The following is a 68,662-nucleotide window of genomic DNA, read 5'->3' as shown; positions in this document are numbered from 1 at the left end:
GTAAGGCATTTATACGCACCCGTCCCATCTCAAACTTTGTCCCTATTGCCACTTCTAGTCCCTCCTTATCCTTCTTCTTTCAAATTAAATCCCAAAACTTACCAAATAACCCCCATCTTTTATAATTCATTACAATTCAAGTACAATACTTACCAAACACACCCTAACTTCTTAATTCCTTTTTAAAATAACTCCCGAAATTACATTTTAACCCCCGAAGATTCAGATATCGTCATTTGGCTTCCCGAAACCAACACCCCACTTATTATTATTTGGTTTTGGACTATAATGACATAAAATAATAATAAAACTACTTCTCGGGGTTCTGGGTTTATTATTTAATTATCCTATTTTAAATAGGATGTTACAAGCATGGTCATGGCCGGTGCGCCAAAGTGCGGCAGGCCGCACAGTGAGGTTTTTCGAGCGACAGGATCGGGATGTTATGCGTGTAGCCAGCCGGACGATATGAGCAGGGATTGCCCCAAGAAGGGCTTGATATGTTTTCACTACAACCAGACCGGCCATAAAAAGGCCGATTGTCCGAGATTGCAGGGAGGAGGAGGAGCAGTGGCGGCGCCTGCATTCGCCACAATGATGGCCGCCCTGCCAAGGCGGAAGCTCCTGTGGTGAAGAGCCGCACATTTCAGTTGATTGCCGAGGAGGCTCGGGCAGCACCAGACGTCGTGGCTGGTACGTAATTCATTTTTCTTCTTGTTAATATTATTTGTTATGCTTATATGTATATATATGTGCACTTGTATAGGGACCTTTCTGGTCAATGGTATGTCGACTCATGTTCTTTTCGATTCGGGTGCTACCCGATCATTCATATCTCTTGCGCTTAGCAAGAAGTTCCGGGATGCTCCGGGGACTTTGGATTTCCGGCTGGAGGTTGAGATTACGGATGACTGCACCGTGAGTGCTAAGAGGGTATATCGGGACTGTGTCCTAAATGTGTTTGGGGAGAGGTTTCGTGTTGATTTGGTTCCGATACCATTGCGAGGGCTGAAGGTGATTGTCGGGATGGACTGGTTGGGGGCCATGATAAACTGCGAGCACCAGCTAGTGAGAGTTCGAACCCCAAGTGGGGGAGAACTAGTTATTCATGGGGAGAGGGCCTCGCAGGGGCTAACCCTCTGTTCAGCTGCGAGGGCTAGGAGACTCCTCCATCAGGGTTGTTCAGGATTTTTGGCATACATCTCGGATACGAGGGTTGAGACCCCGACAGATTTGGACAATGTACCGGTTTTACGATATTTTCAGGATGTTTTCCTCGAGGATTTTCCTGGGATGCCTCCGGAGAGGCAAGTAGAGTTTCACATTGATTTGGTTCCAGGTGCCGCTCCGATAGCTAAGGCACCGTACCGGCTAGCTCCGCCCGAGATGCAGGAGCCGTCTATGCAACTTCAGGAGCTGCTAGACCGAGGGTTTATTCGTCCGAGTAGTTCCCCGTGGGGAGCACCGATCATGTTCGTGAAGAAGAAGGACGGGTCACACAGGATGTGCATCGATTATCGGTAGTTGAACAAGCTAACAGTGAAAAATCGTTATCCGCTTCCGAGGATCGATGATTTGTTCGATCAGCTGCAGGATGCATCTTGGTTTTCCAAGATTGATCTTCGGTCAGGGTATCATCAGATGAATATTAGGGATGAGGATATATCAAAGAAAGCTTTCAGGACTCGGTACAGTCACTATGAGTTTGTGGTGATGCCATTTGAGCTCACCAATGCCCCAACAACGTTCATGGATCTCATGAACAGGGTGTGTAGGCCGATGCTGGATCGGTCTGTGATCGTTTTTATCGATGATATTTTGGTCTATTCTAAGACCAAGGAGCAACATGAGTAGCATCTGAGGGAGGTGTTGGAGACACTGAGCACGGAAAGACTTTATGCCAAGTTCTCAAAGTGTGATTTCTGGTTGCGAGAGATGCAGTTTTTGGGACACATCATCAACCAAGAGGGTATTTTGGTTGATCCAGCCAAGATTGAGGCAGTGATGCGGTGGGAAGTACCGAAGAATGCATCTGATATCCGTAGCTTCTTGGGTCTAGCGGGGTACTATCAGAGATTCATCCAAGATTTCTCCAAGATCGTCGTACCTTTGACTCGTTTGACCAGGAAGAATGTGACTTTTTGGTGGGGCCCGGACCAGCAGCTAGCTTTCGAGACCTTGAGACAAAGGTTATGTGAGGCCCCGATTTTAGCACTACCCGATGGATTGGATGATTTGGTGGTGTATTGTGATGCGTCTATCACAGGGTTAGGTGTTGTTTTGATGCAGAGGGGGCATGTGATCGCGTATGCCTCGAGGCAGTTGAAGCCTCATGAGGCGAACTACCCCGCTCACGACCTGGAATTGGGGACAATGGTGTTTGCCCTCAAAATCTGGAGGCATTACTTGTATGGAGTCTGGTGCACTATTTTTACTGACCACAAAAGTTTGAAGTATTTGATGGATCAGCAGAACCTTAACATGCGACAGAGGAGGTGGTTGGATGTACTGAAAGATTATGACTGCGAGATTTTATACCATCCAAGGAAGGCCAACGTGGTGGCCGATGCCTTGAGCCGCAAGACGGCAAGTACTCCGATTGGAGATGTCTGTTTGAGGATGACGGTGATTTCCCCATTGTTGGATATGATCAAGGAGGCTCAGGTAGAGGGCTTGAAGAAAGAGAACTGGAAGATAGAGCGGATTCGGGGTCAGATTCCATTGTTTATTCGAGATGGTCGGGGTCTATTGACACAGTGTGGCCGAGTGTAGGTACCAGTGTCTGGGGGAGCGAGATAGAAGATCTTGGAGGAGGAGTACAGGTCCAAGTTCTCTATATATCTGGGGGCTACAAAAATGTATAGAGATCTGAGGCTGAGTTATTGGTAGCCCTGCATGAAGCGGGAGATCGCCTGGTTTGTGGAGTGGTGCTTGACCTGCAGGAAGGTCAAGGTCGAACATCAGCGGCCTCATGACAAGGTTCAGCCGATACCTATTCCCATGTGGAAGTGGGAAGAGATCACCATGGACTTCACCACGAAGTTACCAAGGACGACGAGGGGTGTCGATTCCATTTGGGTTATTGTGGACAGATTGACGAAGAGTGCCCATTTTATTATGATCTCCGAGAGTATCTCTGCTGAGAAATTAGCAGATATCTATGTGCGAGAGGTGGTGGTCAGACACAGAGTGCTAGTATCCGTGGTCTCGAACCGCGATGTTCGATTCAACTCTAGATTTTGGAGGAAATTCCATGAAGAATTGGGCACCCAGTTACATTTCAGCACCACTTACTACCCCCAGACAGACGGCCAGAGCGAGCGGACGATTCAGACGCTCGAGGATATGCTGCGGGCATACATATTAGATTTCGGAGGGAGTTGGTACATACCTCCCACTAGCAGAGTTTTCATATAACAATACTTATCATGCTAGTATCGACCGACCCCCGTTTGAGATGTTGTATGGTCGGAGGTGTAGGACCCCAGTTTATTGGGGTGAGGTTGGACACTGAGTCATGGGAAGCACCGAGGTGGTGCTTAAGACTATCGAGTTGATTCAGCAGGTATGCGACAGACTGCGAGTCGCGGTGAGCCGTCAAAAAAGTTATGTTGATCGGCGTCGCTCGGATCTCGAGTTCCAGGTGGGAGACTTCGTTTTGCTGAAAGTGTCACCATGGAAGGGTGTCATTAGGTTTCGGAAGAGAGGCAAGTTAGGGACCCAATATATTGGTCCGTTCAGGATTTTGGCCCGAGTGGGCAAGGTGGCTTACTGTTTGGATCTGTCGGACGAGCTTAGCCAGATTCACAACACCTTCCATGTGTCTCAGCTTCGGAAGTGTGTCACTGACGAGGTTGCGGTTATTTCTTTGGACGACATTCAGGTTGATGAGAGCATGAACTACATTGAGAGGCCTGTTGTGGTCTTGGATATGAAACTAAGGTTCTTCATAACAAAGAGGTGAAGCTAGTGAAGGTGCAGTGGAAGCACCGTAAGGGATCGGAGTGGACATGGGAGCCAGAGGATGAGATGCGAGAGCATTACCCGGACTTGTTTGCGTCAGCAGACTTCGAGGACGAGGTCTAGTTCAAGTGGGGGAGATTTGTAGCACTTGGTTAAGGTACTATTCAATTTTCAGCATATTAGGGTTTTTGACTGGAACTCGACGAGTTGGGGAACTCCAACTCGTCGTGTAGGAATCATTTTGGACGCAAGATTAAGGGCCTACTCCACGAGTTGGAAGGCCCCAACTCGACGAGTTGACGCTAGAAAGGAAAACCCTAATTTTAGGGTTTGCACCATATTTAAAGGCCTTAAGCCTCATTGTTAGCCTCCCTTACCGCCCCCTTTATCCAGAGAAAACCCTAATTCGTGCTTTCTATCATTTAGAGTGTGTATGAGTGAAAAGAGTGTCTCCATTGGTGCTTTCTTGAAGGAGATTGGATTTGTATTGCTTAGTTGAAAGGAGAAGCTTTGGATACAGGAATTCCTCTGTTGTGGCAGCCATATTAAGGTATAAAGTCGATACATTGACCATTTATTTGATAAATCTCTTCATTGAGAAGTTTATGGCTTTTAGTAGCTTATTTTGGAGTCATTCTCGAATCTGAGCATGTCTTGAAGTTATGACTTCAGATCTATACATTTCATGGCCTTTTGAGACTTAAAGTTGCAATATTTATCAAGTCTTGGCCTCCTCCATGCCCTAGGTCTCGTATGAAGCTTAGTTTGAGTGTTTTTAGCCTCTTGATACCATGCATGGACGTAAAGTTAGCAACTTTACGTGGTATCTCAGCCCTAGGGGACCAGATCTATGGTTTGGAGGCATTAGACTCGCTTGGAAGTGACTGAATGAGTTAAGACTAGGAAAACTCGACGAGTTGCTTATCCAACTCGGCGAGTTAGATCATGGTCCCCCAATCTTTCTGATTACTAAGCAAACTCGGCGAGTTGTGGAGATGACTCGACGAGTTGGCTAGGGTTTTCTCGGTTTTCTAATAACCAAAGGAACTCGACAAGTTGATAGATGCACTCGACGAGTTGGGTCAACATGGACTGTTAACCTTGACTGTTGACCTTGACTTTGACCATGGTTGACCAAGTTTGACTTTAAGGGTATCTTTGGTATTTCAGGATTCTGATGAAGTTAGTCACATGGTGGTTGTAGGCAGTTGAGTTCGGAGCTGTGAGTTGGGATTTGACTTTTAGCGGTTCAACATTTCTTGAGAGGTGAGTCTCCTCACCATACCAATAGGTCGAAGGCACCAAGGCCGGCCCATTCAGTTAGTTGTGATGATTATTGTGGAATCATTGTGGATATGTCTAGTATGTGTGCATGTAAATGTGTTAGTACCTTATTGGTTAGATATACGAAGACCCCGGGGGCAGCCCGTGGAAGCATATTAGGGTTTTTGACTGGAACTCGACGAGTTGGGGAACTCCAACTCGTCGTGTAGGAATCATTTTAGACGCAAGATTAAGGGCCTACTCCACGAGTTTGAAGGCCCCAACTCGACGAGTTGACGCTAGAAAGGAAAACCCTAATTTTAGGGTTTGCACCCTATTTAAAGGCCTTAAGCCTCATTGTTAGCCTCCCTTACCGCCCCCTTTATCCAGAGAAAACCCTAATTCGTGCTTTCTATCATTTAGAGTGTGTATGAGTGAAAAGAGTGTCTCCATTGGTGCTTTCTTGAAGGAGATTGGAGTTGTATTGCTTAGTTGAAGGGAGAAGCTTTGGATCCAGGAATTCCTCTGTTGTGGCAGCCATATTAAGGTATAAAGTCGATACATTGACCATTTATTTGATAAATCTCTTCATTGAGAAGTTCATGGCTTTTAGTAGCTTATTTTGGAGTCATTCTCGAATCTGAGCATGTCTTGAAGTTATGACTTCAGATCTATACATTTCATGGCCTTTTGAGACTTAAAGTTGCCATATTTATCAAGTCTTGGCCTCCTCCATGCCCTAGGTCTCGTATGAAGCTTAGTTTGAGTGTTTTTAGCCTCTTGATACCATGCATGGACGTAAAGTTAGCAAATTTACGTGGTATCTCAGCCCTAGGGGACCAGATCTATGGTTTGGAGGCATTAGACTCGCTTGGAAGTGACTGAATGAGTTAAGACTAGGAAAACTCGACGAGTTGCTTCTCCAACTCGGCGAGTTAGATCGTGGTCCCCCGATCTTTCTGATTACTAAGCAAACTCGGCGAGTTGTGGAGATGACTCGACGAGTTGGCTAGGGTTTTCTCGGTTTTCTAATAACCAAAGGAACTCGACGAGTTGATAGATGCACTCGACGAGTTGGGTCAACATGGACTGTTGACCTTGACTGTTGACCTTGACTTTGACCATGGTTGACCAAGTTTGACTTTAAGGGTATCTTTGGTATTTCAGGATTCTGATGAAGTTAGTCACATGGTGGTTGTAGGCAGTTGAGTTCGGAGCTGTGAGTTGGGATTTGACTTTTAGCGGTTCAACATTTCTTGAGAGGTGAGTCTCCTCACCATACCAATAGGTCGAAGGCACCAAGGCCGGCCCATTCAGTTAGTTGTGATGATTATTGTGGAATCATTGTGGATATGTCTAGTATGTGTGCATGTAAATGTGTTAGTACCTTATTGGTTAGATATACGAAGACCCCGGGGGCAGCCCGTGGAAGCATATTAGGGTTTTTGACTGGAACTCGACGAGTTGGGGAACTCCAACTCGTCGTGTAGGAATCATTTTAGACGCAAGATTAAGGGCCTACTCCACGAGTTTGAAGGCCCCAACTCGACGAGTTGACGCTAGAAAGGAAAACCCTAATTTTAGGGTTTGCACCCTATTTAAAGGCCTTAAGCCTCATTGTTAGCCTCCCTTACCGCCCCCTTTATCCAGAGAAAACCCTAATTCGTGCTTTCTATCATTTAGAGTGTGTATGAGTGAAAAGAGTGTCTCCATTGGTGCTTTCTTGAAGGAGATTGGAGTTGTATTGCTTAGTTGAAGGGAGAAGCTTTGGATACAGGAATTCCTCTGTTGTGGCAGCCATATTAAGGTATAAAGTCGATACATTGACCATTTATTTGATAAATCTCTTCATTGAGAAGTTCATGGCTTTTAGTAGCTTATTTTGGAGTCATTCTCGAATCTGAGCATGTCTTGAAGTTATGACTTCAGATCTATACATTTCATGGCCTTTTGAGACTTAAAGTTGCCATATTTATCAAGTCTTGGCCTCCTCCATGCCCTAGGTCTCGTATGAAGCTTAGTTTGAGTGTTTTTAGCCTCTTGATACCATGCATGGACGTAAAGTTAGCAAATTTACGTGGTATCTCAGCCCTAGGGGACCAGATCTATGGTTTGGAGGCATTAGACTCGCTTGGAAGTGACTGAATGAGTTAAGACTAGGAAAACTCGACGAGTTGCTTCTCCAACTCGGCGAGTTAGATCGTGGTCCCCCGATCTTTCTGATTACTAAGCAAACTCGGCGAGTTGTGGAGATGACTCGACGAGTTGGCTAGGGTTTTCTCGGTTTTCTAATAACCAAAGGAACTCGACGAGTTGATAGATGCACTCGACGAGTTGGGTCAACATGGACTGTTGACCTTGACTGTTGACCTTGACTTTGACCATGGTTGACCAAGTTTGACTTTAAGGGTATCTTTGGTATTTCAGGATTCTGATGAAGTTAGTCACATGGTGGTTGTAGGCAGTTGAGTTCGGAGATGTGAGTTGGGATTTGACTTTTAGCGGTTCAACGTTTCTTGAGAGGTGAGTCTCCTCACCATACCAATAGGTCGAAGGCACCAAGGCCGGCCCATTCAGTTAGTTGTGATGATTATTGTGGAATCATTATGGATATGTCTAGTATGTGTGCATGTGAATGTGTTAGTACCTTATTGGTTAGATATACGAAGACCCCGGGGGCAGCCCGTGGAAGCATATTAGGGTTTTTGACTGGAACTCGACGAGTTGGGGAACTCCAACTCGTCGTGTAGGAATCATTTTGGACGCAAGATTAAGGGCCTACTCCACGAGTTTGAAGGCCCCAACTCGACGAGTTGACGCTAGAAAGGAAAACCCTAATTTTAGGGTTTGCACCCTATTTAAAGGCCTTAAGCCTCATTGTTAGCCTCCCTTACCGCCCCCTTTATCCAGAGAAAACCCTAATTCGTGCTTTCTATCATTTAGAGTGTGTATGAGTGAAAAGAGTGTCTCCATTGGTGCTTTCTTGAAGGAGATTGGAGTTGTATTGCTTAGTTGAAGGGAGAAGCTTTGGATCCAGGAATTCCTCTGTTGTGGCAGCCATATTAAGGTATAAAGTCGATACATTGACCATTTATTTGATAAATCTCTTCATTGAGAAGTTTATGGCTTTTAGTAGCTTATTTTGGAGTCATTCTCGAATCTGAGCATGTCTTGAAGTTATGACTTCAGATCTATACATTTCATGGCCTTTTGAGACTTAAAGTTGCCATATTTATCAAGTCTTGGCCTCCTCCATGCCCTAGGTCTCGTATGAAGCTTAGTTTGAGTGTTTTTAGCCTCTTGATACCATGCATGGACGTAAAGTTAGCAAATTTACGTGGTATCTCAGCCCTAGGGGACCAGATCTATGGTTTGGAGGCATTAGACTCGCTTGGAAGTGACTGAATGAGTTAAGACTAGGAAAACTCGACGAGTTGCTTCTCCAACTCGGCGAGTTAGATCGTGGTCCCCCGATCTTTCTGATTACTAAGCAAACTCGGCGAGTTGTGGAGATGACTCGACGAGTTGGCTAGGGTTTTCTCGGTTTTCTAATAACCAAAGGAACTCGACGAGTTGATAGATGCACTCGACGAGTTGGGTCAACATGGACTGTTGACCTTGACTGTTGACCTTGACTTTGACCATGGTTGACCAAGTTTGACTTTAAGGGTATCTTTGGTATTTCAGGATTCTGATGAAGTTAGTCACATGGTGGTTGTAGGCAGTTGAGTTCGGAGATGTGAGTTGGGATTTGACTTTTAGCGGTTCAACGTTTCTTGAGAGGTGAGTCTCCTCACCATACCAATAGGTCGAAGGCACCAAGGCCGGCCCATTCAGTTAGTTGTGATGATTATTGTGGAATCATTATGGATATGTCTAGTATGTGTGCATGTGAATGTGTTAGTACCTTATTGGTTAGATATACGAAGACCCCGGGGGCAGCCCGTGGAAGCATATTAGGGTTTTTGACTGGAACTCGACGAGTTGGGGAACTCCAACTCGTCGTGTAGGAATCATTTTGGACGCAAGATTAAGGGCCTACTCCACGAGTTTGAAGGCCCCAACTCGACGAGTTGACGCTAGAAAGGAAAACCCTAATTTTAGGGTTTGCACCCTATTTAAAGGCCTTAAGCCTCATTGTTAGCCTCCCTTACCGCCCCCTTTATCCAGAGAAAACCCTAATTCGTGCTTTCTATCATTTAGAGTGTGTATGAGTGAAAAGAGTGTCTCCATTGGTGCTTTCTTGAAGGAGATTGGAGTTGTATTGCTTAGTTGAAGGGAGAAGCTTTGGATCCAGGAATTCCTCTGTTGTGGCAGCCATATTAAGGTATAAAGTCGATACATTGACCATTTATTTGATAAATCTCTTCATTGAGAAGTTTATGGCTTTTAGTAGCTTATTTTGGAGTCATTCTCGAATCTGAGCATGTCTTGAAGTTATGACTTCAGATCTATACATTTCATGGCCTTTTGAGACTTAAAGTTGCCATATTTATCAAGTCTTGGCCTCCTCCATGCCCTAGGTCTCGTATGAAGCTTAGTTTGAGTGTTTTTAGCCTCTTGATACCATGCATGGGCGTAAAGTTAGCAACTTTACGTGGTATCTCAGCCTTAGGGGACCAGATCTATGGTTTGGAGGCATTAGACTCGCTTGGAAGTGACTGAATGAGTTAAGACTAGGAAAACTCGACGAGTTGCTTATCCAACTCGGCGAGTTAGATCGTGGTCCCCCGATCTTTCTGATTACTAAGCAAACTCGGCGAGTTGTGGAGATGACTCGACGAGTTGGCTAGGGTTTTCTCGGTTTTCTAATAACCAAAGGAACTCGACGAGTTGATAGATGCACTCGACGAGTTGGGTCAACATGGACTGTTGACCTTGACTGTTGACCTTGACTTTGACCATGGTTGACCAAGTTTGACTTTAAGGGTATCTTTGGTATTTCAGGATTCTGATGAAGTTAGTCACATGGTGGTTGTAGGCAGTTGAGTTCGGAGCTGTGAGTTGGGATTTGACTTTTAGCGGTTCAACATTTCTTGAGAGGTGAGTCTCCTCACCATACCAATAGGTCGAAGGCACCAAGGCCGGCCCATTTAGTTAGTTGTGATGATTATTGTGGAATCATTATGGATATGTCTAGTATGTGTGCATGTGAATATGTTAGTACCTTATTGGTTAGATATACGAAGACCCCGGGGGCAGCCCGTGGAAGCTGGATATCAGACCATGTGGGGGAGCCCATGGCATTCCAGTTAAAGACCATGTAAGGGGAGCCCATGACACATAGGTATAAGACCATGGGGGGAGCCCACGACATCCTGGAGTAAGACCCTGGAGGGAGTCCACGACATCCTTATATGTTATATGCATGACCTATGTAGTATATATGTGATTATGTGGTTATGCGGGGTATGTTATGGGGAACTCACTAAGCATTAACTTACAGTTTGTTGGTTGTTTCAGGTACTTTAGGATCTAAGGGCAAGGGCCCGGCATGATGGCGCGACGTGTACTCTCCGACATTTTAGTGTGAACACTCTGATGTTTTGAATAATTATTTGATGTCGTGGGTTTTTGGAAACAAATGTGATTGGAATGCTATATTTTATGAAAATGATTTTGTTATTGAAATGAAAAATTTTATTGAAAAATTGGGCTGTTACACACATGTTATATTCATATATAAATAAAACGTGTATTTTATATTCATATATGAATAAATCATTTATCAGATTTTTTTTACAGTTCATTTATTATTTATATATAAATAAGTAGTATGCTAATAAAAGACGGAGTGTTTTGGAAATTCGAACTTATTATTCATATATAAATAACAAATGAACTATAACAGAATTCTGATAAATGTGTTATTCATATATGCATATAACTTGTAAAAAAAATTAATACATGTTTTATGCATATATGAATGATAGTTAAACTGTAAAAAAATTAAGCATATTTTTTATTCATAAGTGATTAACCAGTGTTCTGTAATAAAATCTGATGAATTTTTATTCACTTATGAATAATATAACGAGAGCTGAAACTATAAAAAAAATAATTTTTTTATCTTAAAACTATATCAATATGGACGTCTATAAATAGATATTAAAAAATTAAGAATTTTGATATATTTAAAATATTTTTTCGATAAAAATAGCTCCTTAAAAAAAAAAAACAAAAAACAATGTTTTTGTATATATTAAGGTAAGGTTTAACATAGTTTAAGAAAACATGTTTGATTGGAAAACGCGTATGTATTCATTTCCCTTTCGGCTGATACAATGAAGGGTTTAGCGGCAAAAATAAATATTTTGTTGAGAATAATTCATTAATTCTTAAAATTTTTTATTTTCTCAATTGAACTTACATCTCTCTCTCTCCCCCTATATATATATATATATATATATATATATATATATACACACACACACACACACTAGCAGTTACCCGCGCCAAGCGACAGACACGAATAGTTTTGCAAATGTACATGAACACATGATTTATTGTACATTACTAATGATGCAACATTTTTTTATACACCACATTTGATTTATAGACTTAATTTCCATTGGATTTTGCGTCAGGGTTCATTAATATTTTTGTATTGGCACATGATATTCTCTCGATAATGCCACATAAAGCGCACCATGCAAGAAAACCGATTCTAGAAGATAAATAAATATATCGGTAACACGTATTAGTTTTTTTGGAGGGATGACGAATAGTTTCCTTTTGGAAATATGTCATATTCTAAAGAGATACATTTCAGAAACATCTTCCACATAACTAACAACGAATTGGTTCCAAATAACTGATAATCTACTGCAACTTTCAATTACCAATAAGTGTCGAGCATCGATTATTATAATTGCTCGCATCGAATTGTTTATTTTCATACACGTCATATTCTAGAGATCCCATAGGAGACACAAAATATTTTGGATTAAAAATAGTGAAATAGTTTATTCCGGCAAATACTTTCCGGAGGCAATTAGTTTTTTTTAGGCTGTTTCAAGATAAATATAAAAATACATTGCTAAATAATAGTTGTTTTTTTTAAACGGCTAATTATTTAACGGCAACCTCACCACAATATATAAGTGGTGACCTTGAGTTCGAGCTTCTTTACAGAGCAAACTCAACCTATCCCCCAAGGGATTTCCACGAAAAACTTCTTACACATGGGGAATAATTGCAAGAGGCAAATTTTAACAAGTTCAAAGATTTGTCCTGATACGGGGCGGTTCAGATCGGATATTAATAAAATTGTGAACCGTGACAGCGGGGCGGGTACCTTGCATGCACTTACCGAAACCGAACCGACTTGCTAAAAAAACCGAACCGTATAAAGGCGGGTAACCACGGTTCGGTTCACTGGTATCCGTTAAATATAAAAAATAATAATCAATCGAAACTACTATCTTTATTTCAATCATATCTTTATAAAAAACCAAAAACTCACAAAAATAAAAATAAAAAATTTAACTCTTACGCCTAAAAACATACATTTTATGAATATGAGAAAATATACATTTTATGAATAAGTACATACACATAAAATATACATTTGATAAGTAAGTTAGAGTTGATAAAAAGCAAATGAACGTGATTTATGCTACACTGTGGCATTGGTTTAAAATTTCAATTTAAAACTGGAACACAATTCTTTTTTATTTTATATATACACAATTCTTTATTATTATTATTATTATAATATATATATATATATATATATATATATATATATATATATATATATATATATATATATATATATATGACGGTTCGGTTCGGGTATCCGCGGATATCTAAATATAAAAACCGAAACCGACCCGTATGTACCCGGTTTTTTCGGTTTCGGTTTATTTCGGTTTCGGATTGGCCGGATCGGCTCGGTTTTTCGGTTTTGCGGTTTTTTTAGACACCCCTATGTCCTGACCTCAAACCCACGTCGATATCAAACCGGTGCATCAATCCAGCTAGGTTGGACATCACTTGCATTAATTAAATATTATTTTAATAGTTAATCTGAATATTTTTTCCCTAGCAACCTATGCATATAAGGACATCAAAAAATTATAAATAATATGATAAGTAATGCATCAAACAGATGAATAGCCCTTGTGAATAGATATATTATAGGGAAAAAAATTACAACTTGTTGTAGAAAACATTAATGATAATACCTATGCATAATTAGACCATGTTATACATAAGGATCAACCTTCATCTAAACAAAACATAAGTATAATTATACCCTCGTAAGTAAAGCATAAAATATGAGATAAGCATTCACTTGATAATAAAAAAGTGGTAATCCATTGTCATTAGCAAAAATTCATTTGAATGGATTCTAAAAAATTCATTTGCATAAACTACTTGGATCAATGTTCCATACATGGTCGTTATACTACCATAAAATACTTACAAGTAGATTTTGGTGAATTGCTAACAACTTATGATCATCTCCGATAAGACGATAACTTTTTTTAGAATGTCATTTTCTTTTTATTTTATTATCTGGTATCTTATATCAAAATTTTGGTCCATGCAAAACATCTCGTTACATGATAAGAAAAAAACAAAAGGAAACAGAACCAAAGCCATATCTATATCCATACATGAGCATAATATCAATTAATACTAAAAGGAACATCATATTTTGGTCAACTAAAATCAAAGCAAAGTTGAGAAAGTAATTTTTTTTTCAAAATTGGCTAATGGTGCTATATATGGAGAAACATATTAGCATTTACACAAAGTGAAGTACCTCAACCAAGATTCATTTATTATTTTGTGTGAGAAATATACTTATGACATTGCTCTTGGGTACCTAAAGCAGCTAGGATGGTCATCTATCGCTACAACTATGTAGACCATTAATATAAAATTAGATTGCAAAAAAAACATAATTTGTATACAAATTGATAATACATATGTATCAATGCATTTCTTTTTCTATTTGAACTTTAACATACCTAACTAACGTTTTCTCTCATTGAAGCTCTTTGGTAGCAGTTCTTTGTCATTGAAATCAGGTTCAGCTTCTTTGACTCTCCTATTATAAAAAAATCCAATAGTTACATGGTTTGACACATGCAACATAACTACAAGAAACATTTTAACAAAATCCAAAAGAAAAAAAAAACTAAACTAAAAAGAAAATCCATGCAGGAAAAAATAATTACAGTACTGATATCTTGCTACTGAAAAAGACTTTAACCATTGGCTTGTTCCTAGATATCTATACATGAATACAAACATCGCATAATGCGGAATGAATAATGTAATTATAATATCATTAAAAAAATAACAAAACAAATTGCATAAATAGTGATTTTCTACAAAAATGAAATAAAAAATGGAAGCAAATACTCACTTTGAATAGGGGATAGTAGAGAATAAAAGGGTTTTGATTTCTTAGATATGTTTAGCAAATGGAAAACCATGCCTTATTTCTAAGCTCTTTATGGTAATTCATGGTCTCGTGTAATACACTTTCCATCACCGTAAAAGCTCTTTAACACCTGCTGGAAAGTTTAGTAGTATTATCACCATGTAACTTATATAATTCTTGCAGTAAAGATAGTAATACCATGTGGTCATAGATATGATATTATGCATAAGGGATTTATGTGTAACGTGAAAGAAAATAAAGAAACATAGTTGATGTGGCTCTTCACCGGAGAATGTGTGGTGGTGCGCTACTGTTCATGATCGGGGTTTGTTTCAGCTAAATGAAGTGTGATGTAACTATAACTCCTTAAATTATGGTATGAATTGGTCATACGATTGAATGAGACTCCTAATTTTTATCTTGACTTTTTCATTTGTTGACTCAAATCGATTCAATTGGTTTTGACCAATTCAATTGGCTAAAATTGAGGGAATGTTGCTTCAAGTTTGACTGATTCATTTGTTTGACCGGATAAGATTCAATACTTTTTAATGCATAAACTGATTGTACATATCGCAATAAGGTTTGTACGACTTAAAACTCAACATTTGACTAAAAATAATAATTTAAAATGTTTAAAAACATTATAAAATAATAATTTGGATAAATATGATATTTTAAAAGTTTATAAAAAATAATATAATATTTAAAGTTATTTTAGACAAATATTAATAGTTTAATGTGTAATAAAGGCATTTTAAAAAAATAAATTGAAAACAAAATGGTAAAGTTTGTTTCGGTTCGGGTTGGTAGGACGGGATCCGATTCCATATTCAACCGAATTTACGGGCATTCACGCTCTGATGGTCTTCGTCGGGCAGTACTCCAGTCACATTTTTTTCTTTCTGCCTTGTAATGAAAAATCCTGCGGCGGCTCTGAATTTGCGTCTCCGCAGCTGTTCATCAACGGAGCTACTTCCACTGCTTCTTTTCTGCCTCGTACTCTCCTTATCATTTTCAACTCACTCGGTTCGTTCGAAATCCGACACCAGCAACAGAGAGGAACCAGTTCAATGGCAAATTCTTACGAAACACAACTTCTCATCTCAAATCCGTCTAAATCCTCATATCCTCCTCATCGTCACTGTGCCATGTAATTCTCTCTCTTTAAATCTCTATTGAAATTGTTTATCACTGGATTTAAAACCTGCATTTCATACACAATTTGGCATCTTAAAATTCTGTACTCCGATTGCGTGAAACGTCTATTTCTGTGTGGGAAATATGCGTTTGATAGTCGGATCCAAAGGAAAAACAAGAATACATCTACTTTTTTCGACGTTAAACCTAGTGATTATCGAAACGAAATTGAGTTATGAGATATACCAGTTATCAGATTGTTAGAATCCACATTGATTTTGAAGTTAAAAACAGGCACATTTAATATGAGTCATCTTGTGAAAGGAGGGATCAGTGATTCATAACGTTGATATGCGGAAGTTAAGTCTCCTCCTAGCAGAACATTTTGATATGAGGACCTATAGTATGAATAGGTAACGTACTTTACAACATAGGAGTTGCAGGACAGCTGCCTGTTGTTGTTGACAAAAGATATGCTGGCAACTTAAGCATACAATGAGGATTTAAAATCCTTGGAGATTGGGATGGCTTAACTTGGTAGTCTAAGCCTTGTAGAGTTTGAATAATTTTGGCCTAGTTTAGTGCTGAGGTTGAGGGAAGGAGATTGTAGCTGGAAACAGAGGGAGGAACACTAAATGAGACTGGAGCAACACATTATGACTGTGTCAGTGCTGTATTGTTGGCTGCTTTATCTATTTCATGTCTACCTAATGCCCCTCCTTATATTTGTAGCTTAGATCATCTTTTTCATATATCAGTTTTTACTGTCATTATTTAGAATATATGACCACAAGTTTCGTGGGAAAGTTTGGAGCGCAATCAAGAATGCTGCTATATGTGGAAGAGATCTTCTTTAAGCTCATATGCGAGTTAGCACTAGAGGGAGTGCTTAACTTAACATGAGTAGGTGCATTCAAATATGACATGCAGTGCTAAATCCTATACCCATGTGTATTTCAAGAATGTAAAACAATTTATTGGATCATATTATGCACAAATAAACTCTTGAATGTGCTTCATGTTTATTGTACATCATATATGATGTTCAACACTTCAATGGCGACGTGTAATGAAGTAGAGGAGAAGAATATAGGAGAAAGGTAACAAAGAGGAAGAGGATGCACAACTTCTTACCCTTGCAAGGGATGATCTACTCTTCTTAGCCAACAATCCCACTCATATGATAGCATGAACTATTTTCTTTAAATATACAGGACTGCACAACAACAAACCAAAAATCCCATATGGATAGGCTAATACTTGGAGAAAACAATGTTAATAAATAAATCCATAGGTTGTTTCCTATTACCAATCGATATCTAATAGGTCTACATAAGTCATTGTGTTTAGACTTGTGCATCCATGATAGTCCATATTGGAAAGTGACATGCATATGTACCCCTCTTCTTATCAATAATATAAGATAATAACCTACATAAACCAATGAAATTTGTTACTCCATTATCCTTTTACCCTAATTTATATGCTATCACAAATCTGATAACTGATAAGGTCTTTTAATGTCCAGGGTCTGGCGAGTCTCGATCTCTTATGAAGGAATTAGCCCACATTGTCAGTAAAAAGAAAGAAGAATTTACAACTCTGAAGTTAATGCTCGTTCATAGAAATCATGATAAGATGCTAGCAGATGCTCTCGGTGCTACAATGGAAATAAATATCATATTTTATCGCCATTCTTTGCCATACAAATATCGAGGAACACATCGGGTTCAGAGCATATTATCATCTGCTCATTATCTTATGTCACTTTTGCCTGAAGAAATCCCCCTCAAGTCTTTATCAACCACAGAGGACCTAACAAGTTTTCTTAAGTCAACAGACAAGGCTTTACTTGTTTTGGAGTTCTGTGGATGGACACCCAAACTGATGGCCAAGGTCATGAATAACAGATCTGAAAATGCTTTTGGTATTACTTCCTACCTTTTCACTTCTTTTCTAAAAGAAAATAAACTTTATGATCGGAAAGTGCTGAGGTGGAGGTTATCCCCTGGTGTACTCTTTTGTAGCTCTTTAATAGTTTTATGGAGCAAAGCAATGATTTTTGTTGCTGATCTGTTGATATCTGTGTGTTATCTGAATGTTTAATATGGTATCTTGGTATCTTCCATTTATATATAGTACAAGACACGTATGTCATAGTACTGTAGTACGAGGTTTTAATATGTTAGATTGTCAAAGTACAATGTCTTAATACAAAGAACAGTACCAAGTACAATGCCTTAGTAAGAACAAAACCAAAAGTATAATGCTATAATTGGTAACCAAAATCAAAGAAGTTTAGATTTGCAAAGTATACTAGTGTCTTAATAGGTTAGATTTTTAAGTACAAGGTCTTAATAAAAAGTAGAAGGTCCTATTGTCCTAATATAAACTACAATGTCCCAATGTAAAATATAATGTCCTAATACAAAGTACAATGCCTGAATAGGAACAAAATTAAACAAGTTTAGAATTTCAAAGTACAATGTCATGATAAGTTAGATTACTCTATTAGGTATTAACCAATAACAGATACATACATACACATGTTTTCAAAGTATAATGCTATACGGCTATACCATAGATACATACATACACATATTTAACAGTTTAATCGATCTCTATGAAGTAATAATAGATTTAGGTGATGAGTATTTATATAGGCCATCACCAAACAGCATATCACTGCTGATTTTACAGCAGTAAATTTCCCTTTAATAAGGCCTAATAATCATTGACTTCTTCTGGACATAATCAAGAAATCCAGAAAGAACACTTGCATTTGACTTTTCCTGGTTAGGGACAATATTATATTGCACTAATGGAAAATTCATCATGCAGGTGTTCCTCTTAGGGCAGGTTTATATGGAGAAAACAGTGCACCAAGTTCAGCTGATGGGATCAAGAATCAGGTGGATGGTAGTTTCTAATTCCACATAATTATGAGGCCATAAAGAAAATAGCAGGTCCTGGTAATAACAATGCACGTATTATTATTATTATTTTTTTGAAACAGGGGGAGGGAAATGAAAAGATCCCATGTGATGAGTTTAGTGGACTTCCTGGGCTTGATGAATTTGCTCCTCTGAATGAGAGTGATTTCTTGGAGGCTGAGAAAATGAGATCCAGTGATGAAGCTTCCTGTGGCTTTGAGGAGTTCCAGCTGTTTGAGTCTTCCCTATACAATTTCACTACTTCTGTTAGAGACTTCTTTCTGCCACCTGAAAGACTAAAGTTTGGTCTAGTCTCTGAGAGATCACTAATTTCATCTTTAGGTGTTGTTGGAGATACCAGTTCATGGTTGATGATGCTTTACTCTGCTGGATGTCCTAACTGTGCAAAGGTTTTCAAAGAAGGGAGTGATTTTAAAAGAATTATACAGAATAATGAATCACCTGTTATGGAGGTAAGTAAAAAAGAAACAGATCCTTAGTTTGTTATCATTCTTGTATTGATTTCTTGATTGATATTGAATATGCAGCTCAAAGGTGATGAGTATGATTTTGATCCTGGTTTACCTTCAGATAGGCCATCAGTACTCCTTTTCATTGACAGATCATCTCATTCCTTGAAGATCAGAAGTAAAAGCACGGAATCTCTTACTATTTTTAGAGAACTCGCTTTGGACAATCATACTCCATCTAAAATGAATGCTCAAAACATTGTCAATCCTTATAAACCTTTATTTGTTTCCCAGCATCCTAAGCTAAAGATGTCAACATCATCTAAGGTAACTGCACTAAAAGACAAAATCTATATCATGGCCATGAAGGAAGGTAAACATATTACTTTTGACGATGTTGCTTCAAATTTGCAAGGTAGTTCCTTGCAAGAAGTCTTGGCACAAGTTCTTCAGAAGAAAAAAGAAACAAAATTAAGTTCACTTGCTAAAGATGTAGGCTTCCAGCTACTCTCTGATGATATTGATATCACAATGTCAGAAACAGATGTTCAATCTGATGATGATAAGCTGGAAGAACTGTCTATTAAAGATGTGGACTTACCAGGTTTTAACTCTTCTTTTTTCTTTGTCGATGGACAATTTCGGTTACTTGAAGGGTTATCAGGCATTTTGAAGATTCCATCATTGGTGATTATTGATCCTCTTTCACATCAACATTATGTCTACCCTGAAGAGGCTGATTTTAGCTATTCTTCTCTATCTGCCTTTCTCCACAAGTTTCTGAATGGAAGTCTTGTACCATATCAACGGTCTAAGTCTGTTGTTTCTGACTCTAAGGAGGCCCCACGTCCTCCATTTGTTAATCAAGATTTTCATGAGGTGGATTCTATACCACGTGTCAGTGCTCTTACATTTATGGAGTTGGTTGTTGGCAATGGCAACCACTCTGGTTCTCATGACAATGCTTGGAAGAAGGATGTATTGGTGCTTTTTACTAGTAGTTGGTGTGGGTTTTGTCTAAGGGCAGAACTTGTGGTTCGTGAGGTATATCAGGCATTCAAGGGTTATGGCAATATTGTAAAAAGTCAATTCAAGAATGAGCAATCCTCATCAAGAAATGGTAAGTCATAGATTGGCATTTTTATTTTCATTTGTATAACTTTCTGTTTTTAAGTGCTAAATGTTTGGCCACATGAACAATGCAATCATTTTGCTAAGGAAGGTTAAATGTGTTGCAGATGACATAAATAATACTGTATTGAAGCTTCCAGTGATCTATATGATGGATTGCACAGAAAATGACTGTAGTTCACTACTCCAGTCATCAACTAAGGTACTTGTTTATCCCTTGCTTTTGGTTATTGTACATATTTGTAAATTCAATTCAAAATTTAGGTCTGTGTATATCATGTTCCATGTTAGAAGCATGGGATATCATGTTTACATCTATGTAATGTTGATTAAATGTTCATTTCTATGTTGTACTTAGATTTCATGTCTTGTATCTGTATCAGTTCTTAGTAGAACCTTTTTTTAACAATGGAGTCTTATTAGAATTCATCAGTAACTTTATTTATTTCAAAATTTTATGCATATTGATGTGGTCTGGATATGCAGAGGGATCTTTACCCATCTCTGCTGTTATATCCAGCAGAAAGGAAGGAAGCAATCTCTTATGATGGGGAAACCTCAGTATTTAATGTCATCAAGTTTATTGCTGATCAAGGTGGTGATTCTCATTGGATTTACAAGGAGCGAGGTAATTATTGGTCAAACTTTTTTATGTTCTTATGTTCTGTAGCTCTTATTCTCACCTGAAATTCTATCATAGGGGCCATAGTGAGATCATGTTAGATGCAAAACATTTTCAATACTTCACTATTTTGATATTCAATCTTCCATTCAAGCAGATGATTCATTGTACTTTCTATGATTTAGGTATATTATGGACTGAAGCTGAACAGGGAGCATGGAATGAGAAACCATTTAAGGATCCATCAGAACCTGTAACAACATATGAGGACATTTCACTCTCAAAGGAAAGCAATGAGATTCTACTAAAAGACAGGTCCTATTCCTATACACACAAGTCAGACACCAAAAACAACATCGTACCTCACACACCATACGACCCCGCTAAATCTGTACAAGAAATACTACCTGGTTCCATACTTGTTGCAACCCAAAAGCTTCAGAGTATATATCCATTTGCCAAATCCAAAATCCTCATTGTGAAAGTCAACACAACTACCGGATTTCAAGGTCTGATCATCAACAAACATATCAGTTGGGACACCATCACACAACTCGAGGAAGGGTTGGATTCCCTGAAAGAGGCACCACTATCTTACGGTGGTCCTGTCATAGCACGTGAACTCCCACTTGTTTCCTTAACTCGAGAATCTTCCGGAAATGATGAACACCCTGAAGTTCTACCAGACATCTACTTCCTTGACCAATGGGCCACAATCAATTTAATACAAAATCTCAAGTTACACAATCGCTCCATGACCGACTACTGGTTTTTTGTGGGGTATTCATCATGGGGGTGGACCCAACTTTTTGATGAGATTGCTGATGGATCATGGAATATAGTTAGTGGTACAGACCATAAGTTTGTTTGGCCAATGACATGATATCCTTTTCATGGTTAACATTAGATGAGCTGTACATAGGATTAAGTTATCCCCATTAATCTTTTTTTGCTTCTAAGATGGTCAACACATAAATGTTGTTTTGTCTTCATGAACATTGATTTTCATAATTACAATTAGATAGCAATTTGAAATGCTGGATATTACTTGTCACACTTCTTTCCGCTGTTCATTTTCTAATGGTAGTTGGAAACTTATGTGTCATTTTGTCTTGTATAGTTGATTCTTTGGAGATAAAGAAAGGTAGATGATTAGCAGATATATATATATATATATATATATATATATATATATATATATATATATATATAAGTATTTATTATGTATAGAATATTTTTGTGTATACATCATACAGATATAGAAAACAAGATGAAAGAAGATATATACAAATGGCAACATTGCAGCCTAAAATTTGGAGCTACAAATTTTTTTCTTTTTCTTCTTCTGTTTGCAGGAGTGCTCGAAAAGATTTTCTGGGCTTCATATAGATCTGATACAGAACTGGATGGTTAGATAAATCGTGTTTCATTTGTGTATCTGAATATCTGTTTAATGAACATAACATATTTGAATATGATGAATAAATAACTAACCATATAATGTTTTTATTGATACAATTTTTTTAGCTCTAATAATTTGGACCACCTCTTATCAACAGTTGTAGTCTTTGCCTTGTTAAGATCTGCAAATAGAAGTAAAGATCTGGAAATAAGAGGTTTGATCTACCAACATAATGTACATTGCACTGTTTCTTTCTTTTTTTGGTGTATGGTTGTGGCAATCACTTATTCAAAATTTCACTGCTTAGTACTTACTAATTAATCCGAGTTCTGATTTCTCACAAAAATCTGAACATGTTTCCTGCAAACACATGGCACAAATTGTATAATTGTTGAGTTTGAAATTAAGAAGTAAGATATTATATTTGACACAAAAAGGTCAAGTGTAGATTGTTTTGGAGGACAAGTAGAGTAGTATAGTACATTCACAGAAGTAGTGAGCCTAATATTGTCTTGTATTAACGTGTCAAGATCTGCTTCACATCCAGGCTTCACATAGATCACCTGCAAGACATCAATGTCTTCAGTCCTCCTTTCTGTGTATATGTTAAGAGAGAGATATCTATAAATGCGTACACATACATCTTATGTATGCAAAAACACAAACATATAGATATATACATTTATTTATAAATTATATATATAGACAGAGAGAGGGAGGGAGATACTGATGGATCATCGCCGCCAATTTCAGGTAGTTGATTCGAGTCACCATCTTTGTTGGATGATAGAACCCACACATTGAAGCTGGAAGTAATCTGACAATAAATTTTAGATCACTTTAGAACAATAATAACAGAAGCACATTTTATGTGCCTTTTCTACCATGACACACAAAAGTACCTTTCTGCAATAAGGAGAAGAGCAGTTGCTACACTTTCTGGTAAATGATGTGTCAATTGTCCCATCGACTGAAAGTCCAAACCCTGCATGCTGATCAAACATATCTTATTCAATCGATGACGTAATTCAGTGCATGCCAAAACACAGTACAAGTGTACAACTGTCACGTTATAAGTATAGTAGAGACTAGAGAGAGAAGAGAGACCCTATGAATAGATAGGGACACGAAGACTCGTGCATCATTAGGATCACCAACTTCAACTAGATCTTGCAAACGTAGGTCTCGAAGTGAGAAGCTATAGTCAGCATTCCAGTTTCCCTGCCATTTCCCTTCTGCTGTTGATATTCGTATCAGCCTTCTTCCTACCTTTTTCCCTATCTGAACAACACAACACTCTAGATTATTACTCATTCCATAGATTTTTGTAATTTTAGAAACTTGCGTTCAAGAGCCATGCAAACAAATAATTAGAATAATTACCAGTGGGGGTGGGGTATGGTTTCTTTGAATGGAAGCAGAAAGCGTGTATCTGGAGAATTTGAGTGATTTGGTGTGTGTTGAGAGAGGAGATGCTAAGGTTCCTGAAATGCAGTGTCCCATCTTTTGGTGCACTGGGCGACCTTATCTACCGGCTTTATGTAGCTCAGCAACATGTGGTGCATCTCTTTCGTCAAAATTACTAGAAGCCCTTCAAGTTTGGCCAAATTTGCAAAAAGATACCTCTTTCTCCCAATAGTTAGGGGGAATTCAAAACTAGATATGCGGATATTAGACATATAATACTGGATCCATATTCAGAATTTTGGATAGTGACTAAGATATTACTTCGGATATCCGAAATTTTGGATAAAAAATGGAATACGGAAATTTCTATATTAACTTATCTTTTACATAAGTTAATCACGTATTTCTTTTTTGTACGATTTAAAGTCACCAAATTTTACACAACTTATCAGTTTTATATTTGGGACGCCTATGAAAGAAAAAAAACCATTAAAAATATACCTCCATTAAGTGTCTTTAATTGTTTAAACAGGATATTTGGATCATTACAAAACAAAATATAATTACATAGGAAAAGTTACACATTAAGAAAATAATATTTTGGAATTTTTGATCAAAATTTTGAGTTCACATACTTTTTTAAAAACTATGGAAAAGTAATTTTCCAAGCTCAATTGAACCTTCGAGATAAACCAAACAAGAATAAAGTTGGGTAAATGTATGGATATAATGTTCGGTCATATGACATTGTTACATTACAAAAAATTATATAGAATAGATGTGTGGATATAATGTTTGGTCATATGACATTGTTGTAGTACAAAAAATTATATATAACTGAAAACGTAAGAATAAATATGAGTCATTTTTTTAATTAAAAACACAAAATAATGTTAATATAAATAAAAAACAAGTAAAAAACCCATCCCATTTATTCCCCCACCTCACCCCACTCACTCACTCACTCACTCACTCACACACACACACATCAATTGCTCCCCAAGACTAGGGGTGAGCAAACCCGAACCAAGAAACCGAGAAACCGACCAGAACCGAAGCCGAAACAAAACCGACGGTTAGGGTTTGAATTTTTTAAAAACCGAAAAATCAGTTTCGGTTTCGGTTTTTACCCTGAAACCAACCCATCCAAACCGAGAACCGACCCACACAAGAAACTGACAAACCGACTCAAGAAACCGCCCTATATATATATATATATATACACACACACACACACACACAGACACACACACATTAAAAAAACAACCCTAAAAGAAAAGAGTCGTTCTCACTTGAGTCGCTTCTCACTTTCTCAGTTGGGTTTAGCAATCTTTCCTTCTATTAATCAGTAAAAGGCCAAGAGCCTAAGAGATAGGAAACATTTTTATCAGGCCTGATTTCATTTTTTCCTTAACTTTTAGATTTATGGTTTAGTTAATACTAAGAATGCGATATAATCTGTTATAGATTTAGGTCCTTTTATTGATCAGGAACACGAAGTCAAAGTTGACAAACTGTAATAATTTTTTTCTATGGTTATGATTGCATTTTTTGTGGTGTTTTTTGAAGTATTTAACTTCTTGCTTCATTTTTGGAAAATAGGTTAAAACCCAAAACCCATGGGTAAACCTAGAACCCGTGAGTATATGGGTTGAACCCAAGAAACCGGAAAACTGACTCCAGAACCCAGGAAACCGAACCGACCAAAAACCGACCATTTATGGGTTGAGTCCGGTTTGGGTCCAAAACCGACCCAAACCGAACCATGCACATCCCTACCCAAGACCACCGGAGCGCCATCGGCAATCGAACCAAAGGAACGACCAGACCACCACTGGAATGTTGTCTCTCCATTTTCTACGGATCTATTTACACCTCTTTGATTTGTCTTCACTCGTTCTCTTCGTCGGAAACCTCCACCCTCCACCTCTCCTCTTCCTGAACGACCTTCATTAGCCTCTGCTCTTCCTGAACCGCATCTCTCTGATAGTTCTGAAACAAAAGTCACCTAATATGAAACAAAAAGTACCAGATCTGAATCAAAAAGTCACCGATCTAACAGGGTCGAAGGCACCAATGCCGACCCTTTTCGGATTTGTATCCGAGTTTATTGCATGTTGATATGCTTAGTGACCTGTTAGGTCGGTATCCTGGTATATAGGATGATGCTATGTTAGTGACTTGTTAGGTCGGTATCCTTGTATATAAGATGATGATATGATTAGTGATCTGTTTGATCGGTCTGACTGTTTGTATATGCTAGCATTTGATATTATGTGTTGATTGTGTGATTGGGGATGGGTTGAGGCGGTCCTGCTTTGTGCTGAAGGCCAACAAACCTAGGGCAGACCGGATAGACTGCAAACCCGGTAAGGGCGTACTAGTCAGACCGGAGGCCCGACGAGCGGTCCGGATAGGCTGAAGGCCCGTGAGGCGGTCCAGACGTGCCAATGGCTCGGAGAGCGGTCCAGATAGGCTGATGGCCCTGCAAGGCGGTCCAGTCAGGCTGATGGCTCAGTATGCATGCTGTTTATTTGCTATGACATGGTTATGTTGTATGGCGTTGGTATTTTGGGGGAACTCACTAAACTTCGGGCTTACAATTTTGGATTTTGTTTCTGGTACCTCAGATGATCGCGGGAAGGCGAATGCGTGATCGTGCACCTCCTCATATTTTATGATTTGATTTCTGGGATACTCTGACATGAAACTATTTTGAAAACATTTTGTAATAACTTATGGTTTTTGAATGCTTGAAAAAGTTTTAAATTGGCTTGAACTTTATGAATGTTACATCAGCATTCTTCATTTTCAGCCATTTCACTTTGAGATGAATAAAAATACTATTGCATTCATTAAGTGTTTGAAGTCCTTTCATAAAATAGATGAATCACAACTGATTATTAAATGAATGAAGTATAAAACATATTTATTACTTGTATGATATGTTTTTTTCTCACTTTTCTTTATAGTGTAATTTTTTCGAATGTTTTAGGCTTTTATACAAGTATAATTTGAGCTTATTAGTTTCACACTCAGTAGATAACCATAAATGTAGTTGCATAGCATTTTTTTTTGGTATTTGCTACCTGGTTCATGTTGCTCCAAAAAGAACTTCAAACATTTTCAATCAATCTGTGTGATAAAGTTCCTTCCCAACATGTAATGTTCCTGTTTTTGGACAACAATTACAATTGACATGATCTCTTTTCATAAATTGGCTTAAAGTGATTTCTGATACCAATTTGCTAAGAATTAGTTGCACAATAGAAAATTAACGATAAAATACATATTGGATTAAATAAAAAACAACTCTCAATGAAAAGATTAATGCAAAACCCTGACAGTTCGAGAAACTAGTCCCCACGTAGTAAAATATCATATAACAATTTAAGAATGAATCTCCCTTATTCCTCCACTATTTTGAATACTACTTGTTGTAACAAACTCTCAAAGACAATTCAACAAACTACCATTCCACTAACAATATATATTATTTTGTATTTATTTATCCCAATTTTACCACATCTAGAATATGTAAACTTAATTGGTGGCCTAGAAAATACTAATGAGCATACACCAACTAAGTGTGGCATAATACTATGCTAGGCCGACACGAGATAATAGTATTGGAACAACATATGGATTGTTTGATAGTTGTTGACTGAGTTAGTGTTGATTGAGTTAGAACTTCTGACTGAGTCCACATCTAATTGAAACCATGTTGTTTAAATTTATCTCTGACTGACTGTTATGAATGATGAAAAATGATCATATTACCCTTATGTTGTCTCAAGAAACAAACATATACATATACTACCTTTCAAGATTTTTTGCATAACAAATAACACACATTCTATGATCATGGATATGGTATTTTTAATATAACAACAAAAAACCAATCAAATTACCATAACTAGTTCAAAAATTGGTTACTAAAACTAACTAACTAACACACACAAGGCAAAAGTGATGGCTCTTAAATATAACATTGAAGTGATAGCTCATCTTTAGGGACCTTAAGTTATACTCTGGATAAACTTTTCTGTTCCAACATGCCTTGAACCCGTGACACACTCATAACATTACATTACATGTTCCTCTAATTATCACATCATCTTCAAAAGCAAAAAAAAAAAAAAAAAGAAAGAAAGAAAAGAAAAACATAAGTTAACATCAACCCATCAAGATAATGTCATAAGATTTATACAATACAATGATAAACAACATTTTAGTTCATAAGTTTAACAAACCATAGAGGCATAGACTCTTATAATTCCAATAAAAAATTCTACAACATGTTTTTAGCATAGATGATTACCCGGGCTGATGAAGCAACCACTCTCTCACGATTTCCTAATTTTCTGTATTGTCTGTCAACATGTTTATGGCATCCCATGTGCACCACTCCTTTAAACAATGATTTTCTTTATCATTGTGACATTGCTTCATAATTAAAGTCAAGTTGTGTTTCTTTCTCAGTAAAGTCTGCATATATTTTTTCTTGCAACAACAGTTTGCTAAAATTGCAATTAGATCACACTTGAACCCTTTATAAGGTCAAGGCTGGTGCACTTCCTTACTTTTTACACTACTTTTTAGCTACCCATCCCCAATGATTTTGAGGGTAGCAAGAAAAGATCAACAATACCAAAAATGCAATCAGAGAGTGGTTACCCATCGTATCCCATTTAATTTTTATATCATGGATATGACCTTTTCCACAAAACTATGCTCTAATTGAATACGCCTTCTTCCCAAAAATATGTGCTCTTTTTGAAACAAAAATAACATTTGGAACCAAACTCTATCTTTTTATGCACTTCCTTTTCCATATCTCCTAAAACAAGTATGAGTTATTCGTTCATGGAAATAGCAAAATAGAAACCTTCGATTGGCTTAGGTGAAGAATCGAGTTTGCATAGACATTGGTTGTTTGAATCGTTGATTTCAAAAGAAAGACTTTGAACCCACTTCTAGATTTCCCAAAAAAGAAATTTCTTATAACTTTAGCTTGAATAAACAAACAAATATATAAAAAACGATTGAAAGAAAATCACACATGAGAAAGACGACAGAAGAAGGAGGAAGAAGCTGTGGAGGCGGCGTGCGTTCGTTGTTTGTCAATTTCCTCAGTTTGTTCCCAATCATTCACATTTCTCTGGTAGACCGAATTAGATGAAAATAATGGACCCAGTCCCAAGTTTGGATAGAGTCCAAGGTTTTAGATGGTATAACAAACATGTTGATTGAAGTTTTTGGACCTAGTCCACATTTGGACCGATTAGAAGTCAAATCAAACACACCCATAATACCACTAAGTTTAATTTTAACCCGGTTTAAAAGCTTAGTAAGCATTTTTAAGGGAGAATCAAGGCTAAGTATACAAGAAAGGACTTCAAACACTTAATGAATGCAATAGTATTTATATTCATCTCAAAGTGAAATGGCTGAAAATGAAGAATGCTGGTCTTATTTACACTTGGCCTTCTAGACAAGAAATTAGGGGACACATTCCAACATTCGAAACTAAGTCATATATCCAGATAATTCTAAGTGTTTGGTGGGGTTGATCATATTGAATCAAGCCATAAACTTTGGGCCGTAAACACTAGCAAATACTAGGAATTAGGATCATCTCCAACCTTCTTTCTTCTCACTGTTTTGTTTTTGTACATGGGCATTTTATTAAGGAACTTAGGTATTTCAAATTAAGAGAGTACCATGTCAATTGCATTTTTTAGCTTCTCGGATCTCTATTTTATTAAGCTTAATATAAGATAGGCTTTTTAATCGTTGATTTAGAAAATAGGTTTCCACAATAGATATCGTCTGAAAACTTGTTCCTTTTAAGTATGATATGCAACTTTCATCTTTATTGACCGGGTTATCTTCTAAAAACCATTTAAGTTGTGGATGAGAAACCCAGCTAACTATAAATTGATGAGAAATTGGTGGGGATTAAATCAATAAAACCTTATAAAACATGAAATGATGTATATATATAAAACACTAAAAATGATATAAATCTCTAGTATGCAACATAAAAAACAAGTCAACCTTTGTATGTGGTATATATTTCACTTCTTGTGGCTCTTCTTTGAATTCCAAAAACTAAGCATACATCTTGTTGCAGGGTAAGGGCACCCGAAAAACCTAACAAGATTTTGACAATCTTTTTCCTCAACTTCATCATTTCCATTTGAATTTGAACTTAACTGACTTAAATACGTCTTCCCTTCATATATGTATATTAGTTGCTGCCATAAAAGCACACCCAAACCAATTTCCACAGACACACTTGCAAAAAATAGGTAAATGAGTACAAAGCCTCTGATTGGTAGATACTCTACTGATATGAGAAAAGAGAAGGTGTATTCTGTGAGGATCGTGACAACGGTTGACTTGGTCAAAACAGTTGTAGGAATGTGTCTTAATGGTGGCCAGATTTTAAATGCCACGTAAGCAGATACAATTGAAACATAGAAAGTACTCACGACTGCTGAGATTAGAAACAGGATGAAGCTTCGGTGATTTCCCGCACCAACACAATTTCCAATCTGCATAAGTAAATGAGGGCAAATTCGTAAAAAAAAAAAAAAAAAAAAAAAGTTACGCATCAAACATTTAATATTATTTACAAAGTAGATGGAGTATGAACACCTACAAATGGGCAATGATGATCCATGTCTAATACACACATTCTACACGAACGACAGTGATGAACATTAGGTGACTTTGGCTTTGAACAAAAGTGACAAAAGTTGTAACGATCAAGTCCACCTCTTCCCACTAGAGGGTAGCTGCCCCAGGCTATAGGTGGTGGTGCACCAGGTGACCGGAATGCCGCCAGGACATAAGTTGAAAGTGTGCTTAAAGACAAGATACCCGTTATTGTCAAATGGGATACACCACAGAAATAACTCACTGAAAATATGACAGGATAAATAGCCCAAACACCACTACCTGTGTATGTAACTTTAAAGTTTAGTTTCACTCATTGATATATATATTTGTAAAGGAAATGAGTTATGGATATGAAGGTTACCTATAATGAAGAGCATAAATAGCAGAAGGATAATGACAAAACACCGGTCTCTCAATCGTCTCCACCAAAAGTGCTTATCATTTTGTTTATGTGCATTGTGATTAGTTATGGCTCCACACCAACCACACTTGAAAACAGGTGTATAAGGTGAAAGAATGAGGCGCAATCCACATCCCCAGCAGATTATTTCATGTTCATCACTTATGGATGCTACATAATGATCCTCCTAAACAAAAAGAACAATAAACAGATTGATGAATTCATGAATACGAATAACAAGATTTTGGCATCCGAATGTTCCTATTGTTGTGGGTTATATGGTTAACAAAACTCGTCACTGGGGGCAGAATACATCTAAATCATAAACCCTACATTAAATCATAAAGATCAAACAAGAAGGAAGTAGCAACCAAAGGAAATCAGTGAGTAAAATGGTAGATTGGGCAAGCAGGAAGACAAACGTCAATGAAGAACAACATTACGATGCAACTGTAGTTGCAGTTATTTAAAGTTATCGACGGCTCAAAATTGCTTGTGGATCAGCAAAATCGTATTTGATTGCCCAAACACAAGTTTCAAAAGTGTTCTAAAATTCTTGTCGTTGACCTATGTCAATCAAATTCAAAGCGATGAAAACGTAAATACAAGAAACACAAATTAAAAGTAGGAACGCAAAACAAAATTGATCTAATTTCCCGATACGGATTAAAGTGAAGAGTATTTTCGTGAGGGAGAGTACCTCTTTTGGAGTGGAGCCAGAGTGAAGAGGGGCTGAGACAGAGGAAAGTGGAGCTGAATCCGTAAAATCCATGAGAACCGCTTAAAGTTTCAGACTTCAACCCTCCTCCAACGGATTATGACCATCACATCAAGAACAAAACTCTCTGTAATCTGGTTTTATAGGGAGAATCTGTGCCAAAATCGATGGTTTAGTTAAAATCTTTTAGAATCGTTGACAATTAGGGCGAATTAATCTCCTGAATCCTAGTTTGCATCGAAATTTAAATGGGATTACTTCTAGAGGTTTATCCAAAAAAAAAAAAAATTAAATACGGTAATCTCATTTATCAGATTGACGGCCACAATTTATTTTTTCGAGGTTGATAGAGCATTTTTTTTTGGTTAATGACTTAAAATGATAATATATTTTTTAATTTGTACATATTTAGTCACTGAGTTTTTTTTCGTCTACATTTTACCCTTCAACTTGTAAACTGTACACATTCAGTCATTATGACCGGTTATTCCAAGTTAGCCGAAAATAATGACTTAATATGGTAATATATTTATCATTTTGTACACATTTAGTCCTTAATATTTTTTTGTTTCAAAATAAGTCATTTTTGTTTTTGTACTCATTCAATACTTATAAATGACTTCTTTAGGTTTTCTCACAACATCTTACGTGTGACAAGCATTGATGGGGTGTTTGGGGCTGTTGATGCTTATGTCCATCGTGATCTCAACTGCTTGGTTGCGTATGTCTTGTGGTTTGGCTTAGGTCTTTTGTTCTGAACGTCGTAACTTCTTCATACGATATCATATTTTAACGATCTTTATGTCTACATGTTCGGTTTTTTGAGTCTACTACAACTACAACTTTCGTTAAGATTACTCCCATTAAAATGTAGTATATTTTTACTTACGATTTTATAAAGAAAAACATTCATACATGCATTCATAAAAAATGTATGAATATAAAGATCTTAAGTAAAAATATATTATTTTTTAACGGGAGTAATCTAAACAAAAGTTGTAATAGACTAAAATACGAACACATGGATATAAATACCGTTAAAATCCGAGATCGTATGAAGAAGTTATGCCGTTCAGAACACGTGACCTAAGCAACCAAGTAGTCGAGATTGTGATGGACATAAGCATCAAAAACCTCAAACACCTCATTAATGATTGTCCTACATAAGATGTCGTGAGAAAAACCTAAATAAATCATTCATAAGTTGGTGGCCCTAACTCGTTTTGGAAGGGCTACTCGACGAGTTGGTGGCCCTAACTCGTCGAGTAGAAGGCAGAAAAAGGCGCGGGTTTTAAGTGAGCTACTCGACGAGTCGAAGTCCTGACTCGACGAGTACGTCAGGCTGGATGAAACCTAATCCTTGGGGTTTGCACCCTATTTAAGCATCATATCTGGCCTCCATCCCAGCCTCCATCACCTCCAAACCCTAATCTCGAAACCCTAATCAACCTTGAGTGATCTTGAGCTATTTCTTGCCATTTTGAGTGGTTTGTGTGTTCTTGAAGCTTAGAAGAAGAAGAAGGAGTTCGAAGGTTCAAGGAGAAGGTTATAGATCCAGGGATTTCATTCCATTCTCATCACTTTCTGGTAATCAAGCTCTAAACTTGCCTTATAGTTCATTAGATCTCTTTGTGGTCTCTTTTATGGGGTTTTGTCCAAGTAGCATGATTGATGAGGGATGGATGTCCCAAGCTGATTATTTGTAACATCCTGTTTCTGGTCGTCAGTGGTTAGGGTTCGTAGGCTGCAACCCGGACATGAGGAAGTCTCGGGGTTGCGACGAGTTACTAGAAGCGTAAGGCATCTCGTCACCTTCCGTGGGTATGAGGTTCTTTGGAAACGGAGTCATATCGAGGAAGCATTGGAAGTTTGAAGTGTTGGCAGGATAAGTCCCTTAATTTGAGAAAGGTGGCAGCTGAGTACGCTGGGCGTACGTGTGTGTACGCTTAGCGTACTCATGTGCGTGGCTTTTAAGCGGAGCCACCTAGTACGCTGGGCGTACTAAGCACATAGTGAAAACCCTAATTTTGGGTGTGTACCTATATAAAGAATGAGATGGCCTCATTCATGGCCACCACCCTCAGATTTCAAACCCTCCTAAACCCTAAACCTTCGTTCATGGAGTTTGTGGATGCATTTGAGAGCCTTTGAGTGTCTTAAGTGTTCTCGTGAGATTTTTGGAGTGGAGAAGGAGCATGGAAGAGAATAGAGTTGGAGTCCAGGCTTTGGATCTGAGCTTTTCTGTGGATGGAGCATCATTTGAAGGTATAAAGCTCAAAGCTTTCCCATCCTTTTGATTTGTGCATGTTATGGTCCATTTTAGGGTTTTTGGTCCCAAAGCTTGAAGCTTTATGAGTTGTTGCACTCCAGAGCCTAATGTTTGTCCTTTAAAGCGTTTCTAGTGGAGAGGATCCATAAAAATGAGGTCTTGGAAGTTGGAATCAAACCATGCATGAGTTATGAGCTTTTTGAGATAAAAGAGTGAGTGATTTGGGTGTTGTGACCTCCTCAGCCATGCAAAGGCTTAAAGTCACTGACTTTATGGAGTAAGAGCCATTAGGGAGTCCAGATCTGGGATTTGAGTTGATGTCTTATCTGATTAAGACCAAATGAGTAGAAAGAGTAAATCTGGGAAGTACGCTGAGCGTAATTCCTGTACGCCCCGCGTATTGCCCCAGTGTCCCCGATGGCCAATCTGGATTCGTGAGTACGCTGAGCGTACCAAGAGAGGTACGCCCCACGTAACCTCACTGTGGCCTTATGGGCTAAGTCTCATTTTGGGCCTTGAGTGTTGAGCCTGGAGTTTGGGCTTGTTGAAATAGAGTTTCGGACCAGAGGATTATGTATAGGTGCTTTGGGCCCTTGAGTTGGGCTTTCCTTTTAGACTTGAGAGTTAGGCCTCGGGAGAGCCCATTTATTATTGGGCTTTGGTGGGCCCAATGGGTTTTAGGTTGTTGCTGGTCTGGTTAGTGGACCTCCTGTAGACCTAATGAGTGAGAGTCTGGACTTAGTTCCTAATTAGGTTAATTGTGGATTTGGATCAGAGTTAGAGGCCGGTGCATGGCAACAACGTTTTTAGGGGTGTTCATCATTCGAGGTGAGTCTTCTCACTATACTTACCATGAGTGGTATCCTTGTGTGACTGAGATGTCTTATGTGCTTATTTGTGTATTGTGATATTCTGCATTATGTCTCTGTGATTTATGCTGAGTATTGTTATTATGAGCTTATTGAGTTAGGACCGGAGGGTCCACCTGATTTCTGGGACCGGAGGGTCCCACTGAGACACATTGACCGGAGGGTCTTATCTGAGTATAGCCATGAGAGGCTACTGAGATGTGTGTGGTATTTTGGGGAACTCACTAAGCTTCGTGCTTACCGTGTTATGTGTTATGTGTTTCAGGTTTTTCTCAGGATCGCGGGAAGGCACCGACTCGATTGTACACACTAGAGAAAGAGTTATGATTTGAGGATCCTGGAGTATTAAACAAACAATTATGGAGATGCGTTTTGTAAACTAAATAAATGAGATTTTGTGAAAAGCGTTATGAGATTTATATGAATTTAAAATGAAAAAAATTTGTTTGGAAATTTACGGTGTTGCATTATTCTTTCAGATCTAGAGTTATTAAGTGCTGTAAAGGCATAAAGGTGTAAACTTTATGGCATTTGAGTCTCATGCAAACCTTATGGATATTGTTATAGCCTTTTAAGCCCCAAAGGGGCCATGCATGGAAGCAAGCTCGAGACTTTACGTGGTTAACTGGTTTCTAGACCCTAGATCTAGGCTTTCATGCTTTGGTTTGGAATACTAAGGCTGTTTGGACAAGATCTATGTCTTAGAGGAATTAGGGTTTTAGCTAAACCCTTCAAAAAAGAGTTATCAACTGGTAAAGTTGGAAACTTTACCCTTAGAAAGGTCATTCCCAGTGAACAAGTGAAGTATGGACTATAGATCTAGAAAACAAGGGCTTAATTTGTTAAGATGGCCAATCAGACAGAAGGACTCGTCGAGTCCATGAGGGAACTCGATGAGTCGATTCGTGTTGTCCCTTTTTCAGTTTATAGTAGAACTCGACGAGTCTGTAGAGGGACTCGACGAGTGGATTTGCCAAATCGTGACTGAGCAGCTCGATAGGACTCGACGAGTCGGTGGAGCGACTCGGCGAGTTGAGTCGCGATTCCAGGATTTATGAGTTATAGAACTCGGCGAGTTGAAAGGTTGACTCGACGGGTTGGTCAACCCAGAATGTTGACTGTGACCAGAGCTTTGACTTTGACCGGGGGTAAAATGGTCATTTTACCCTTAGATGGATTTTCAGTTTTCTGACTAAGTAATATTGTATAGAACTAGCCTGGGAGTCGTGGGGGCAGCCAGCAGAGATTCCTCTCGCACGAGTACAACATCCAGTTTGAGAGGTGAGTTTTTGAAAAATACGTTCCCCACCTATATATGTATATATAGGTGTACATGATTTTAGAAATTATGAGTTATCTCTTCGTTAAGATTCACCATAACTGGATTGGATAATAATATATTATTTCCAGAATATATTGCCAATAATTGAAATCATAATTTAAGGTTTCGTAATTTACTGATTTAAAACATCTAATTTTTCGATTTCTATAAATATTTTTACTAAAATATTCTAAGTATGAAATTAAATAATAGACTATGACCTGAGTCCAAAAATGCTTTCGGAATTCCCATCTCAGGTGTGGAAATCCCTCAACGGATAGAAACGGTTTTAAGAAAATCAGTATTATACTGGTTTTGGATTCTTAAAACGGTCGTATCTTTTGCATGCGAACTCCGTTTTGGACGTTCTTTATATTTTCGGAAATAGGGAAACAAGTACTACGAGACTAGAATGTTTGTTTTTCTTACAAATGCTTAATACGAAATTTTAGTTTTTCAGACGCAATCTTAGGGTTGTAGTTTGAGCTGTTTTATTTGTTTGCTAGATTACATATTTGGAAGTAAGATACCATCTGGTATCTTATAATAGTTGAAATGGATTCATTTATTTTACAAAAGATGCACTAAAACTCAATGAGTCAAATTACCAAGAGATTTACTGTGAACTTGACCGTTCACAGTCTTTGACCTAAATTCCGGGATGTAACATTACCTCCCCGTTAAGGGAATTTTTTCCCAGAATTATTAAGTTCCAGGTTACTTTGATCTACTTTCATTTCGTTCCAATAGTGGAGGGATCACCGCTAAAAATTGCAGATACTTTTGTTTCATTTGATCCTCACGTTCCCAAGTAAACTTCGGTCCTCTACGAGAGTTCCAACGGGCGTTTACTATAGGATGAGGCTTTGATTGAGGCTTTTTATTTCTCGATCCATGATCTCCATCGGTCTCTCCACAAAATGGAGTTTAGTGTTGATCTGGATCTCATCGAGAGGAATAACAAGGTTCTCATTAGAGAGACACTTTTGAAATTACATACGTGGGAGGTGTCGTGAACTTTGTTGTGTTCTTGAGGTAAATTGAGTTTGTAAGCCACCGGGCTAACGCTTACTAGGATTTTAAAAGGTTCGACGTAACGGGGGTTAGTTTACGTCGTTTTCCAAATCGAATGACACCTTCCCATAGTGCGACCTTTAGTAGGACACAGTCTCTTACTTTGAATTGTAAGGATTTGCATCTTGTGTCAGCGTTGCTTTTCTAATGACTACGTGCGACCTTTAATCATTCATTTATCTAAATAATTCTCTCTGTTGTTTCATGGATGATCTCAGGGCCAATGTGTAGAGTATCTACAACATGCTTTCAAGATAACTAGGTATTTCTAACTTCTGCCCAACATATCGGAGAATGACATCTACATTCGTACAAGGCCTTGAATGGAGTGGCCTTTATGCTCGTGTGATAACTATTGTTATATGAAAACTCAACTAGTGGTGAGTGAGTATTCGATGAATTACTGAAGTCTATCACCCAATCACGGGGCATGTCTTCCGAAGTTTGTATCATTATTTTGCTCTGGTCATTCGTCTATGGATGATATGCAGTACTCACGTCGAGTTTAGTTCCTAGGAACCCTTGTAATGATTGCCCAAAATATGGAAGTGAATCTACTATCTCGATCTGAGATAATATATGTTGGTAGACCATGTAGCCTGACTATCTCCTTAAGATAGGTCCTGGTGAGTTTTTCCATCTTGTCAGTTTCTTTGATGGCTAGGAAGTGGGCAGACTTGGTTAAACGGCCAGTCATTACCCAAATGGTGTCATATTGCTTGAAGTTCTTGGCAACTTCATTATAAAATCCATACTTATTTGTTCCCACTTCCATTTTGAGATTAAGGATTGTTGTAGTAGTCCAGATGGGTTTTGGTACTCTGCTTTGACTTTGGAGCAAGTCAAGCATTTACTGACATGGATGACAATCTCTGCCCTCATGTTGGGCCACCAATAAATCTTCTTGAGATCGAGATACATCTTATCCGATCCAGGATTTATTGAATACATCGATTTATGAGCCTCGTTTAAAACTAAACTCCCAACTTCTCCAAACTTTGGAGTCCAAGTTCGGTTCATGAAATATCGTGTTCCATCTTCCTTGAGGTCAAACTGTTTGTCCATTCCTCACAGGTTTTCTTCCACGATAATTTCGGATTTGAGCGCTTATAGCTGAGCATCTCGAATTTGGGTGGTGAGATTGGAGTGGATTGTTAGGGCTAAATCCTTTACACGGAGTGGTTTTGCTCGCTCTTTCCTGCTTAAAGCGTTTGCTACGACATTTGCTTTACCAGGATGATAACGAATTTTGCATTCGTAATCATTTAGCAATTTGGAATACTTTCTTTGTCTTATGTTGAGCTTCTTTTGATCGAAGATGTATTGAAGGCTTTAATGGTCGGTGAACACGACACACTTTGTTCCGTACATGTAGTGCCTCAAATCTTTAAGGCAAACGCTACAGCTCCCAACTCTAAGTCATGGGTAATGTAGTTGGTCTTATTTGGATTAAGTTGTCTAGATACGTATGCAATGACTTTATTCTTTTGCATCAATACGCATCCCAACCCTTGGTGAGAGGCTTCATAGAATGCTACAAAGTTTTCTGTTCCTTCTAGAAGAGACAAAATTGGTGCACTGGACAACAACTATTTCAATTTATGGAAGGCACACTCTTGGCTATCTCCCCAATAAAGCTTTTGTCTTTCTGGGTTAGTGCGGTGAGAGACTTGGCTATTTAAGAAAAGTTCTCGTTGAATCTCCGCTAATAATCTATAAGCCCTAGATATTGGCGTATCTCGGTTGGCATCGTTGTTCAGTTCGAATGGCATAACCAGAAACTCGTAATGACCGTATCGAGTCCTGGATGTCGTCTTTGGAATGTCTACTTCTTGGAATCTGAGTTGATGATAGCCGGATCTTATATTAATCTTTGAGTAGTAGCAGGATCCTTGTAGCTGGTCGAACAAGTCATCAATCCTTGAGAGTGGATATCGGTTCTTAATGGCGAGTTTGTTCAACTCTCGATAGTCGATTCACATCCTGAACGATCCATCCATCTTTTTGACGAACAGTACCGGAGCTCCTCATGGAGAGAAGCCTTTCCAGATAAAGCCTTTGTCAAGAAGTTCTTGGAGGTTGATTGGAGAGTTCTTGAATTTCTGATGGAGCCAAACGATAAGGAGATCTTGCATCTGGTGCTACACCCGATTCAGAATTCGACCTGTCTGACTGGAGGTTCTCCAAGTAGATCCTCTGGATATACGTCTGAGTAGTCGCACAGTTGCGGTATGTCTTTGATTTCCTTACCCTTGTCTTACATATCCACCACGTGGGCCAAGAAAATGAAGCATCTCTTCTGCAAACACCATCTTGCCTTCATGCAACATATGATTCTTAGATTCTTTCCTGATTTATATTCAGAAATCACGAGGGATTTGTTGTTGGGAAAGGTAGTAGAACGAACTTTTCATAATGTAAAATCTCTGCTTGATGAAGTGATAACCAATTCATTCTGATGATCACATTGAAACTTCCAATGGTAATAGGATTTAGGTTGACGCGAAATATGTGGTTATTCAGGGTGAGAAGGTAATTAGTGAGTATTTGTAAAGTGTTTTCTACTTGTTCATTTGCTACTTCTACCGTGCAAGCTTCATTAAGTTTGCATGATTTATGGTTAATAATGCTTCTAAACTTTTGGGAAATAAAGCCTCTATCAACACCAATATCAAATAATTTTGAAGCATAAATATTGCTGATAGAAAATGTACCAGTAACCACAGTTGGTCCCTGGAGATCATCTCCAACACCTATCACAAATGCTCTTCCTTTGCCACCCTAATTCTTCAGTTTCATGGAGTGCTTCTTGAAATGCCCTGGTTGATTGCATTCGAAACAACTTAGACTTCCTATTGCATCAATGGTTGAGGTTGCGTTGTTTGGGGCCTTTTTGTAGTACTTATAGGGGTGACCTCTCAAGTCACAGATGCTGCAGACCATACAATTTCCGACATGGTGAAAATTACACTTGGTACAGTGGAGGTAAATTCCCAGAGTATGGCTTTGATAGAGTGGGAGTGTTTGTGATTATGGCATACAAAACCATAGGTTTTGGATTGGGTTTGCGATGCGTGAAGTTCCCTTTTGACATGCCATGGAACTTCCTTTTTGTACTCCTAACCTGGTTCTTTTCAGTTTGTGGGGTTATGGTACCCTGACGGATACACTGCTCAGTCAATTAATAGGCCAATTGTTTGGCACTACCAAAGGTCGTGGGTTTGAATGTAGTAACCAGACCTTGAACTGGTGGTGCTAATCCCCAGATGTACCTTTCGGTATTTTTGTATTCCGGGTTCACCATTCCCGTCCGAAGGTTTGCGAGGTCGTTAAATTGGGATGTGTAAGCAGTCACCTCCAATCCTCTCATGGTAAGGTTCCGAGTTATAAAGAGTGATTGATTCTAGAAATCCTACAGATTTCCAAATTATTTAGAGAGAATTGAAATCCTATCGATTTCAAATGATAGAGAGAAAAGTTTGGAGACTACTGCATGATCTATTGGGAATTATGGGTTTCTCAACTACAATAGAAGTGGAGCTATTGGTTCTTTTTTCTTCTTCGGGTTTAGGCGAACTAGGTAAATCTGAACGTTATCCTAAAATTTTAAGTATTTTTAAAATGTATATGTTGTTTTGGGGTTGATATAAGGTTTCTAAGGTACTAGCTTTCTGCAATGAATCTTGAGAACATTCTTCAATCTCTAAAACTTTCAACCATTGTAGTCTGTCAAACTCCTTGCTCAAGGTTGGTTGTGCACCGACCCGACCACAAATAACATAGGCGTATGTTCCAGGTATATTTATGGTATGACTTATGTACGGTACTAACCTTAGTTGAGGCGTTTGACCTAAATGGTTGAGTTGGTAGTTTTAGTTGGAGGTATGTTAGAATCTTATTACATGTTCTCATCGCGAGTCATCGTTTATAAATATAACTCTTATATATTGTTGTTGGTGAGGTTTGCAGTATTATTAGTTTTTGTTTTGTACTCCAAGACTACCAAGTACAGACGAGGGCCAGACAGGAAACACCGGAAGGCAGGACCATTTTAGCAATTAAGCCGTTCTGAAATCCAACAACCCTATGCGGCCCTTAAAATCAGATTCCCCGTATCGTAAGTAGCCAAGAAGTAGTGTAATTAATAATAATAATAATTTTATTAGAAGCTAGCTGTTATAGTTGTATTCCTCTTTCTAGGATACGAGTTCTCTATAGCCAATTTAGTTCTAATACCAATCTGTCATACCCCCGGCCATAGGCGGCGGAACACGCCAGACCGTGCGACTAATTTCATGGATCACAGGTAAACTGAATATATAACACAAGTACAACAATAAAATATATAACATTAGTGTTCCACTTTGATATTTGAATACAAGGTTTTTACAAATAATAATAATACATGAATTGCCTTAACAGATAGGCATATAATACAACATCAAGTAAACTAGGCCACCTGTAATCCAATCCATCTTGAATGTATGTTTAGTGATTTCCTGAGAATACATGTAGTTTTGAGGGTCAACACAAGGTTGATGAGAGTTACAGGTTTTCTGCTAATTGTAGTAATACTTTTAATAAGTCTAAAAATTATTATCTTTGTATGTATAACAATAGTTAAAACTGTGTTTACAAGGAGTATTTGAAAGCCAAAATGTATCCGTATATACAAAGGATCTTTGAAAGCCAGAATGTATCTTTGTATAAGTAAAACCATACTTAAAATAGTTTTGAAAGCAACCAAGCCCATGGTTTGTAGTGATATATATATATATATATATATATATATATATATATATATATATATATATATATATATATATATATATATATATTCCAGTTAATATTTATAGTGAGTCCTATAACCGAGCTATGTGACTGAATGTACCGTCTACAATGTTGGATTAGGTGTCTAAGCCCATAACTATAATTGGTATGTACTTGAATTGATAGTAGCAATGTCCTTTTGGGTTGCCTTCAAACCTGGCAATTGAATAGGATTATTGTTGGAGAGAGAAGAATGATTTATTAACTTATTACTTGGTTAATAAATTAATTTATTAATGTATTATGGATATAATATATTAATTATAAATCATATTGTTTAATTAATATTTAATCAGAAATTAATTTGGAATTAATTTTGGGATTAAAGGAATTAACTGAAACTGTAGGGACTAAAGGTGACAATGTTCAAAAGTTGAGCATTGAGCATTCTAGAACCTCCCTTAGAGGGATGGAACGAAATCTAGAGTGTCCTAGGGTTTCCTTGGGCTCTAAGGGTGCCTTGGAAGCCTTAGGGAGGAAGTTAAGGGATTAGGGTTATCTAAGATACATCTGCCTTATCCTAAACCTTCCTTAGCACCTATATAAACCCCTATAGGGTTGGATTTCGTCCCATGCACTCCAAGAAAGGCTTAGAGCCGAATTTTCCACTTCCCTTATCTCTCCATAGCAATCCTTGGTTGCTAGGTTTGTTTGTGAGCCATTAGAGGCGCGACACTTGTGACGCTCGCTACCATAGTTAAAGATCTTCAAGGATTTGATTGTTATTACAATATAACAATAAAGGTATGTATCCTAACCCTAATTATATGTTAATTTCGAAAATTACATGTGCCTCTTAGGGTTTCTAGTTTTTGTGTTCAATGCTTGTATGTCTAATAGTGAAAACATAGATCCTCAAATTAGGGTTGCATGCACACATGGGATTGTTTGTTTTATATAAAACCCATCAGTGGTATCAGAGTGTATGGTTTTTTGTTTTCAATTAGATTTGGTACAATTGATTGAACCAGACAATATTAGGGTTTATAGCTATTAAACCCTAAGGCCTTTAAATTTTCGCAAATTAGGGTTTAAGAACCCTGTTTTTTCGAAAATCCCTAAGGGTTTTCAAACCCTTTCCTTTGGCCACCTTGGAGTCGAAATCTAGGGTTTCCTAACCCTAAGTTTTTTTTGTTTTTTTTTTTGGCAAGGTTGAAAGCCTTTCTTTCCACTCCAAGTAGAAGATTTCGAAATCTAATGAATAAGTTAGTAGGCTGTTATTTTTGGTAATTATCTTGTAAATTGTTTAATTGGATAATTAAAGATATCCCTACCTAAATTTCGAAATCCATGGATAAAGGAATAAATTAAGTTAATATGTTTAATTTAAATTGGTAATCCTTATTTGATTTAATAATTTAATTAATCGTTTAATTTTTGAATAATTATTAAATCAAAAGTTTTTTTTTTAAATTTTAAGATTTTAAATTAAATGGTTTTAATTTTTGAAAATTTTAATAAAATTAAAAAAACCCTAGTATTTTAAAAGTTTAAAATACACCCTTATACTATATAAAATTAAAAGTCTAATATATATTATATATGTATAAGTAAAGAGTCAGTCTTACCGTTAGTAGGCCTCATTCACGAAGCTGGTCTATAAGGGGTGTTTAAGGAAATTGCCTATAAAATGGCGATTGAATGGGTATCCACTCTTACCCACCGCACTCTTGACTAGTGGAGGGTCGTTAGCCGAACGGGTAGGATAGGACACAACCTTCCATTATAAGTATAATGAAAAACGAAGTAACTAAACACTTTTATAAATTCCCAAATCTTAGTTACTTTAGGAAAAATGTGGAATTGGTGCTAATCCATGAAATTACACATTGCACCCTTATTGGTCGATTAGTGGAGCGTGTGTGGTTAACCGGCACACTAATATGGGACCAATGAAGGATGGCAATGGGTAGCTTGATGTTTATCATAGATCAATGGAGTGTGTGTGATTAACAGGCACATTGATTAGGTGATTCGTAACATCGAGAGTACCGAGCTAATTTGCATGGTTATCCACACCTTGTTTGTGATCCTCGACATCCAGTCACAAATGAAGGGCACAATCGAGATTTAAACATGCCATTGAAAAGTTCAATGAATCTCAAAAGATCTAGGAGTTTCAATTCATTTAAAACTTAAATTTCCTTTTCGTTTTCATGGTGGAAATTGGTAAATCGTCATTTACCTACCTTCAAATGTTCTGCAATTTGGATTACGGCATCCCTCTTCCAAATTGTAGAACATTGTGTTGGATCCTAGCCTTAATATCTCATTTGGGTGTTTTATTAAGGACTCAATCAACTGACTTGAATTTTCTCCCGTTTTGTAGATGTCTGATTCTAACTATGGTCTTCCTAAATCCCTTGGAACAAGCTTTCCACATGAAGATGATATTTCGCGATTCGATCGAGGAACAAGAGATCATTCTTTACTTCCTCCACCTCCTCCTATTGTTCTCCCTGACCCACAAGTTCGAAGGCTTGAAAAGTTCAAGCTCACTCAAGCCCTTTTGGCAAGTAAACACGAAGAAGGAAAGTCAGTGTGTGCACACGTCTTAAAGATGAAGTCGCACATTGACAAGTTAAGAATGTTGGGAGTCGTTGTCTGTGAGAAGCTGGCTATTGACTGGGTTCTTCAATCGCTTTCTGACTCATATAGTGAGTTCGTAAGAGAGTACTATATGATGGACCATGAAGTGACCCTCATCGATCTCACCTATTTGCTTGTTGCTGCTGAATCAGAAATGATTTGGCGTACTGGAGAAGCAAAGTTGATTGGTATATCTGCCTTCCAAACCTCCATGGACATAGGCAATGTCAACGAAAGGCATGCCATGGTCAAAAATTTTGACCAGAAGAGAAAGGCAAAGTCTGAGGTAGTTCCGTGTGCTATTCCAAAAGAGTCAATTTGCTTTTATTGCCAAGAGGAGGGGCATTGGAGACGAAGCTGTCCTGTCTACCTGAGAGATCTAAGAGATGGGAGAGTCAAGATGTATGACTCTACTTCAGGTAAAATCCATTAACTAACTCTGTAAGTTCCTATTTTCTTGATTCTTAATACATTATGTGATAATATTACATTTTTGATGTTTTTTTAGAATTGAAGAAAAGAGAGAAAGCTTAAAGGAAGAAGTGAGCTGAGTCTGATCGCGAAGAAATGGATTTCGATCGCATGATTCGATGGTCGGATTTTTGGAGCTGCTACTTTTAGAGTTATGATAGATTTCTTAGGAATATGTAATAGCGTAGTTTTTCATTTGAATTGCATTGTAAGGACAAGTTTTTCCGCACATTTTATAAATAAAATAAAATTTTGTTTTTGTCTTATTTATTTATTTCCTTGCAATGGCATGTATGAAAAATTGACGTTTGTGTATTTCTAGTTTTAGCAATGTTGAAATGGATGTGATTCTTAGTTATGTTATTTGTGGAAATGTCGAGAATTTACCAAATAAGGAAAGATTATTGTCTCCCGAGTTTCAATTGGACATAAACTTTGAATCATACAAATTGTATTGTATGATGAATGAGAACCTTCATATTTGGAAAATTAAGACCAATTCCTTGACAAAGAGTCAAGTGAAGGACTAGGAGAACTGGTACACAATGTTGTGCACTAGTCAAGTCCACCACAAAGAACAATAAGATTATTCGTCATGATTTACTAAAAGTCTAGTAAATGTGGTTATGCTTACAAGATTAAGTGTAATTCTGAATCATTGAAAGGTTTCAATGTATGGCAGAACGAATAGGAAGAATCAATTAGGCAGAAAGATAAAAGTTTCTCCAATCTAAGAAGAAGGGAGAGTACTTTTGTATCGTGTTTTATGATCGTCTTGTTGATTATGAAACCATATCACAATTGATCCTCTAAGGACATCTTAGTGCACTAGTATGGCTAAGAAGAGGAATCAGAAATTTTTGAAATGGTTAAATCAAAAGGATGAGTCATACTTCGTTCCAAAATCAAGTCTTAGAGTCATACTCCAAGATTGTGAATTGAGTGACACATCTTAAGAAGTTCTAACACACTCTTCAAATGTGAAGTAAAAAATTGTTTTTCTTACTCTTACACGTTTGAAATTAGTAAATTGTGATGTCCTGGATAAGACAAAGACCAACTAATACCAATTATGTGTAGTGTTTGTCTTGATAATAATCCACACTAACTATTGAATATTTGTTTGTCAAGAAATGTTTCTTGACAGGAGAATCTTATATGTCAAGAGGTCAGTGGGAGTCTAAATGATCTTGAAAAGTTTCAAGAACTAATCAAGAGTAAACCTATTATTAAACACTAGTGCACGACTTGAGGTTTCTAACCTATCGTGTTGACATATCCTTGTTTATGTGCCATTCCAGTTTAGTAAACTATGCATATGAGTTCTACGAGTTCTCAATAGACTGCATAAAGGCAAGCACCTTGTTCAATGAAAGAACATTGACAAGTACAGGTGAACCGCTAAATAACTTGGAAGCAATGGTAGGACCCTTGATGGCAAGAAATCAAGTATGAACAAGTTCTGTCCATATGAGTTTGGATTTGTCACGAATATTATCTTACGATGATGGTTATGACAAATTCACATGGATAGGAACATATACACCATAAAATCTAAGTGACATAAGGTTTCTCTCCTTCATGAAAATGATTGTGAGGAAACGCTTTCACTAAGAGAGATTTTAAGGAGATAGCGATTATGTAAATTGCATTCTTAAATTTGATTATGATTATGACATCCCTCTTCATAGTTCGAATTGTGAGATTTGGCGATTAATCTGAACGTTTGGGACTTAGTAATATAAGTTCTAAATTAGTTTAGACACACATGTGAGCTATCTAAGGAAAGATGTATGAGTTTGAGAAGCTTAGATAAAGGCTTATCGAAGCATATCGTATTAGAAAAGATGAACTTTGGAAGTCAATAAGTATTGTTTTCTAGAAGTTTAACTGATTTTTGAATACGTGTCAAAGCTAGTGGGAGCATAAATGTTATGCTGGAATGGATATAATCATCATGATAGTGGGATCATGATTATTATTTTAGGTGTTGCAGGTTGGCAATATTAATTATAGAAAACAAAAGTTTCACTTTGCAAAGTTGCAGGGGTTGAAAAGTTGTTTTGCTATAATTAAGGGAGAGAATGTTATACTTCGTTTCAAATCTAAAAGCTTAGATCGAGAAATTTTAAGCAAATTTAGTCAAGGATATATTAACTGCATTCTCAAAATTCGATTATGATTACGACATCCCTCTTCATAGTTCGAATTGTGAGAACGTGGCAAATAGAAATATTATGGCAAATGGCTGATAAAGTATCATGCTTTTATGTAAGACATTATGAATCGTGTCCCATACGATTCTCGTATAGGATTGATTACATATGCTGTAATATTTGACCGTTCTAAAGTTTTCCAAATGTCTAGGGCATTAAGAGGGAAAAAAGGACTAGAACCGGATTTGAATAAAATAATTAAACAACTGTCAAGGACAATCTAAGGTTCGCCAATGATTGGTCGCTTGTGAGCAGTTGGAAGTATACTACTGGATGGACCATATTGCCATTATTATGAATAGACAAGATTCTATTTAGAATGAGTTGTCATATGGCAAATACGTAAATGTTTCCATATTGAGAGTTGAACGTTAAGAATTTATGTCTAGGTTAAAAACTTTTATACAAGAAGGATGTTCAAAGGAATGTACTTTGAATGTGAGACTTCACATCTATGGGATTGTCGTGTAACAATCTCCAATAGAGCACTTTGTAATTTCATTGGCCGAGTCTTGGTGACTTTTGTGCCGTGACATTACGAAAGGACTGTTGCATAAAATGTTAAAATCTAACATATTCTAGTAGTGGCAAGAATTTTGTATTCTTACACTAATGATTAGGATTAGGAATTGTGAAATGAGAATCATTGGAAATGTGTTCATTTGATCTATTTCACGAAGTAAGGACCATAGGTAAACATAGTGTGCATGCTTGGTGCATGGGACAACTGTTGTTATAATTCAAGTAAGAAGTTGATTACCCGAAACAACAAATAATGAGTGATCAATATGGTGATTAAATAAAAAATGTTTTATTTATACTCAAAGGTTTGGGGCCATATAGGATTAATATTATTCTTGTGTTTTACTTTGCATGTTTTGACTTCCCGAATAATAAGATTATTCAAATCCTCCATAGTCGCTCATACTTTGGAAGTAGGTATGAATGAAGATTGTGATGAATCCGTCTGTAGATTGTCTAAAGTGTTTAGACATAGCATAAGTTTGCTGCAGAGTTCATGAGTGCTGCTATAAGATTAGAGTATTGGATTAAACCCACACTCACTTGGATCGCTTCATGGATTTTATCACGAGTGATTGGTGAGACGATAATATCTTATATTCTTGAAACCGAGACGTGTGAGTTGTATTCCGCAAGTCGGTTGCACATTGATAATATGTAAACACACCAGTAACTTGGTGTTATAAAACATATTGTTGTGTGTGATTTGATGAGTAGATACAAGCGAGCATTGGAGTCGAAGTTTATCCGTTCCTTTTTACCCAAAGTGGATAAAAGCGATATCTGTAGGCCCCTCGATGATTTAGTGATGACACCCTAAGCGCTTGGCCAAGCCGGGACTAAGTTGATGTGTTCGATTGTAGTCTGTTGTCATTCGTCATAAATCGGAAATCGGGAAACAACACATAGACAGAGAGAATGATTAAAATCCATGTCTCAGTCTATACGATATCTAGAATGGAGGAATATATGATCCCTTATCTTAAGGACACGTCACTGATAAGATCAGTGTTCGACAGCGGCTTTTGGTAGCTAAAATTTGCTAGTCAATTTTGAAGTTATACTTACAACTATAGTTATTAGACTTATCCAAGTGGGAGACTGTTGGATTAGGTGTCTAAGCCCATAACTATAATTGGTATGTACTTGAATTGATAGTAGCAATGTCCTTTTGGGTTGCCTTCAAACCTGGCAATTGAATAGGATTATTGTTGGAGAGAGAAGAATGATTTATTAATTTATTACTTGGTTAATAAATTAATTTATTAATGTATTATGGATATAATATATTAAATAGAAATCATATTGTTTAATTAATATTTAATCATAAATTAATTTGGAATTAATTTTGGGATTAAAGGAATTAATTGAAACTGCAGGGACTAAAGGTGACAATGTTCAAAAGTTGAGCATTGAGCATTCTAGAACCTCCCTTAGAGGGATGGAACGAAATCTAGAGTGTCCTAGGGTTTCCTTGGGCTCTAAGGGTGCCTTGGAAGCCTTAGGGAGGAAGTTAAGGGATTAGGGTTATCTAAGATACACCTGCCTTATCCTAAACCTTCCTTATCACCTATATAAACCCCTATAGGGTTGGATTTCGTCCCATGCACTCCAAGAAAGGCTTAGAGCCGAGTTTTCCACTTCCCTTCTCTCTCCATAGTAATCCTTGGTTGCTAGGTTTGTTTGTGAGCCATTAGAGGCGCGACACTTGTGGCGCTTGCTACCAAAGTTCAAGATCTTCAAGGATTTGATTGTTATTACAATATAACAATAAAGATATGTATCCTAACCCTAATTATATGTTAATTTCGAAAATTACATGTGCCTCATAGGGTTTCTAGTTTTTGTGTTCAATGCTTGTATGTCTAATAGTGAAAACATAGATCCTCAAATTAGGGTTGCATGCACACATATGATTGTTTGTTTTATATAAAACCCATCATACAATGCTTCATTGGGCGTTGTAGTAACAATTGTAGACACTTATCACCCGCGTCGATTGACCGGTCGATGTTGTAGCTAGCAACCGTAGGTGGGGATGTCAACCCCATATAGATCTTTACATATTTATTTCACTCCGAAGATTAACAGTTATAGTAGTCTAGGTATGCTAAGTGTTAAGACTCCGATAATGAATATTGTCTCACCAAAAAACCATTAACTAAAAAGTATGTGAATAGCTCTCAACCTTAACTTACTTGTGGTTAAGTCACTAGGCATAATGAATTCCATTGTATAAAGTTTATGAAAGCCGAGTATGCTTGGTATGCATGTGTGACAACCCAAAAATTTTATTCTCGTAAAAATCAACTTTGGTCAAACTTATTCCTTCCATTATCTTAAACTAGTTGGAAGGGAAAAGCCTTAGGAATCTAGAACCTTCGCACGGCCGCAAACCCTTCACGGCCGTGAACAGCTTCGGAGCCGTAAACACTTCACAGCCTTCGGGCCGTGTACGAGGTTCACGGCCGTGAACCATTTGCCGACTTCGGACCGTGAACCCCTCGGCAGTGAACCCTCGCATATATATATATATATATATATATATATATATATATATATATATATATATATATATATATATATATATATGAGTGTTAACCATTTTCACCACATTTCTCATTTTCCAGCCGTGATCCTCTCAAATCTCTCTCAAGTATCATCCACAAGAACTTCATCTTTCACTCTTTTTCATCCCTTTTCATTGCCATCTTCTTGGAATACATCAAAGGGCCTTCAAACACTCACCAAACAACAAGATCTTCAAGTGTTCTTCACCATTTCTGGGTCGTGAACCCTTCATGTGGGCTGTGAACCCTTCAACATGGGCCGTGAACACTCATGTGTTCTTGGGACGTGAACCCTTCTTAGGGCCGTGAACACCATTTCAGCCTTCTAACTTGCTTCTAGCACTCTTTTGGTGAGTTATCTAGCATCCTAGGTTGTTTCCTAAACACCTTTGTAGTTATATTCACTAACTATATACATATATGTGTGATAATATACTAAATAGGACTCGTTTGTGCTTCGGGATTTCACTCGGGAAATTTACCAATCTATACTAAATCTTCTATTGAATCCCTCAAATAAGGTGAGTTCATACCCCCATATTTTCCAATCTTTTTAATGTTTTAAGGAGGGGGGGGGGGGGAATACAAGTAAAGCACAAGATTGCTTGTGTTTAAAAACATAATTTACTTATTATGTTTTCTTACTGTTTAAATGTATTTGAACTTGAAACTTGTTAAAATTATAGAAATCAACTTATAAACTATAATAGGTATGGTTTATGGATCATATGAACTATTTTTACAAAAATCCAGGTTAAAACATGGAAATTAACTTATAAACTATAATAAGTATAGTTTATGAAACAAAAAGAAATCTTTTTACAAAATTACTTGTTAATTATAAAAAGGTTTTACAATTTATGTAAATAATTAATACAGGATTGTGAACCGCTACATGTACCACTCAGGGTACCCGTTCGAATCTTAATTATAACCAAAGTCTTCATAAGGGAGAGCACGAGTTGGTGTATAGATCTATACGGGACTAACTTTGTATTAGTATGGTTATAATGAATATTCACAATAGTATTAACTAATTATTTACATAAAGATATACTTTTCCTAAACTTTCCCAAGGAATACTAACTATATGATTTCTCAGTATATATAATAGGGTTAGATAAAATTGAAGTCCGATAGACAGTGGAATGTGTGACTTCCGCCTCATTCCCTGTTCCTTGTTTGGTTGTGGGCTTAGGGCAGATCCACCCATTCGACTGTCTATTCGATCTCGGTATTATACAACTCGTGTGTACTAAGTGATCATAGGAGGGTAGTATCGTCACGTCGAGTTTTCAGGGTAATTACATGTTCAGATAGGGTTACTGATAAACAAAACTGGGTATCATTAAGCTAAGTATGGTAATTATACTTGTGCTTCTCGGTCTTAGAGTGTTTAAGACTACAAATCGGTTTTATAGAAAATATAGGATTTTCTATGGTTTACATCATTATTTTAGAAGATAAACTTATTTACAAAAGGTTTAATATTTATTATTAAACTAGTATTACATAAAGGACCTTTATGGTTAATTCTATAATTCCTTAGTTTATACATTCAAATTATATATAAATAATATCCGGTAGACAGTGGAATGTGTGACTTCCGCCTCATTTCCTGTTCCTTGTTTGGTTGTGGGCTTAGGGCAGATTCACACATTCAAATGTCCGTTCGATATTAGGTTATATATAGTTAGTATAAACTAAGTGATTATAGAAGGAACTATTGTGGTTACAATTTTACCAGAGATTCGTTAATGTTAATTATGTAATTACTTGATGAATGCATTAGGATTATATATAATAAAGATCCGGTAGACAGTGGAATGTGTGACTTCCGCCTCATTTCCTGTTCCTTGTTTGGTTGTGGGCTTAGGGTAGATTCATACATTCAACTGTCTAATCGATTTGTATTATATATAATTAGTATTCACCGAAATATTACAGAAGGATTAACTTCAGTCATTTTACTTATTAAGAAAATATAGGATTTTCTTAAGGGACATTTTCAAATTAAAGGATCATTAAACTTAATGTTAAAAGTACTTAGAGAATACGTCAGGGTTAGATATATGAGGATCCGACAGATATTGGGATGTGTGGAATCCGCCTCATTTCCTGTTCCTTGTTTGGTTGTGGGCTTGGGGCAGAACCACACAGTCGACTATCTGTTCGATCTAAATGTATATGACTTGTATTCACTAAGTACTCGTAGAAGGAACAATCATGAGTTGTTTTACTTATCATTTAACAGCAGAAAATATAGGATTTTATGGAGGAACTGACGAACTTTTCAAAAGAATAAAGAATATACTTTCTATAATAAAAATACTTATGAACTCAACAACTTTAATGTTGACACTTTTTCAAACCACTTGTATTCTCAGGGTCGTTAGTAGACAGGTACTCTCTTCTAGGTGTTGCGAAGACGGAACTTTACGTCTTATCTTTTGTTGTACTTTTTATGTATTTTAAATAATGTTTTGAACATAATGTAAATATTATATTATCAATACGATGGTTGTTGTTACTTTGATTACTATGATGCATGTGTTGTGATACTTAACATGACGTCCTCCACCCCCGAACGTTTCCGCCGTTCCAGTTTGGGGGTGTGACAGCATGTAAAAGTGTAATGTACTCGCTTCTATAAAGATGTATGTTTCAAAGTAATGAACATATGTACATGTATAAACTTTATGTATTTAAACATATAAATATACATGAATAGTAATAACTTGAATCCTTGAAATACTTCCAAGTTTTAGAACGTGCTTGTTATAATATACAATGTCACATAAAAATCATATATTTTTGTATCATGTAGCATTTGTTGTGTGTACTAGTTATTTCACGATAAAATAAACATAATACGTATACGAAAAGTTTATACTAGTTTATTTGTAACAATATGTTAAATTGTTAAATAACATTTTTGTAAACTAGATTTATTGTATTTTCGCATAAAGGATAATATATTTGTATAAAAAGGTATATAGGCACATGTATTCCCCCCCCCCCCCCAAATAATTATAATATTAAAAAGGGGCCGTAAGCACTCATCCTTGCAGTGGGAGTTCGAGTTGTTCGGAGTTTGTTTGTTTTTGGGAAGCTTGACGTGAGAAACCGCAATGTCGCATTTCTTGAACTTTTGAAATATTTCCGGGACCGTTTCGTAATAAATTTAATCTATTGAGGGTTGTTGGGTAATTTAATTAACCAAAATAGGATTGCTTTGGTTAAAATAAATAAAAGGAGGGAATAAAATATTGGGTTTTATTTTGCTAAAAATAACCAAGGATGGTTTTTTTTGAATAAATGGGTCCAAAGCATTATATATACATAAAATACACATAGACTCATACTATTATTTTGTTTATATTAGTAGGTGATTTATTTAGAGAAATCGAGTAGGGTATGTAATGGAAATCAAATTTAATATACACACTTGATTTTTGCTCTTTAAAAGTCATATATGACATAAATTTAGATGTGTACATGTTAATGTTGTCGTATATACTGTGAGATTTAAAAATGTTACACGACATATATAAATATTTATATATTTAGCGTTGTTATATAATTTTAATTATATAACTTACATGCATTGTGATTACACGATTGCCTATTTTTCATATGCAATATGGGTTTATAAAACTTATAGCAAAACCATAATAGATTTTTAAAAAATACGTTCCCCACCTATATATGTATATATAGATGTACATGATTTTAGAAATTTTGGGTTATTTCTTCGTTAAGATTCACCATAACTGGATTGGATAATAATATATTATTTCAAGAATATATTGCCAATAATTGAAATCGTAATTTAAGGTTTCGCGATTTACTGTTTCAAAACATCTAATTTTTTGACTTTTATAAATATTTTTACTAAAATATTCTAAGTATGAAATTAAATAATAGAGTATGACCTGAGTCCAAAAATGCTTTCGGAATTCCCATCTCAGGTGTGGAAATCCCTCAACGGATAGAAACAGTTTTAGCGGTTTTAAGAAAATCAGTATTATACTGGTTTTGGATTCTTAAAATGGTCGTATCTTTTGCATGCGAACTCCGTTTTGGACATTCTTTATATTTTCGGAAACAAGGAAAAATGTTCTACGAGACTAGAATGTTTGTTTTGCTCACAACTGCTTAATACGAAATTTCAGTTTTTCATACGCATGCTTAGGGTTACAGTTTGAGCTATTTGATTTGTTTTCTAGATTATGTATTTGTCAGTAAGATACCATTTGGTATCTTATAATAGTTGAAATGAATTCACTTATTTTACAAAAGATGCACTAAAACTCAATGAGTCAAATTACCAAGAGATTTACTGTGAAGTTGACCGTTCACAGTCTTTAACCTAAATTTCGGGATGTCACAAATAATCCCGATGTCTACATCAAGATCTATCTAGTAAGGAATAACCATGTAGGATCATATCGGAGGTAGGGTTGGTTTTGTATACAGAGTATACTGTTTGGAAATCCCACTTTAAACACCTCAATAAATCCAGTCTAGACATTACTCCCATAAGTAGATCATTTAGTATACTAACTTCGAAACACTAATAAATCATTATTGGTCCATAATAACGACTATGACTATAATTAAAAGTTACACATAAATAAAATAAGTGTAACTTAACTTACAGAGTTTATAGCGAAAACCGAGTAATTACGCGCACATAACTATAACTCAAATACTCCTTGTCGGACTCCTAGATATGATAGAGTCTTACTAAAAGTACTCAGGAACCCAAAAAAGTCGGATCTTAAGAAGGGAAAACTTTTGAGAGAGAAAGATTGAAAAGTAGTGAGGGAAATAAAGGAATTCGCAGTAATTTATAGGTCTGGAAGGGGTGGCCGCCGCGCCCTTGGTCGGAAAGGGTGACGTGGTCGTTTTCTAGTGGTGACACATGGCGCGATTTGGGTAGGGGTGTCAGGCGCGCCACACATGAGCTCCATTTTCGACGGGTTTTATATCCACGCATAGCTATCGACGAGATCTACAACTTTCATTTAGACTCCTTCGGCTAATTTTGACTTTATTTTTAAAGTTATATTTTTAACAGGCCTAGACTGTTAAAGTCCGTTAAAAATTCATAATTCTCTCGTCCGACGTCCGTTCTCGACTATCCTTATATCGATGAACTCCTATTAACGAGATCTTCAACTCTTGTTTATATTGTTTTTTCTAACAATCAACCGATCTCAAATTCGGTTTCTGTGTTGCACACAGTTACGTTGAAACGGCTAAAAATCAAAACTTCCTCAATTGAAGTCAGATTCAGACGTTCATTATATGCACGCTCTCAATTTTGGGACTACTATGACTTTTGTTTAGATTTCTTAGGCTAATAAGTAACCTATCTAAAATTCACTTTTTGCATTATGCTGAACCGTGTCGGTTTAATCGTGAAACTTCGAAGAAACATAACTTCTTTATACGAAGTCAAATTTACGCGTTCTATATATCTACGAAAATCGTATTGATGTTCTCTATATATTTACGATGCTTATTTTGGCTCAAAGTAATATATTTGTACTTCGTATTTCATAATAATAGCTTAATGAATATACAGAAGTAGTAAAAATGAAATGTTACACGAATCATCAACTGAACAAGGAACAAAGAAACCCATGAGCGGTGGTATGGAGCGGTAGGCGTGAATTTGGAATGGAAGAATTAAATCAATGGATGATATTAGGTACTACAAAGACATTATTTGGAAAGTCAATGATTTTGGACTATAGTTTAGAAGTTTTAAAATTGAAAGAAATAAACACATTTTTGGAAAGATTCTCCATTTATTGTCATATTTATTATAATTAATATATTATATATATATAAATATTAGTATTACATGTGGCATTTTAATTTATGAAAATTGAAAAAAACAAGAAATTGATATTGGATATTATTTATTTCAAACAAACTGAAATATTATTTATTTCAAATAAGTGTCAAAATCATAAAAGATTAAATGTTACATAAAAATATGTTGATTTATTAGAATAGATGTATTGGTGTTTATAAAATAAAATGGACGAAAAGCACAAACCCGAAAGAACTTTTTTCATAATCAAATTAGTCTTGAGTCGGCATGAAACACAAATAAATCAATAAAAAAATTTGTAACGTGGGTATAGTGGGTGGTGCGGAGGCGTCAAAAAGTCCTTTAAATGGAAGTCAAACATCCCCGTTCAAGTCTTTATATTCCCGTCAACATCGAATTAGGAGTTTCCTTAATTAAATAATTATCAAATATCCATAATTAATTACCCGAATGAAAACCAAGTTCTACCAAACCCAAACCCAAATATCAGTAACCACATCAATCCAAGAAAGCTTATCGTATTATAATTATTTATTGCTTCAGCAAGGATTTTACTATACATTACCATCTTCTTCATGACCTAAGTTCTACTCCCACCATTTCAAGAACACGTCAATGGAGGTTTATCCCATGTTTCTGTTATTCTACAGCACCATATTCTTTTTCTTGTCAAGTTCTGCTGCAGTAGATACCATATCTGCAAATCAACCAATCAAAGATGGCAAGACTATTGTTTCAGATGGCGAGATGTATGAACTGGGGTTTTTTAGCCCTGGAAAGTCTACGAATCGATACCTGGGGATTTGGTACAAAAAGATATCAACGGGTACAGTTGTGTGGGTCGCTAACAGGGAGACTCCAATTAGCGATACATCTGGCGGTTTTGAAGTTGATAGACAAGGAAACCTGCTGATTCTCAGTGGAAGTAATACGGTGATCTGGTCATCCAATACGACAGCATCTGTCAGTGTAAGAAACTAAACTAAAACAATTTAGTTGTGTGCTGGGGAGAAACGAAGAACAAAACAGAAAAATAAATTATTTACTTGCACACAACGTTTTATGAGAACCACAGCACTTAAATTTAGAGTTCAAACTATTACATCTATATATACTAATTGGATTAGAAACCTACTCAAACTCTAATACCTACATACTAGATAAAACAAAACCAAAATATAGTAATTTTCCTATATTGCCCTTGACTATAAAATTTGCTTTTCAAACCGATTAACCCAACAATCACCCCCTTAATCGGTTTGGTCATACCACTCGTTCAAAACAATGCCGGTTCCTCTTCGATTAGACCCGCTTCTTCCTTTTCCCATTTAGGACACTCGTTTTTATAGTGACCAAGCTCACCACATTTGTAACATCTAACGTGACTTTTATCCCGGACACGTTCATTACCATCTCGACTTCTCCCGGACCCCCGACCTCTTCCCCGGCCACGTCCAAAGTCATCCCGATTTGAACGTTCATTGCCACAATGCTTACAAACATGTGACTTTTCGTCACTAGCCAACAACAACCCACCTTGAGTGTCCTCCACTTTCTCGGTTCCTCTTATACGCTCCTCGTATGTCTTCAATCTACCAACTGCTTCATCGAATAACATTGAATCCAACTCGAAACATTGCTCTATTGAAGCCACGATTTGAAGAAACGACTTAGGCATCGAATCTAGTAACCTTTTTACCAAATCACCTTCTTCAAGCTCATATCCAAGACTCCTTGCTTTTGACGCTAAACCGGATAATTTTGTCACAAAATCATCAACCGTTTCATCCTCCTTCATGCGTAAACTTTCAAGCTCCCTTTTTAAGGTTGCAAGTCGAGCTGTTCTCACCCGATCCACTCCCAAATACCGTGTTTTTAGCCCATCCCACACTTGCTTTGGGTCGGTGTAACTCGCAATTTGCAACACCATGTCTTCGGGTATCGCTTGAAACAAAAAAGCAAGAGCTTGTTTTGACTTCTTTTGATCTGGTGCTTTATCTAACGTCTTCGGTTCGACCGTCTCCCATATGCCATGTGCATCCATAATCGACTTGACTTTAACCGCCCACACCGGATAATTCGTTGGAGTCAAAACCGGAACTTGATATGTCAATGAACCTCCTTCTTTAACCAACGACATCCTTTTCTCCTTAACCCCGACTTCTTTAATCAAGCTTGTTCCGAGAGCACTCTTCCACCGGACAACAAGACAAGGTCACGACCACCTTTACCGTCTTCCGTCACCCGCAAAACGAACCGAATCAAAGCCACCCGCTTTGACGTCTTCCCGTTCGTTTACTCCGCGCCTCCGGTTAGTCTCTCACAAGCCCGATTAAAAGAAATCGGGGTTGTTTCTAATCAACCTCGAATCACACCCCCTTCAACGAAACCGCGCTCTGATACCAAGTGTAAGAAACTAAACTAAAACAATTTAGTTGTGTGCTGGGGAGAAACGAAGAACAAAACAAAAAAATAAATTATTGACTTGCACACAACGTTTTATGAGAACCACAGCACTTAAATTTAGAGTTCAAACTATTACATCTATATATACTAATTGGATTAGAAACCTACTCAAACTCTAATACCTACATACTAGATAAAACAAAACCAAAATATAGTAATTTTCCTATATTGCCCTTGACTATAAAATTTGCTTTTCAAACCGATTAACCCAACAGTCAGGAATGCTAATCCTGTGGCACAACTTCTAGACAGTGGAAATCTTGTCGTGTGGGATGAAAGTAGCACTAAAGAAAACCCCACCTGGCAAAGCTTTGACTATCCTGGTAACACGTTGCTACCAGGAATGAAACTAGGGAAGGATTTGGTAAAAGAAAGAGAGTGGTCTATAACCACCTGGAAGAGCCCTGATGATCCTTCTATAGGTCTGTATAAACTCAGGTTAGACGCAAATGGATATCCACAGGTATTTGTGGGAGAAGGTCAAGTTGATAACTTTAGGCTTGCACCATGGAATGGTGTTGGGTTTCGGGGCATTCCTGTTGAAAACACGAATCCAATTTACTCCGTAGAGTTTGTTGTCAACCGGAAGGAAATATATTATAGATATGAACTAATAGGTTCAGTTTTTCAAAGGATAATTGTGATGTCGGATGGCATCCTACTGCATATGAGTTGGATCAATCGAACCCAACAATGGGTCGTGTATGGAAGTATAGCTGTTGATAGCTGCAGTCAGTATGGACGTTGTGGTCCTTATGGGAGCTGCTTCATTAAAACATACCCCCCTTGCAGTTGTATGGAAGGTTTTGAAGTAAAAGACCCTGAAGAATGGAATGCCGGAGATTGGTCAAGTGGGTGTCAACGTGAAACGCCATTGGATTGTGGGAGTAGTACTGCAGGGGATGACTTCCAGAAAATTTCAGGTATGAAGTTCCCAAACACAAGACGTTCATGGTTCAACGTGAGCATGTCCCTTGGAGAATGTGAGATGGCATGCAGAAGTAATTACTCTTGTACAGCTTATGCAAATTTAGATATCAGAAACGGGGGAAGTGGATGTTTGCTATGGTTTGATGAGTTAATGGACATGGGAGAGCACGATGATCCTCAAGAACTTTACATACGATTGGCAACCTCTAAGTTACCAGGTACACATATTTTGATCCATATATACACAACAAACCTTATTGACCCGAAATACGATATTGAGCCTTTTATAAATTATTCTATAGTCATATTTATTTTATAGGAATCTCAGAGAAAAAAATTGTGTCCATATTGAGCAGGTTTAAATGTATTTGATTTCGTATGCTTTAACAGTTATCTTTGAATTGTAACCTTCGAAATTATTGTATTCATAAACAAAAGGTCAATCCAGCTTCGACCAGAAGAATGGAGTACTGACTATTGTGTTGTGTGTTTCGTCAGCTGCACTCCTATTGTGTGCAGTAGTATATGTCTACAGAAAGAAAAAGAAAATGCCTCACAAGCAACGGGCGAGGTAAAAAAACAAGCATGATTACCATTTACAAGTTAATTTTGAGTATGATTTTTTTGGTAGATTCATTTAATCAAGGGCAATTGAAATGAGCTTTTTGTAGAAAACGCACATACCCTTAATTATGAGGATGATACCGGTTTTCAGATGGAAAACCTTGACGAGCTACCATTTTTTAGCCAGCATAAAATAGCAAAGGCTACCAATAACTTCAGCAGTGATTATAAGATTGGAGAAGGTGGCTTTGGTCCAGTTTACAAGGTAACTTATGGATGTTTTGGTATAAAATGCATTATGAAGAAATATAAACAGTATTGGAATGTTATGATCATAAGCTCCAAAATTTATCTTTTAGGGTGTGTTGGAAGACGGACAAGTAATAGCTGTAAAGCGGCTATCAGAAACATCCGAACAAGGGCTTGACGAGTTCAGGAACGAAGTCATTTGTATTGCCAAACTACAACATCGGAATCTTGTGAAGCTCCTTGGATATTGCATTCATGGAAATGAAAAGATTTTGATTTATGAATATATGGATAATAAAAGCTTGGACTCCTACTTATCTGGTTTAATTCTCTCTAGTGCCTTATTTTCATACTTTTTGTAACAACTATTTCGAATTGATCACCAACTTGCATCGACTAATTAATTAGTTCATATATATTTATCGGACAGATGAAACCAGAAGTTCAATGCTTGACTGGCGTCAGCGCTTTGGCATTATCCATGGTATTGCTCGAGGTATTCTTTATCTACATCAGGATTCTTGCCTTCAAATCATCCATAGAGATATCAAGGCAGGCAATGTCTTGTTAGACGGTGAAATGAATCCAAAAATATCTGATTTTGGGCTTGCTTGAAAGGTTGTTGGACAAGATACCATGGCTAAGACAATGAAGGTGGTCGGAACATAGTAAGAATCTATAAAACATCGCCCCTATATTACTTTTAATGTGTCTTCCTATAGAAAGATGGGAAAAATACAAAGAAACACGAAACCCTGCTACTAATTAATTATCTGAATTTGGCGCTAGTGGTTACATTTCTCCCGAGTATGCAGTCCATGGGAGATTCTCTACAAAGTCAGATGTATTTAGCTTTGGAGTTCTAGTGTTGGAGATTGTGAGTGGAAAGAAAAACAGAGGGTTCTCTCATGAAGGTCAAAGTGACAATCTTCTTGGACATGTAAGTTAATCAGTTAAACTAACTCCCACTATCTGAACGGGAAACTAGTGTTTTCATTAACATCTCCCCTAGCATACTTATATGAAGTCTGTTTCATTTAGGCATGGAGACTCTATATAGAGGACAAGTCTATTGAACTCGTGAATGCATCTATATGCAAATCATGTGTCGTCTCTGAAGTACTACGGTCAATACATGTTGCATTATTATGCGTGCAACATCATGCAGAAGATAGACCAACTATGTTGTCAGTGGTTTTGATGCTAACTAGTGATTGTGTATTGCCTCCACCTAAAGAACCCACTTTTTGGAGTGAAGAAAATTACCGTCAACTTGGCTCTGTTTCATCGATGGATGAATACATGCTAACACTATTGTATGCTACATAGAAAGAAAACATGTGTGAATGCCATATTTACAAATACCCGATGTCCACAAATCTACCCATCTTCACCTTTGCTTTTTATTTTGCCGTTAACCATATCTTCATCATATGTTTTGTATGTAGCATATAATAGTGTTAGCATTATGTTATAACCGCAATCATACTTTGAAGAAAAATCTGGATCTACCTATCGTAATGCTTGTTTTCCGCTTTATCTTGCATGTTATTTATGCACTATCTAAATGTTGTTTTGAACTTTCTAGTTGCCATATGATAAATTTCATATGAAGGATTGACATATTTATGGGTCATGCATATCTTCATATCAAGCTAATATATCATGTTTACCGCAGTAATGATAGAATTGGTCGTTAAAGTTTTTGACAAGTAACCATTTAGTCTTCAAAGTTCAAAATGAACAAATTAGATGCCCAAAAAAAATCAATTGTATCTCTTTGGCCAGTAAAACAAACCATTCCAGCTCCATTTAGTTTCTATCCTAGGTGACACCCATGTAGCATTGGGCTAGCATCTGATCAAGGTAGTCCTCTTGGTAAAATATAAGCCAACTAACCTAGGGGTCGTTTGATAGTTGCTGACCAAGTCAGTTTTGACTGAGTCGGGGCCTGACAGGGTCTAAAGCTCTGACTGCACCTGGTTCTGACTGAAACCATATTGTTTGATTACGCATCTGACTGGTTGTTCTGACTGCTAAAAATGACCAATATACCCGTATTTTTTGTTTTGTGCTAAATAAAAGGTATATGTTTATAATTGATAAATTATATGAATAGAATTGATGAAGAGTATACAAAATAATAAAATATACAAAATATTATACAACTACAACCATTTATAATATATACACAATAAAAGACCAACAAAGACAAAGCAAAAGTATTCACATGACCTGGGTCTTTGAGTTGGAAGGTATTCTCCAAATTTCTGTCCATAAACCATAATCTAACAAAGCAACCGAACAATTTTAGAGCAACACTTCCACCACCATACAACTAGTCTATCTTCCTACTCACCTGCAATTACAAAAACAAAGAAATAAAGCAAAATTCAATCAATTCATTTGGTTCACTCAGCTCCAACAGATCAACTTCAATTTATTTCCTTCTCACTCTAAAAAACCTTCCATTAATGTATGCAAAGCCTCAAATCTGCTGTAATACCCATCTTAAACCTTGAATTTATTCTAATCTACAACTAGTAGCCATGATAAGTGATTTAATAAAGACCATTTATTGCACATAAAAACATGTCTTTCTTCTTGTTCGATCTATAACCTCCTTCTTCTTCTTCATATATTTCCTATAACTATTCAAATTGTTGTTTATTTCTGGTTTGATCTCCAACAGAACCACATGCAATTACCTAAATTAAGTAGTTATCAGAATGATGGAGATATAAAGATTTAAGAACAAAAATAGAAAATAACCATTGCTTCCAACTTCTGTATTAGACAACTCCAAATATGTCGATCAGGTCAAAACGAAAAGATGTAGTTACGTCATACACAAATAGCATCAATTTTCTGCAAATACATACATAAAAAACATCTAATTTCAGATAATAAATACACAAATAACATCTAATTTCATAAAATACATACATATTTGCATCTAATTTCATGAATAAAAAACAGAGGAAAGATGCTTACCGTTAGAGTTGCAGGTCGGCGTTCGTGGAGGAGGGACGGAGGAAGACGCCGGAGAGGAAGAGGTTGGAGGAAGACGATGTGGCTGATAAATGGAGATGGTGGTCTCGCTTGATCCAACTGATGGAAGTTTCAAGCGAATGTTGGAGGTGATTATAGTCAAGGTTAGAAAAGGGAATAAAAGCGTATGGTTTCCAGTCAACTTCATTTTTTGGATGGACCGAGTCGGAGGAAAATTGTTGACCAAGTCAGCTAGAGCCTCTGACTCCATGCAAATCAAACACACTGACCCGGACCGAGTCAGCCAAAATGTCTGACCGGACCCAGTCAGAAGCAAATCAAACGACCCCCTACATAGATAAAGAAAGTCGAGTAAAATCCACAAGTAATGATTTAGCAATACAATGTCTAACGATTAAAGCAACATACTTTTAAACAGACACAAATAAATTTACTATTACCCACATGATTTACAATTTTGAATTCATAATAATAAATAATTTTTTTGTCAAGAATCTAATTAATAATAAGGAATTCTACCTAATATCATGATAATGTTACCAAAAGCAATCTCCAATGAACCAATCTTCCATCTCTTCAAGAATAAGCATCTTTATACTTGAATTTATGGATGCGGATGTTAAAATGAAGTAATAACAGGTGATGAATGGTTGATGAAGTTCTTGAAGCATGCTTGGGATGATCTTAACCGGAAGACATGGAATTCTATGAATTAAGGCTTTAATTTTAGAAGTATAATAGATAAAAAAGATTTAATTTGGAATGTTTAAAAGTAATTTGATGCTGGAAAAGTGGAAGAAAATCGCCTAGGAAGTATGTGGAATCGAATAGGGGGTCATCCCTATTTATATGGAAACTTGAAAACTAATATAGAGTTAAAACTTCTGCAAGCATAAAGGACATCCTAGAACAACCCTTAACACGACTCTTACATTTTATCATGCTCCCAACATCTTGAAAATACACTAGAACACATCCTAAAACCATTGTGTGTCTGAGGATGGTTCCTGTCATGTTGGGGTCTGATGTTAATTTAAGTCAGAAGCACCATCCTCGTTTGAAATTCCTATAAAACACATCCTCCTAAACAAACATCTTAAATGGCCTCTACGATGTTGGACTAGAGCCTGTCTTTTTTGCTTTGCCTGATTTTTTGTTATTAATTGTAACATCAAGTTTTGGGATGTTTATCAATTCGGGATAACATACCGTAATTGTAACACCCGTTTCCCGGAATGGATTAGTTAAAAACTTAATGGGATAAAAGATGGGTTTTTTAGAGAAAACCCTGTTGCAGGATGTGGGACATGGGTTGCCACGATGTGGCCATAGTTATATAAAGTGCACATCAATCTTGAGCGCCACGGCATGACAAGCTTAAGGTCACGATATGGCGGATGCTTAAGTGCTTAACCCTAGTTGCGAGGTTTGTGCCCCTATTTAAGGGAAGTGAGGGCTAGGGTTTGCACACCCTCAGCCTCCATCACCTACCTTTCACCCTCCAAGAAACCCTAGCCTTCATTTTAACCTTGTGAGCTCTTTATGGTGATTTTATCCCCTTGAAGAAGAAGAAGAAGAAGAAGAAGAAGGTGTTCTTGGTGCATTATTTCAACCAACAAACCTCTTCATCACCATCTTGTGCCATTTATGGACTTTTGTAAGTCCTCAAGATCTTACCTTTCTTATTATATCATGTTAGATCTAGGTTTCTACCTAATTTTATCCATGTTTGGGTTGAGTTGAGTGCATGTATTACATAAAGTTAGCAACTTTATGAATCATTGAGGTCCTTCAGTTGACATATGTTGCAGATCTAAAGTTTGTTGGTGTATTGAGCTCCATGCATGAGATCTTGGTTTTATTTCTCCATTTTTACATAGTTTGAGTGCTAGACTTGCATTGGACATGCATGACTGAAAACATCGATCTTTATGTTGAATTAGGCATTAGGAAGTTTTATGTAGTGTATGAATGGGTGGCTTAATGGAATAAGAGCTTAATCCATTAGGCTGTAAAGATCTAGTTTCCACGGCGTGATAGTCTGCTTGCCATGGCGTGACAGTTTGCTTGCCACGACGTGGCGACTGGTGTCACTGCGACTATTTTGTCGTGAATTTACCACGACTTGACCAATGGGTGGCCACGATGTGGGTGTCAACTGGGGTTGACTTTGATGTTGACTTTTTGACCATATTGACTTTTGGTCAAACCTTGAGAGGTGATATGCCACATTTTGAGGTTTTAACTTGTGATTGGTTTAGGAGGTTCGTGTAGTTGATTCCGTGGGACTTTGAATAGTGGATTTTAGCTCTTCGTTTAGGTGAGTCTTCTCATTGTATTACCAATATCATAGGGGAGTCGTTTTATTGGTTGATTGCTGTATATATGTATTTGAGTTGCTGATTACTCCAGGACTGGTGATAGTCCGCTGGGGTGCTGATAACCCAAATGGTTGCTAATAACCCATAGGAATGCTGTGAACCCATAGGACTGTTGATAGTCCTAGGGTTGCTGATAAACCATAGTTGTTTATATTGTTGTGTTATATGTAATTTTTAAGACTGTTGATAGTCCTCATGATTGGTGATAGTCCCAGAGATGATGATAACCTATAGTTAATTATTATGCTGTGTTGTATGTGATATTTTGAGGAACTCACTAAGCTTTGTGCTTACAGTTGTGGATTAAAATATTTTTCAGGTACTTATCGGATTGCGAAGGGGGGACTGTACATACACATCAACAGTTTTATGATTTAGGATTCCGTACTGTCTTCCTTATAAATCTGATTTTGAATTATGGTTTAAAAATAATTGATTTGACTTGAATGTAACTTTATAAAAAAGGTTGTTTATTCTATTTTTAAAAATGAAAAATTTATTCTGGAATTTGGGATGTTAGAAGTTGGTATCAGAGCCCTAGTTTGATGGATTTGGATGAACACTCGTAGGATTCCTATGACAACCTTCACTTTATGGTCAAGTCAAAGTCAAAGAAAGTCAACAAGTCAATCTGGTCAACTCAACTAGTGCTAATATGATTAGGGATTTCTTTATGGTTACTAATGTATGACTCTAAATCTTAAATGCAAAGTAACACTTGAAAGTTTCAAATGTTCAAAATTCTAAACCCTAATCAGAATGAGGGAAGTAACAACTTTATAAAACACTTTCACGTGCCCTTCGGGGGTGTATAACACTCAAAATGGGATTTAACTATGTATGCAGTCTTTGAACTACGAAGAAAAACATTAATAAAGGCTCCCGACAAACTCTCTCTCAATCTCTCCCATTGTATCTATCTCTCTCCCAAATCTCTCCAAGTATGTGAAATCTCTCCCAAAACTCTTCAAGTATGTGAAATCTCTCCCAAATCTCTCCAAGTATGTGAAATCTCTCCCAAATCTCTCCAAGTATGTGAAATCTCTCCCAAAACTCTCCAAGTATGTGAAATCTCTCCCAAATCTCTCCAAGTATGTGAAATCTCTCCCAAATCTCTCCAAGTATATGAAATCTCTCCCAAATCTCCCCAAGTATGTGAAATCTCTCCCTCAGCTTGAGAACCGGACAAATTCGCATCTTCGGACCTCCCTCAGCTTCGGACTCCTTCACTCCGGAATGCCCTTACCTCGCACGTCTCGGAAGACCTCGCCCCGGACAGCCTCGCACTTCGGAAGTGTTGGATAAGGTGTCTAAGTCCATAACTATTTCTGGTATGTACTTGACCCGACCCGGCATGGTCCATTTGGGTTGCATGGCATCATGCATTTGGATAGACTAAATGAGAGAAATAACACTTGTGGTTTATTAATATATTATAAGTTTTAATATATTAATAGTATTATTTAACTAGTATTGATCAAGAATTAATTAAGTGATCAAAAGATGACTAATTAAATATATGGGTTGATTATGTAAATCATCCATAACTTGTATAGTGGGCTAAAAGGCTTCATGGATTATCAAGTTGGGTTAAATCCATTGGATGCTCCATGGAGGCTCCATGGGAGTTACAAACCCATGGGTCATGGAAATGAAGAGCCATGTCACATTAGGGTTTACATGGTGTAACCTTAGATATAACACACTATATAAAGAACATGTTGCTCACCAAAACCGGTTACACTAAGAACAAGAGAGGGCAAGTCGATTTTTACAAGTGTTATACATTCTTTAAAGTTATTCCAAAGCATTTGGTGTTGTGTGAAACATTTGAGGCATCACACTTGGAGTGCTAGGCTCTCAAGGTTCTTCAAGGAATCATAACAACTACAAGGTATGTAATTCTAGCCATCTTTATGTTTAAAGTTCCCCATGTATGCTAGATAGGATTATGTTGAATCATGAAAAGTGACCCTCTTGAACTTCAGCTACCGCAGCCAACAAGCTACCGCAGTCAAGCTCCCTCTTCAGCATCCGAAGTCATCAAAGCCAACCGCAGTCACTCTTTTGTTACTTAGCTTATTTTATCTTACTATAATTCTCTCTATTATCCAGTATGCCTTGCATGGCTACTCTTAGAGAGTGATTCAATGTAACTCCTTGAGTCTCTATAAATAGAGCTCATTCTCATTATTCCAAACATAAGTAAGAGTAACGGACCTATCATTCTGAATACACATCTCTGAAGTTATCTTTTCTATCTCTCTACCTAATTACTCATCTCTTCTTACTCACAAATCTTACTAGAATGTAACTGATTACAATCTCACTTCGGAGCAAGTCTCTTGTGACTTAATCACTAAGTTTGATCTCACTTATTAACTTGGATTGAATGCATTCCTTGTTATGAATCAACTTATGTGTATTCTTGATATAACAATTGTTGTCATTTCATTTCTTTACTTTTCCGCAACTAACTCTCTAACTATCTAACTCTAAATATTATTGTTGAGCTTTTAGATCCTTCGAGATTAACTATTCCGCAATATACTTGTTCTAACGTTTGTTCAAGTGTGTCTCAAAGTTTTTCTCTCAACAATTGGTATCAGAGCAGTTGGAAGAGGTTCCCCCTAGATTGCTGATGGGAGTTCCTCTGGAACCTGAGACACACTTGAACAAACTCTCTAACTATCCGCGAGGCAGCTCAACAATATACTTGTTCTAATGTTTGTTCAAGTGTGTCTCAAAGTTTGTTCAACTATTCCGCAATATACTTATTCTGCAAAAACTTTGAGACACACTTGATAACGATTAACTATTTCCGATAAAGGATTTGTTTATGGAAAAACGTTCTTTTTGTCATCATACCTAAAATAGGCCTGACACAAGGTTTATTCAAAAAGACGAAGGGACAGTTTCTCCAAGGAATGTTTTTTTAATTTAAT

General features: G+C 37.1%; 3 protein-coding genes, 1 long non-coding RNA gene and 1 pseudogene across 5 annotated transcripts; 2 read left to right on the top strand and 3 right to left on the bottom strand.

Moving 5' to 3' along the window:
- Nucleotides 1–15,508: 15,508 nt before the first annotated feature.
- LOC145165977 (uncharacterized) lies at nucleotides 15,509–21,898 on the top strand. The gene is made up of 8 exons (XM_079084900.1): nucleotides 15,509–15,779; nucleotides 17,295–17,693; nucleotides 18,608–18,678; nucleotides 18,783–19,172; nucleotides 19,248–20,289; nucleotides 20,408–20,502; nucleotides 20,787–20,928; nucleotides 21,108–21,898. The coding sequence occupies exons 1-8, from the start codon at nucleotides 15,542–15,544 to the stop codon at nucleotides 21,803–21,805; spliced, it is 3,075 nt and encodes a 1,024-aa protein (XP_078941026.1). The 5' UTR covers nucleotides 15,509–15,541; the 3' UTR covers nucleotides 21,806–21,898.
- A 173-nt stretch (nucleotides 21,899–22,071) lies between these two features.
- Nucleotides 22,072–23,848, bottom strand: LOC145165978 (E3 ubiquitin-protein ligase, putative (DUF177)). The gene is made up of 8 exons (XM_079084902.1): nucleotides 23,708–23,848; nucleotides 23,432–23,605; nucleotides 23,227–23,316; nucleotides 23,052–23,141; nucleotides 22,807–22,887; nucleotides 22,639–22,684; nucleotides 22,417–22,505; nucleotides 22,072–22,313 (listed from the first exon to the last, which is right to left on the bottom strand). Exons 1-7 carry the CDS (start codon nucleotides 23,825–23,827, stop codon nucleotides 22,429–22,431), a joined length of 678 nt encoding a protein of 225 aa, XP_078941028.1. The 5' UTR covers nucleotides 23,828–23,848; the 3' UTR covers nucleotides 22,072–22,313; nucleotides 22,417–22,428.
- Nucleotides 23,849–29,692: 5,844 nt separating this feature from the next.
- On the bottom strand, nucleotides 29,693–31,728 carry LOC145165976 (DHHC-type zinc finger family protein). Its single transcript, XM_079084899.1, has 4 exons — nucleotides 31,519–31,728; nucleotides 30,780–31,005; nucleotides 30,399–30,697; nucleotides 29,693–30,291 (listed from the first exon to the last, which is right to left on the bottom strand). The coding sequence occupies exons 1-4, from the start codon at nucleotides 31,588–31,590 to the stop codon at nucleotides 29,812–29,814; spliced, it is 1,077 nt and encodes a 358-aa protein (XP_078941025.1). The 5' UTR covers nucleotides 31,591–31,728; the 3' UTR covers nucleotides 29,693–29,811.
- A 24,805-nt stretch (nucleotides 31,729–56,533) lies between these two features.
- On the bottom strand, nucleotides 56,534–57,189 carry LOC145165975 (uncharacterized). The gene is made up of 2 exons (XR_013740288.1): nucleotides 56,911–57,189; nucleotides 56,534–56,812 (listed from the first exon to the last, which is right to left on the bottom strand). It is a non-coding gene; the product is annotated as an uncharacterized LOC145165975 (long non-coding RNA).
- Nucleotides 56,648–61,907, top strand: LOC145165973 (G-type lectin S-receptor-like serine/threonine-protein kinase At4g27290; annotated as a pseudogene). Its single transcript, XR_013740287.1, has 8 exons — nucleotides 56,648–57,082; nucleotides 58,797–59,729; nucleotides 59,950–60,055; nucleotides 60,166–60,340; nucleotides 60,435–60,645; nucleotides 60,755–60,992; nucleotides 61,114–61,264; nucleotides 61,366–61,907. The product of XR_013740287.1 is annotated as a G-type lectin S-receptor-like serine/threonine-protein kinase At4g27290 (transcript).
- The last annotated feature ends 6,755 nt before the right edge of the window (nucleotides 61,908–68,662 follow it).

Source organism: Lactuca virosa, chromosome 3 (assembly GCF_052849685.1).
Source record: "Lactuca virosa cultivar CGN04683 chromosome 3, Lactuca_virosa_CGN04683_v6, whole genome shotgun sequence".
NCBI lineage: Eukaryota > Viridiplantae > Streptophyta > Magnoliopsida > Asterales > Asteraceae > Lactuca > Lactuca virosa.
The sequence above is the reverse complement of the archived record's forward strand: the minus strand, read 5'-3'. Positions and strand labels throughout refer to the sequence as shown.

Excerpts from the sequence above, each read along its gene's own strand:
- LOC145165976 (XM_079084899.1), bottom strand. The coding sequence starts at position 31,590 with ATGGATTTTACGGATTCAGCTCCACTTTCCTCTGTCTCAGCCCCTCTT. Across the intron at positions 30,698-30,779 it reads ATTTATGCTCTTCATTATAG|GTAGTGGTGTTTGGGCTATT; the intron begins GTAACCTTCATA and ends TTACATACACAG. Across the intron at positions 30,292-30,398 it reads TGGATCATCATTGCCCATTT|ATTGGAAATTGTGTTGGTGC; the intron begins GTAGGTGTTCAT and ends TTACTTATGCAG.
- LOC145165978 (XM_079084902.1), bottom strand. The coding sequence starts at position 23,827 with ATGGGACACTGCATTTCAGGAACCTTAGCATCTCCTCTCTCAACACAC. Across the intron at positions 22,685-22,806 it reads GGCTCACTACTTCTGTGAAT|GAAACATGTTCAGATTTTTG; the intron begins GTACTATACTAC and ends ATGTGTTTGCAG. Across the intron at positions 22,506-22,638 it reads ATCAGAACTCGGATTAATTA|ATCTTAACAAGGCAAAGACT; the intron begins GTAAGTACTAAG and ends TTCTATTTGCAG.
- LOC145165977 (XM_079084900.1), top strand. The coding sequence starts at position 15,542 with ATGAAAAATCCTGCGGCGGCTCTGAATTTGCGTCTCCGCAGCTGTTCA. Across the intron at positions 18,679-18,782 it reads CTGATGGGATCAAGAATCAG|GGGGAGGGAAATGAAAAGAT; the intron begins GTGGATGGTAGT and ends TTTTTGAAACAG. Across the intron at positions 20,290-20,407 it reads GCAATCCTCATCAAGAAATG|ATGACATAAATAATACTGTA; the intron begins GTAAGTCATAGA and ends AATGTGTTGCAG.